Source organism: Carassius auratus, chromosome 4 (assembly GCF_003368295.1).
Source record: "Carassius auratus strain Wakin chromosome 4, ASM336829v1, whole genome shotgun sequence".
Lineage (NCBI taxonomy): Eukaryota > Metazoa > Chordata > Actinopteri > Cypriniformes > Cyprinidae > Carassius > Carassius auratus.
This window is the reverse complement of record NC_039246.1, coordinates 5,267,155-5,339,243: the sequence shown is the minus strand read 5'-3', so window position 1 is coordinate 5,339,243 and position 72,089 is coordinate 5,267,155. Positions and strand designations below refer to the sequence as shown.

The 72,089-nt window shown below is 37.0% G+C and overlaps 1 protein-coding gene and 1 long non-coding RNA gene across 2 annotated transcripts; one reads left to right on the top strand and one right to left on the bottom strand.

Moving 5' to 3' along the window:
* Positions 1–19,726: 19,726 nt before the first annotated feature.
* LOC113065800 (NACHT, LRR and PYD domains-containing protein 3-like) lies at positions 19,727–58,099 on the bottom strand. Its single transcript, XM_026237330.1, has 10 exons — positions 57,967–58,099; positions 54,943–55,224; positions 54,765–54,806; positions 52,426–54,232; positions 50,443–50,616; positions 47,400–47,573; positions 41,903–42,076; positions 25,073–25,246; positions 21,208–21,254; positions 19,727–21,125 (listed from the first exon to the last, which is right to left on the bottom strand). The coding sequence occupies exons 2-10, from the start codon at positions 55,205–55,207 to the stop codon at positions 20,530–20,532; spliced, it is 3,453 nt and encodes a 1,150-aa protein (XP_026093115.1). The 5' UTR covers positions 55,208–55,224; positions 57,967–58,099; the 3' UTR covers positions 19,727–20,529.
* Positions 58,100–65,581: 7,482 nt separating this feature from the next.
* Positions 65,582–66,516, top strand: LOC113067616 (uncharacterized). Its single transcript, XR_003279418.1, has 3 exons — positions 65,582–65,646; positions 65,806–66,167; positions 66,452–66,516. It is a non-coding gene; the product is annotated as an uncharacterized LOC113067616 (long non-coding RNA).
* Positions 66,517–72,089: the final 5,573 nt, after the last annotated feature.

Here is a 72,089-nt window from a genome sequence, read left to right as displayed (position 1 = left end):
TAATGCATTTTTGTCTCAATAATTCACCTAAGGTCGTAAGAAAATGTTTTGTTGTATTTTTATAGTAAGACTTTTGATAAATAAGGGCTAAATGCAAAGAGAGACTGAAGTGAGATCGCTGCTTTGTTGCTTTGTAAAGCCTGAAAAACCACAATCAAGGCTAATAAAGGTGGAATAAAAACAAAAGAATAATGATAAAAGAATAATGCGGATAATGTGTCATACCTGGCGGAGGTGTGAAAGAACCGTTTGGTGAGAACAATACAATCATGAAACGGGCAGTTTTCACAGCCAAACACACATATAAAACACACATCAGTGTTTACATGTGAGATCTTACAGAGATGACAAGGGCCATAAATCAATCTGATTAGCCTTCTCTAAAAACACACATGACATGGCCTTAGAAAATATTTCATAAAAATTCACAGTTTTACAGATTCGATTATGAAATTTTTTATGAAGTCTTGGAAGACTTGTGGCCTTAGCTACACTGTGTTTTCAAACTCATTTCCTACATCAACATTTTTTTAAATACATTTAAAACATATGTTTTTAATATTTTTATTTTTGTTTTTATGTTTGAGCTTATATATCTCTATTATCATAACAGTCTGAGTGATTCTGATTCCTGAACAGTAAACTTTAAAGTGTCAGCTTTGTGAACAAAGGTTGATTATGTATCTAGTCAGAAAGAATCATGAGCAGAAACCTTTTTATTTTGGGTATGTAATTTCGGTCTCCATGCCAAAAAAGGGGGGTTACTAGTAAGGGGTTAATCACTGGATAGTTTTTTTTTGTTCAACACCATCATGTCAATTATTTTTGATCGGCTGATCATGATCAACGCACCCCTACTCAAAAACACATGCAAATGATAAACTTTCACTCTATTATGTTTAAGCTGTGCAATTAATCCGCAAATCACATTCGTCAAGGGCCGAGGAGCAGCTGGCCCATACGGTTAATGAATAATGGATCAACTACGACAGCCTACATCGCACATCCTGCGATGTGACTATCGTGGATTCGTACATCGCGATATCGATGCTTAAAGGGGGGGTGAAATGCTCGTTTACACTCAATATCTTGTTAATCTTGAGTACCTATAGAGTAGTACTGCATCCTTCATAACTCCAAAAAGTCTTTATTTTTATTATATTTATAAGAGAAAGATAGTCTGTACCGATTTTTCCCGGAAAAACACGAGCTCAGCCTCTCAGTGCTCTGCTGCTATACGGGAGTGCGCGCTCTTCCGGGAGAAGTGCCCTCAGGACCCATATAAGGAAATTCTGCTCCATCTAACGTCACACAGAGCCATACTCGAAAAAAACTTTCCGAAACTTGTGACAAACCGGAAGAGGTTTTTTTGGAACAAAAATACTCCTTCAAACGTACAACTTAATTTTTGAAAGTTTGTCCATGTTTAGCATGGGAATCCAACTCTTTAACAGTGTAAAAAACTCAGTATGCATGAAATGGCATTTCATCCCCCCTTTAAACAACACATCGTGCAGCCCTATTTGGTATCTGTGAATTCATATGTTGATGATATAAATAAATATATGTTGTAATGGAGTTTTTCAATAATGTTAATTCTTAAATATTTTTGTTCTCATAATTTGCTTACTGAAAAATGTGTGTTGGTGTGTGACAAGGAGGGCCTTCGTCCAAGGATAGGAAGTGATGAACAAGTCTAAGAATGCAGTTACACAATTCTAGAACTGGTCATCACCATTGAAATTAGGGAGGCACCGATACCACTTTTTTAGTACTCACCCGAATACCGATACTTTTATTTTTGGTACTTGCTGATACAGAGTACAGATACCGATATTTTTTATTGCATTTGTAAATTTTTTGGGGGTTTTATTGAGTAGAGAAACCTGAAGAGTATGTATAATGTTAGCTGGTTAACTTCATTTATTAAGTAGATACAGTCAAACCAAAATTTATTCAGACACGTTCGACATTTCACATGATCAGAGTTTATTCTCTATTGTTTAGAAGATGTACAAATTCATCTTGATAATGTTAGATAACTTTTATAGAAAGGTATGTAATGGATTACAGTCAACCAAAAAATATTCAAGACAGCTTGTTAGTATGACAATATTTACACATCTATTAATACTTAGTCAGGGAAACCTTAGCCTTAATAACTGTCTGTTGTCTACTTGCCATGCTGTCATCCAGCTTCATGCAGACTTGGTCTGAAAATTTTTTGGTCCCAAATTTTTTTTACTGGTAGTCCACTATTTTAAGATTTTTTGGGCTATAATTTGTCACAGTTTACTTTTCTAACCTTACATAAATGGACTATAGTGTCCTATACACCCACTAGTAAAAATAAAATAAAATAAAAATTATATCTGGTCTGATTAATTTTTGGTTTAACTGTATATCCTTTGGTTATTTTCACACTTAATTATGCCCATTAAAATGTATTTTACAAGTTTTTGTTACTTTATTTTATTTTATTTTTTTTTGCTCTATGGTTTATCACCTGTAATTTAATAGCATTAGTGCTGCTCCAATGCACCGACTTAACTACATTCTGAATATTTGAAAGGTATCATCAATGTGTAGAAGAATTAAATAACTTGAATTTCAGTTCTATAATGTGTTGATCTACAATTGTGTCAGTCTTCAGCTGGTGTGCCCAGGAGGACAACCATATGACACTGGCTACGTTTACATGCACACTTTTTGGTTCAATCAGACTGAATTCATTACAATTGATGAATCTGATTGTAGTGTTTACATGAATGCTAAATAAAGTGGTTGGGTTGATGTGCGCCTTTATATGTCACAAGCTTCAAATCAGAATAGATTTTTTTAGACATACGCACACTGCTCAAATAGTGAAAGTGACATATAGATAATATTGAGTTTCTCACTGTTTGCACATAATAACCACTCTCCTACATGTTTTTTTTTTATTAGTTTTTAACAGCAGAATTATTATATACACCTTTATGGATAAATAAATATATTAACCACTGTGCTGCTCAAATTTTTCATGAAAAAAAAGGGGGAAAAAGCCCCTCCCAGCACCCAAAACGGATTGCCTGTGGATGAGTATAAAAAAAAAAGGCTGTCCTGCACCCCTTCACAGTTGCTGAGTGAAATGAGAGTTTTATAATGACAAGACACGCATTTATACAACACTTTATTCAAAAGGAAGAGCCACTCATTCTGTGTGTCTTACATCATAATTTCTGCGTCATACGTCATTACGTTATTTCTGCTTCATTGCACATGCGCGGTCCTTTCAGTTTCATGGTTCTATCCGATCGAGTGTTTACATGCACGCTCAAATGTTGGTGACGTGCTCTCTCTCCTATCTATTTTCTAACCCCGCCTATCTTGTTACCTCATTATTGTTTTAGTTGCTCCACCTGTGTTTATCCCTTTCTCCCAGACTCATTTGCCTTCACTCCTCACACCTGGGCTGCGTTTAGCCCCGACAAAACGTTGCACAACGTTTTTTAAACAGAAACGGTGATGCGTTGAACACACTGTTCTGATGACGCAAGAGTTGCAACTATGGCAGCTGAGAAGGCCATTCTTTGTGAAGAATTTTCTGAGCCATCTATTTAGCCTCACATACTGACTTTATTTGTAGTTCATACTGTTTTAATACCCTGTATTTTCTTTCTCATTTTTAGGAAAAGCACTTAATTACCATTGTTTATTTCTATACCAAATGTCATACACTTGCAGTGAAGCTAAAAATATAAACAACTACATCATTATGTTGATATCCTATATTTTTACAATAAAACTTCTGACAAACATGTCTTCTAATATCATCAGTTGTTGCGTATACCGAGCTGCAACGAACACATTTGTACATTATTTTCCCATTGTGCGAGTTCACTTTAATATTGCATGTTGCTGCTGATTAGACTGCAGTTCTGACACACCCACCAAACAAGAGAAAACGAATCTCAAACCCCGGTGCACGCCGTTTCCAGGAAACCGTAAGCAAAACGTTGTGCACCGTTTTGAACTTGAACATGCCCCTGGTCACTCAATCACACACACAGCTGTTGCCCATTATCACGGACTATATATTCTCGTCTCACGCAGCACTCTAGGATGTGTTTCCCAAATGCATAGTTAGCTAACCAGGTTGCAAGTTCTGTCGTTACCAATGTAGTTCAACGGTTTGGTGTTTCACGAAACCATAGTTCAAACAAACTTTTGCAAACTTCAGCAGACAGCTCTCCACCTGTGGTTAGAAGCATAGTTTGTTGTTAGTTTGCTGTGTCGATGTCATTGATTGCGCAGCACTTGGGCTGTGTTCTATTCAGAGTTATTGACCCTATGTCCTATTACTTTCGAAGATTTCACCATCCACTTTGAGTGATTTTAAAGTTGTGGTTTAAGTTTATTACCTAATTCGCCTTTATTATTACAAATTCAGTTTGAAACTATATAATAGCCTGGCCCTCACAATTATTCTCCCTTCCAAGTACCCTCTTAAAAGGATAAATCGTGCCGACTGGAACGCAGGCATCGTTTCGTTTGTGCGAATAAAAGGTGAGTTTGTCGAGTGAGTTATCTTTGTAAAAACATTACAAAACACATTTCTCGTACTATAATTTTGGTAAAACAGTGTGTTAGAGGTTTTCACTTACATTTACATTTAAGCATTTAGCAGACGCTTTTATCCAAAGCGAATTACAGATCAATTGTGCTAACAGTTTTTACCACTTAAATGTTAATCCTCAAATCCCTGTATTTTTATAATAAATGAATGTACCTAAATAAACTAACAAAAATATAAATTAGTTTGTTGTTTTTACAGAATAAGAATATAGAATTCTCTACATGTGTATACACTCACCTAAAGGATTAATAGGGACACCTGTTCAATTTCTCTTTAATGCAATTATCTAATCAACCAATCACATGGCAGTTGCTTCAATGCATTTAGGTGTGTGGTCCTGGTCAAGACAATCTCCTGAACTCCAAACTGAATGGGTTAGAAAGGTGATTTAAGTAATTTTGAGTGTGGCATGGTTGTTGGTGCCAGACGGGCCGGTCTGAGTATGTCACAATCGGCTCATTTACTGGGATTTTCGCACACAACCATTTCTAGGGTTTACAAAGAATGGTGTGAAAAGGGAAAAACATCCAGTATGTGGCAGTCCTGTGGGCGAAATGCTTTGTTGATGCTAGAGGTCAGAGGATAATGGGCCGACTGATTCAGGCTGATAGAAGAGCAAGTGTGACTGAAATAACCACTTGTTACAACCAAGGTATGCAGCAAAGCATTTGTGAAGCCACAACACACACAACCTTGAGGCGGATGGGCTACAACAGCAGAAGACCCCACCGGGTACCACTCATCTCCACTACAAATAGGAAAAAGAGGCTACAATTTGCATGAGCTCACCAAAATTGGACAGTTGAAGACTGGAAAAATGTTGCCAGGTCTGATAAGTCTCGATTTCTGTCGAGACATTCAGGTGGTAGAGTCAGAATCAGAAAGAAAACATGGATCCATCTTGCCTTGTTACCACTAGGCTGGCTGGTGGTGGTGGTGTAATGGTGTGGGGGATGTTTTCTTGGCACACTTTAGGCCTCTTAGTGTCCAATCGGGCATCGTTTAAATGCCACGGCCTTCCTGAGCATTGTTTCTGACCATGTCCATCCCTTTATGACCACCATGTACCCATCCTCTGATGGCTAATGCACCATGTCACAAAGCTTGAATCATTTCAAATTGGTTTCTTGAACATGACGATGAGTTCACTGTACTAAAATGGCCCCCACAGTCACCAGATCTCAACCCAACAGAGCATCTTTTGGATGTGATGGAACAGGAGCTTCGTGCCCTTGATGTGAATCCCACAAATCTCCATCAACTGTAAGATGTTATCCTATCAATATGGGCCAACATTTCTAAAGAATGCTTTCAGCACCTTGTTGAATCAATGCCACGTAGAATTAAGGCAGTTCTGAAGGCGAAAGGGAGGTCCAGGGTGGAAAGGGCCTGATGTTGGAGGCCTGAACTTTGAAGGCAGAGGCCTGGTTGATGCACATGTATCTATATGTCTAAGGATCCTTCCATTTCAACAGGTCCCAGGATGGCCAAAACTTTCCCTTCCTCTGTAGGGAGAGGAGGAACTGAATTGACACCAGATCAGTCTTGTTTGCTTCCCTCTTACATGCCGCAGCTCTCCGTTTTGTCACACTTGCGAAGTCCCTCCACGTAATTCTTGCTGCCTTCTGGGCTTTGTTCACATCTATAGCCAGCGTCATTTATTTTTTTGAGTGATTTCTGCCCAGATTTTATGTCAGAATTTGTAATGCTATTTTTTAGCTTTGAAAATAGTTGGACTTTATTATGTTCCACCACCTCAACAGAGCTGAAATGTCATGCTTTGAAAATTGGGGTTTTCGTGTAATTTTCATTAACACATGGCTGAATGGAAATGAGATTTAAATAGGGAAAATTTTGCAAAAAATAGGCAACTGGTGTCCACAACAGTACATCACCAACCTTGAGACCTCAGAAACGTAAAGAAGAATATAATTCATTTATCTGTACATAGTCTATACATACATATTATGTACAGTAACCCCATTTATGCACACCCAACCCAACCCAGTCCATTTAGTTAGGAATTTGCAGGCATATTTTTTTCTTCTTTTTTTCCATGTCTCTTCTTTCTTCCTCTTCCCCTTCTTCTTCTTCTTTTTCTGGTTCTGGTTCTGGTTTTTCTGAATTTGCCGCGCTTGACTTCGAGGTGTAACCTTTATTATTAGGGACTTAAGCAACAGCTGCGAATGGAACGGCTACAGCGACCGGAAGTTTACCGTCACACCACCTTAGCCAAGAAGGTAAAAATCACTAAGCAATGGTAAACAGGACAGCGCAACGCAGCATTAATTCACTTATTGCGATACAAAAAATGTAATTTATCAATCTTTTGTCAGAAAAGGAGTTTTTAATATTGTATGATGTAAATAAGTCTAAAAACCTAGATTTACCATGTAAGCAATACTTGCCTTTTAACCTTGATTACATGGAGGAAGACGAATGCTTAAATGAATTTCGTGTCAGAAAATGTGACCTACCAATTCTGGTAGATTTTGTATTAATTTTTTTTAATGCATTTAGCAGACGCTTTTATCCAAAGTGACTTACAGTGCATTCAAGCTATCCTTTTTTTTTTTTTTTTTTTTTACTTATCATGGTAAAATGAAATATTTTTTATTACCTATATAGATGTTCTCCGGATTCCCAATGAGAACGTTTGTGATCAGACAATCATAAACTGATGCAAATTACAGTGTCATATGCCATAACATTTATTTACCTAATCTCTCACGTTGAAGCGACTCCGGCAAATCAGCTGTTCTCCCGTAGTAGACCGTTAAAGTAGAACATCACAAAGTAGCAGTTAAATTCGCGCATGTGCAATATAACGGCAGAATGGCGTTGCCATTCCACCAGAGGACGGCGCCCAGTGACAGATGGTGTAGCAATTTTGTTGTCCGGGTGGAAATCGGGAGAAATTCGGGAGAAAGGTCAGCCCGGGAGATTTTCGGGAGGGCTTTGAAATTCGGCAGTCTCCCGGAAAAATCGGGAGGGTTGGCATGTATGTACATCACAGTTTTATTAAAACCCATCTTTTTTTTTTCAATTGTGGTTAAGTAGCCTATCAATATTAAATAAGAAATAGTATTTATATGATCTTGTGAAATTGTTGACATTGGTATCAGAAAAAGAGCACATTTTGTAACTCTGTGTATGTGTATATAGTGTATTGCAGAACAAATTAATGAATCGGTATTCCTTGAATCCTACGTAACATAGTTTCAAAAGTGTAATTCGAGTCGAGCAATACAGAAAATAAAACCCAATTACTGTAGGTGGCGGTATGTGCTCATAACTCCAGTCAGCCATTAGATCAAAGAAGATTGATGGCTCAAACCAACCATGGATCTGCGACACAGGCACTATGGTTTTGAGAAACAGTCGTGACTAGCTAGTTTGTTTCCATAATGATGCATCGTACTGTGGTGGTTAATCAGCGAGTTACATCGTTGTACGGGAAACACAACCCTGTCTGGATGTATTGTTACTTGTTGTTCATGTATGTGTGATCCTATTGACCTGGAACCTTTCCTGCATTTTTTTTTTTTTTTTGACTTGTTGGCTTTTTTTGTTTATTAAAAGGAGTTTTTTCCACTGCATTTAGACCCAACCCCTGTTTCTTCCTCTGCGCATCCTACTCATTGACAATAAGAATGACATTTTCTGAGAAATACCTGAAAATCACCTAATTCAAACATTTCCTGCCACATTAGAAGTCACTGATACTTTACATTTAAAACATAATAAAAATAAAAGACAAATATAAAGATTGCCTTTTGGTATCTTGTGCAAAGAGTTTGGCACATATTCTGAACCTTCATTTTGTTCCACTCCATACACTGCAATGTGAGCAAATCTGTGCGCCCTGTCAATCAAAAACAAACAAACTAAATACACTTAACACTCAACAACAAAGTCTCACATTACGTTTTGGAAGAGTTGTTTGCAAATTTAAATATCTGGAAAAGTTATTGAGGCCAATATTATATATAAACATACTAACTTAGTGCTTATACCAATCCTTGATAAAAAGCTATTCGCTTTGTTCCACTTCTTCTCCCATGGTATATGCAGGGCCCGCTTGAAAGTTTCCACTCCATTTGATCTATTGAGCAAGGAAAAAGTTTAATACATGCAGGCTTTTACTGAATACCAATATAAAATGGGCAATATGAACACATTGGTCTTAAACCACACCATGTACTTTCTCATGCATAACCGCGAGGAAAGGCTTCATTTTCAGAAGATGTCTCAGTTCTGGGCTGGGCTGGCAAACTATTATCAAGTATGGCCAGTATTTGCACATGATGTCGGCACAAAAGAAAGTTGTATTTTCTGTGCAGAGCTCTTTCTGCAAGGACAGAGGGTAAGCATAGATCTCTTCTCTGAACATATTGAGTGCCCTCAAAAGAAAGCCATGCCTACAGACTGCAACTTCAATTTCCTCCTCATTCAACTTACTGATGGACTTGCAGGAAAACTCTTTCGCAGCGGCAAACTCTGCAGATCCACAAACTCCTTTGCCTCCCCCCTACTTGAAATACAAGATATGAAGGAAAGTACTGCATGTGCGATAGAGAGGAAAAAAGCAGGCAGGCCTTATTCATTTGTGTAAACATGACTTTGTGAAATCACTGGATGCAATAATCATAAATCATGTAATTGCAAGCAATCTGATGGCAAGTATAGTAAACTTACATGTTGCACTTTTTTGCGAATGTACTTAAAAGAGGAAGCATCATCATCATCAAAAAAACAACGCCTCATCATCATCAAAAAAACAACGCCTCAAAGTCCTCTGAACTAATAAAACAAAATTACATGTATTTTTTTATATCAAGTTTTTAAACGACAATCAACACACTATATTATAATATGATATTATACTATATAGTCCCACTTTATATCGCATTGGCCTTAACTACTAAACTACGATGTACTTACATCAAAAAATAAGTATAATGTACTTATTTATACTTATTTATACTATATATATACACACACACACACACACACATATATATATATATATATATATATATACACAGTCCTCACAGTATGAGACATTATGCTCCAAGGTCTTTCTATTACTAACACAAAACATTAAGTCATAGTGGTATAAAAATATTGCCATTCAAATAGATAGTCAACAACAACAACAACAACTATTAAATTCTTACTTTGCAGCCTTTTTGAAATGGCAAAGTTTTCTGTTGCTGTCCAATGCAATTGGACAATAGAGGGGTACAAGCTGGGCACATGAAATGTTCGCCGCAGATCTCGTCAACCTGATAACGGCAGATGGACCACTTGAAAAAGATCTTTAAAAATCTATCGCAAAAAGTACCAGACTAGATAAAGATACATTTAAAAATTATTAAATTCTAGGCTTGTTCATTGTAAGTCTTTTCCACATCTACTGTCCTCTGTAAGTTAAATAAACTGACCACCAAAACATTAAAACATAATAATGTTATCATGGACCTCCTTGTTCACTGAAATTGTACAAAGCTATTAAAAAATACTATTGTTCACAATTTTACAAAATAGTTACCACCAATCTGGCTACTGTTATTTGGTCATTAAGGTGTTTTTCCCCCGAGAACTGCTTTGCAGTTTTATTTATTTATTTATTTTTGTCTCAATTCTATATAATAATAATAATATCCATGTTTCTCTGCATTTTTTACAATGAAGATGGGGCAATGACAATTTGTAGCGACCTACAAAATAATAGTCAGTAAATTAGATTTAAAGGGATAGTTCGCCCAAAAATGAAAATGTATTACTTACCCTCATGTTCCACAGCCATAAAACAGTATGTAAGTCGCTTTGGATAAAAGCATCTGCTAAATTTGTGAATGTAAATGTAAATGGATCAGTGTATCAAATCTGCTGCTCAGAGCGCCAAAGTCACAATCTGAATCATGATTCGATACACTGATTCATTGTGGTCCAAAACTTCCTTCAGACGGGAACGCAGTGAATGACGTGATTGACATTAGCTGGCTTTGGATAGTCTCTAAGCTAACGCCTACGTGCCTGCATTGAATTTCATTACGCATCACTCCAGAAAAGTTATAGTAAGATCATTTGACATTACACAGTTTACATAAAACTTTTCTGTTTCCTTTTAATTCAAAATAATCCCACACCTTGCTCATCTTTAGAGTGGTCACGTTTGAGCTTGCGACAACTGATGTGTAGAAAACTCATGCGAGGTCTGAGGTTAAAATGTAGTTTATGTCCAGATACACTTGTGTAATGAATGTATTATTTTTCAAATATTTTGTTTTAACTTGGTTAAAATGTTTTGGAACAATGGTAATATAATGGTAAAATAAAATGATTGTTGCTAAGTGCCAGACGGGCAGTGAATATTATGGAGAAATGTTTTGAAACAGCAAAGACATCTCAAAACCAGGGGCGATTCTAGGTTTCTTCACCCAATAAGCCCCACTGCAACCACCCACCCTCTTTTCACACAAAAACAGAAAATGTCTATTTAAAAATAACTTTATCATTTTAACACTGATTCAACTAACTCCAAAATCCAGATTTTTCTTTTTTTGAGACCTCTTCAGAACACTGGCATAATAATGAGAGTCCACACAGACAACCCCTGTAACAAATACAAAACCTTCTTCACTCAGCTGGTTTTCCTGACCGTTAACTCCATGTGCCTCCTTTTGTATCAACAGTCATCAGATTGGTTAGATTAGATTAGATTCGATTAGATTAGATTCAACTTTGTCAATGAACAAAGTAACAGGAACTTGGACAACATAATGTAATTCATCTTCTGTAAATTTACAAATGGCCATCTCTAACATATCTGGTTGCACGCCTGTCTGAACTTTCATAAACCAATATAAGTCATCAATAAATAATAATAAAACAAGCTTCACATCAAGAAAAAAGGTACAAATAGTCCAAAATATCTAGATTATTTACAGAGGTCTTGACAATACTTAGAATGTAAAGATATAAAAAAAAGAAAGAGAGGGAAATCTTTGAAGTACTTCCCCTGATTCCCCATTTGGCTCTACTTTGGGAGAGTTAATCTATGTCGCCGAACTTTGATGGTAGCAAACCTGTCAATGACCCTTTGGTGTTCAATTTTTTCAAGCAACTTCTTCTCAAAAGACATCACAGCAAGGTGAAGTCCATGATGTTGGCCATTTAAAGCGTAACTTTTATTCTACAAATACTATTAGGTAAAATAGGCATTGTACTTCACGCGTTTTAGTATCGATAAAAAAAAAAAAAATCATGAGCAAAAATATGCCAAAGTGGACCACTGCTCGCGCTGAATGTCAGTGTGAATGTCTGCACTATTTCCAGTGAATATGTGCACATGAGGCACCAGCATGATCAAACAACTGAAATGGATCATTTTCTATATTTGGTCACACAGTAAAGGCATAATTCAAAACTGCAAGGTGTTAATAAGAAATATTTCTAAATGCTGGACTGTTATCATTTCGCTCTGCATATGGAACCTGAAGATTTTTTTTTAACCAAGAATTAACCTAAATGAAAACCTTTAGCTTTATATATATATATATATATATAGGTGATGGACATATAACTAGAATATCATAAAAAAAGTTGATTTCATTAATTCCATTCAAAAAGTGAAACTTGTATATTATATTCATTCATTACACACAGACTGATTTATTTCAAATTAGGGATGCACGATATTGGATTTTGGCCGATATTCGATATGCCGATATTTTCTAAATAATTTTGGCCGATGCCGATACCGATAGCGATATATATACAAATATATACTGATAAATTTAAACTTTAATTTTACTGAAGAGAAATCCATGTATCTCTTCTGTACTGATTCTACCATAAATTTATTATTTTACAAATGTAGACAGACATTCACATCTGAAAAACAGGTCAATTAATTCACTTGGAGAATATAGGTTTGGCTCATCGGCAGAAATATTCATATCGGCCGATACCGATAATGGTCATTTTAAGCTTTTATCGGCCGATACCGATGTTGTGCCGATATTATCGTGCATCCCTATTTCAAATGTTCATTTCTTTTCATTTTGATGATTATAACTGACAACTAAGGAAAATCCCAAATATCAGTATGTCAGAAAATTAGAATATAACGTAAGAAAAAAGAAAAAAAAAGTTGGTCAGGAGCAGGAAGCATGAAGTGCTCTAAAACTTCCTGGTATATGACTGCGTTGACCTTGCACCTCAGAAAACAGATTGGACCAACACCAGCAGATGACATGGCACCCCAAACCATCACTGACTGTGGTTACTTTACACTGGACCTCAAGCAACGTGGATTGTGTGCCTCTCCTCTCTTCCTCCAGACTCTGGGACCCTGATTTCCAAAGGAAATACAAAATGTACTTTCATCAGAGAACATAACTTTGGACCACTCAGCAGCAGTCCAGTCCTTTTATCTTTACCCCAGGCGAGATGCTTCTCACGCTGTCTGTTGTTCAAGAGTGGCTTGACACAAGGAATGCCACAGCTGAAACCCATGTCTTGCATACGTCTGTGCGTAGTGGTTCTTGAAGCACTGACTCCAGCTGCAGTCCACTCTTTGTGAATCTCCCCCACATTTTTGAATGGGTTTTGTTTCACAATCCTCTCTAGCGTGCGGTTATCCCTATTGCTTGTACACTTTTTTTTCTACCATATCTTTTCCTTCCCTTCGCCTCTCTATTAATGTGCTTGGACACAGAGCTCTGTGAACAGCCAGCCTCTTTGCAATGACCTTTTGTGTCTTGCCCTCCTTGTGCAAGGTGTCAATGGTCGTTTCCATGATTGTGTAGCCTACAGAACTAGACTGAGAGACCATTTAAAGGCCTTTGCAGGTGTGCAGGTTTTGAGTTAATTAACTGATTAGAGTGTGGCTCCAGGTGTCTTCAATTTTGAACCTTTTCACAATATTCTAATTTTCTGAGATACTGAATTTGGGATGTTCCTTAGTTTTCAGTTATAAACATCAAAATTAAAAGAAATGAACATTTGAAATATATCAGTCTGTGTGTAATGAATAAATATACAAGTTTCACTTTTTGAATGGAATTTGTGAAATAAATCAACTTTTTGATGATATTCTAATTATATGACCAGCACCTGTTCTTGTTATACAGGCACTGTATTAAGCAGGACATATTACTGAATGAAAAGGCTTTCTGTTACCACATGTAAATGTCTAAAACGTGTTTATTTGAGAAATATATCCAACCAACTTTATCTAACTGCAATAAAGACAGCAAACGGTGCGCTTGAGTTGCAGGAATCAGTGACTTCAGTGCTCCAATTTTAATTCCTCCCTTGACTTCAAGCAGCAAATTTCACAGATCGATAGCTATTCGGTAAGTTAGTTTGAGATGCCAGATGCTTCTCCCTGAATGAGGATGAGAATAATCAGCAGCAGTCATCCTCTAATCATATTTGTGCCAGTTGTACAAGTGTCTGGGTGAATTCCATGCTTGTAGTGATAGTGGTTTACTATGCTGGCGAAGAACACCATGCTTAGCCTCAGAACGAAAGTTGCATGAAAGTCATGTGAAAAGGGCCTATAGCAGGAATACAAGAATGACAATAACAGCATGAAACGTTTACAAAATAAAATACATGAAAAACAAGAACATAAAAAAAAAACTCAAAACAGACCTTACAATCCATCTTATAATAACAACAAAATTCATATTTTGGTTATTATTATTAATAATACTTTTTATTTAGTAAATATTGCAGTCCTATTAATACAATAATATTTTATTGATTTGTTTAATTGTAATATAAACAATACAATTTTAATTTTTGTTATTATGATTATTATAACATTTCTTTTTTTCTCATAATATTTGATAAAATGTAAATTATAGTAATAGTCAAAATAATCATTTTATTACATTTAATAAATACAATTTGTTTATTTTAAAGTGCAATATTGTAGACTGTTTGTCACTACTGTTTGTGTATGTATATTACAAGTGATGAATTTTATTTTTAATTCTTGGGTATTTGAAGAAATAAGTGTACATTTAACATCTTATTCTAAATGCAGGTACGTTTATGTTATATTTCATATATGTTATAATCTTACTAGGTCACAGATATGTTTTATTATTGTTCCTAGTGACCATATTGTTTATCTGTATGTACACAATATGCTTTTTTGCTTCCGGCTTTGCTACAGTTCGGACATTCTAGCTTACTGCTCTGCGCTTTGCTTCTTATTTCTGTACTTTTCTCTGATTTTTCTAAGATTTCTACATCAGCAGATCAGCACAGTGATCAAACAACAGATTTTTGGCACAAACGCTAAAACTAAAAACTCTTTGGGACTGGAATAATACTACAAAAGAAAACTTTGCCTCCCACTGCCAGCAGCTTACATTCCAGAGACGGGAAAACAAGAGAACATGCCTCCTGTTGGATCTACTTGTTGCATGAACTGCTGCAAACTTCTTCAAAGGATTGTGATTTTTTAAACAAAGTTACTTGCTGGACTTCCAAAACAGACGGAACACTTAGCAGACAGTCGTCATGGACCCTCTCAGCATACAGCCGGTGAGTCCCATGAATCTTCTGAATCTCAAGAGTTTATACCAAGTGTAGAGGAACAAGCCGAAACTGATCGCCACACTAATCGATGGCACAAACAGGGAGCGAGACCCAAAGGAACACGAGATATCAGATTGTCACGAGTTTCTCGTATTGCAGCCATAGCTTCCTCTACCCCAGATACGACTATGACAAGGCTTGTGAATACTGGCATTCAACCACCCCCTATACATCTTGAGAACCGATTTATAGCATTAATGAATGTGGGTGAGGAATCCCCAAATGTATTTAAACATGGACCAGATCAGCCAGCAGCTAACACCGCTACTAACAGGCGCTCAATGACGAGCAGACAGCGGCTTTCAGCTCAGAGCGCAGACGAGCCCAGGACTCTGATAGTGGGTGACTCTGTTATCAGAAACATCCGTAGCAGGACTACAACAACATGCGGCCTTCCTCAAGAAACGGTCTCTGATGTGAACAAGGAACTTCAGAACATTCTGAAGAAGCACAAGACTACAAATCAAATCATCATCCATGTGGGAAAGAATGATAATTGGAAAGAGCAGTCAGAACTCCTTAAGAAGGACTTCAGTGAACTCTTTGAAACACTTTGAAGACTCAAAGTTCAGTTGTTCATTAGTGGATCACTCCCAGCAAGGGGAACACATATGTTTTCACAGTTGCTTGATCTTGTAATATAAAAGGAGTAAATTTCATCAACTTCAATCTTTTCTGGGGCCATAGACAATTGTTTAAACTGGATGGCCTCCACCCAAACAAACTTGTTGCTAGAGTGTTTAAGGACAATATCTACTTTTCCCTCCGTCATCCTTCAGCAGAACGTGTCAATCCATTCAGCACACACACACCAGGTCCGAGTCATCATGTGGTTGACTCATCCCACAAGGACCCTGATAACACCATGCAGCCAAAACAAGCACTGCTGATAGACACTATCCCTGCTGAGCCCTGCCCACAGAGCTCCTCACAGACAGACTGTGATGTATCAAAACAGCTACAAGATTCACCACCCAAGGATGACTTTCTGGAAAACAGCCAGGGAAGCCAGGAAAACACATCACAGCCACCGAAAACACCAGAGACACAGCCCATCTCACCAGACACATTATCTCTCTCTCCAGTATCTCCACTTCTGTGCTTTTCACAGAAAATGGAGTAATTGGTGTATGTTGGGACTAAACTCTCCCACTCATTCGCTGCTAGCCCGCAGATATCAACAAAAAAACGGCGGGCCCCCCCAACCACCAAAGCCTGAGGGCCCTGTTCCAATGAGAGCTCTCCGACTGTGGCCACAACGCCAGGGCCCAAACCCTCTATCTGCTGAAGGTGAGCCAAAAACAACTGATAGCAGCTCTCAGTGATATGTGTCGGGTCCCCGCTATAATAGCAGCAACATTCACAAATGCTTACAGAACAAGCGGGAACCCAGTGTGCCTGTAGCTTTCTCTATTTCAGTTTTATCACGTGATAGAAATTCTAAGGCCATCTCAAACCGAAGGACAAACTCATCTAATCTGCGGCCTATTATGCATCAAACTAAGATTGATATAAAGACACCAAGCACAGCCCTCAAGCTAGCACTTTTAAACATTTCGCTCACTAAAAAATAAATCATTTCTAATCAATGACTTTATAACCACAAACAATCTGGATTTTATGTTTCTAAATGAAACATGGCTAGAAGACAGCTGCAATGCAACAGTCCTCAATGAAGCACCCCCTCCTAACTTCACTTCCATGAGTGTCTGCAGGACTGTTAGGAGAGGTGGGGGTGTAGCTGCTCTATTTAAAGATGTCTATCAATGCAAGCGTCATTTGATTCACATAGACAATGCAGAAAACAAAACTACAAAAGAAATGATAACAGTTCTAAACACTTGACTTGACTCAGCATGTGCATGGACCCACACACAAAGGTGGACACACTCTGGATCTAATCATCAGTAGGGGTCTAAACCATACCTGTCAAGTTTTGGATTTGAAAATAAGGGAAATTTTCCAGCGCCCATTGCGAGCAGTCCCACCACCCCAACAAAGCTCCAGTATCCCTTACATTTTAAGACAGGTGTTATAGCCCAAATTAAAACACAAAAGGGTATATATGAAGAGCATTTATTTAAAGGCTTATTTGCATATTTTCTGTTAATTTAACATTGATGTCTTTACATTTACTTTTTATTTTAATTCCACACATTCTTTTCATTTCATATTGCTTTTCTTTAACAGTTTTTCTTTTCATTTCACATAACTTTTCTTTTACTCTTTTAGTGAGTTGTTGTACCAATTTGTTGCAGACTTTGCATTCTTTAAAAAAAGTAAATTCGCTGTCCCATTTATCACGGTATTTACACATGGGTTTTGGTTTTTTGGCAGGTGTGCCTTCACTCTCTATTGTAGCATCCATCATCCGTCTCTGTTTTTTCTTTTGTTGTTGTTGTTTTTCCCACGTTATAACTCATGTCATCTGACCTCACACACCCCTCGCGACAGGCTGCTACAGGTGGGAGTTATCGCGAGACTAGTGACAGAGCTCAGATTGGGAATGTTTTTATTATTATTTTTTTATGAATAACGCAGGTAAAAAAATAAATAAATAAAAATACGGGAGATTTACGGGAAAATACTAATACGGGAGGACGGCGGGAAAGAAGGGTAAAATACGTGACTTTCCCGGCCAAAACGGGATACTTGACAGGTATGGTCTAAACATTTCATCCATTGTTATTAAGGACATAGCACTATCTGATCACTTCTGTATTTTCTTTGATATTTTGATCTCTGCTACAACTGAATCTAGATCGGTCTTTGTCAGAAGGAGATGCATAAACGAGAACACAAGTGTACTATTTATGGAGGCTATATCTTTGACACCAAGAATTTCTGCAGATTGTTGATATTCTCCTTGATTCCTTCAACTCAAAAGTTAAGAATGTTATTGATGATATTGCTCCAATAATAGTCAGTAAGAAAACAAACAGACAGAAATCAGTTTGGAGAAGATCAACAGCAGTTCAGTCTATGAAAAGACAATGCAGAAAAGCCGAGCGGATGTGGCGGAAGACGAAACTTGAAATTCACTATAGCATCTATAAAGACATCCTTCATGCTTTTAATGTGAAACTAGCCACAGCTAGACAGAATTTCTTCTCAAACCTTATAAACAGTAACTTAAATAACACTCGTACTCTTTTTGCCACTGTTGAGAGACTGACAAACCCCCCAAGTCAGATTCCCAGTGAAATCCTCTCAGACAGCAAATGAAATGAGTTTGCATCCTTCTTTTTTGAGAAGATCATCAATATCAGGAAGGCGATTAGCACATCCTCAAGTAATGCAGAGGTCCGACAGATTCGGCCACAATATCAAAAAGATACTATGTCTATTTTTGAAGTAATTGACAGCAAAATTCTGGAAGACATAGTACAGCACCTAAAATCGTCAACCTTTCTATCTTGACACACTTTCCACATCTTTTTTGAAAAGTGTGCTTGACTGCTTAAAAGCAGATCTCTTAGAAGTGGTGAACGCCTCACTCCTTTCTGGGACATTTCCAAACTCCTTAAAAACTGCAGTTGTTAAGCCCCTCCTGAAAAAGAGCAATCTTGATAACACAATTTTGAGCAATTTTAGACCAATATGTAATCTTCCTTTTATAGGCAAAATTATAGAAAAGGTAGTTTTTAATCAGCTGAACAAATACTTAAACTCAAATGGATACCTGGACAATTTTCAATCTGGTTTTCAACCATATCACAGCACAGAGACAGCACTCTGTCATGGGGTGAAAAGAGACAGGCGGAACCATTTTTCGTCGAGGATGTTTCCCGGTCGGAATGGTTCTGGTGTAACACCTGGCCGGTTCCGGTTTCCCCGTGAGCTATGCTCAGATGCCTGGATCAAATGAAGAAACGAGTAACAGGTGTGCGATGAGCGTGGCGATCGGTGATTGGGACAGGTAGCAGGAATGCGGCTTATAAAAGGACTTCAGCTCATCCAGAACGCTGCTGCCAGGATTCTGACTAGAACCAGAAAATTACACCAATCCTAAGGTCCTTACACTGGCTTCCAGTTACATTTAGGATTGATTTAAAAGTACTTTTACTAGAATATAAGTCTCTTAATGACCTAGGACCGAAAAAACAGACCACTCAGATCATTAGGATCGGGTAAGTTAGAAATACCAAGGGTTCACACAAAACAAGGGGAGTCCGCCTTTAGTTACTATGCTGCCCGCAGTTGGAATCAGCTTCCAGAACAGATCAGATGTGCTAAAACACTAGTCACATTTAAATCTAGACTTAAAACTCATCTGTTTAGCTGTGCATTTATTGAATGAGCACTGTGCAATGACCAAACTTATTGCACTATATTTTCACTGTTTTTAACAAAAAAATAATTTTCTTACTGTTTTAAGTTCATTTTAAATAAGTACATTTTGTAATAATTTAAAAAGTTTTAAAATTGCTTGTTTTATTCTTGTTATTATTTTCTTCATTGTTATTTTACTTTCTTTTATGTAAAGCACTTTGAATTACCATTGTGTAAAGAATGTGCTATATAAATAAACTTGCCTTGCCTTGTATATGCGTAGTAAGTGAGTGCACAGGCGCCGCCTTTAGTTTCATTGTCATTCTGTTGTTGATCAGGACTGGTACACTTGAGTGTCTGTAAACTGCCATTGCTAGTCATTCAGATCGAAAATTACTATCTCATGATTGTGTAATTTCATTAGTTCATTCTGATGTTTGTTTTGTTTTCATTGCAGGTTTACAACCTAGCAATCTAACTGATTAGTTGACGGAAGAGCTAAATGTCACATATGACGAGCTGTGTATGTGTACTTCAATAAATGCTCAAAAAGTGGAGTTTCAGAGCATTTTTTATTTATTTACATGCATACATCTTATTTAAGAGTACAATATTATTATTGTTGGCTCAAATATATTCATGATACAAACATCAATTTAAATCTGATTTCAAGTTGATTTGTCATCATGTTTTATTATTATGCACAAAAACAATAGAGAAAAATTTATTACACAAACATGATTCATGAAGAACTTTTCAATTGAAAGGTAATTTTGATAGTAATAATACAAACGATCGACGTCACACTACAATAAAAACACAAATGTAGATCAACAGATCTTACTGTCTATATGAAGATTTATGACACATTTATTCTGACTGTTATTTCAGGAACAGAAGTTCAGCTGCAGTTTTAATGTCATGCAGAGCCTCTATAACATCTCTTTGTTACTGATTTATCATGCAGCTCAAAGCATTATGGGTAGAATCTCTTATCAATCTATTCCGATTCATCAACACAGTCTCACTGATCCAGAGCCAACCAAAAACGCAGGATAGAGCGGCTGAGTGAATGTGGTCTGGACTGTGTGGATGAGGCTCGTTGTGTCAGAGACGCTGTAGAAGGACAGAGTTCCTGCGCTGTGATCCACATACACTCCTGTTCTATAGATTTCATCCACTCCTGTTCTATAGTAATGGCCATACCCTCCTGTTCTACTGATGATGGGCTTTACAGGGAGAACAGTCTCTATCTTATTGTGTTTAAATGAGTATCTGAAGGAAGAGCAGAACAAACTCCAGGACTGATCATTATTTCCAAACACACACTCATCACCCCGTCTCTTCCTGCTGATGCTCTTATATGAGACTGATATAAACACATAATCTCCACTCCACTCAATCTCCCAGTAACAGCGTCCACACACACTCTCTCTACACAACACTTGATAGACATCATCAAATCTGTCTGGATGATCAGGATGCGGCTGTTTCTTTTCCACGCGTGCCATCTTTCTGTTCTCTTTCATACGTCTCACCTTTCTGTTCTCCTCAGACAGAATGAGTTTAGTGTTTGCTGTGTTTGGATCCAGTGTGAAAAAACAGGCATCTGAACACAAGAACAGACACATTTATAACATCAACAGCAATCACTACAGCTGAGTGCGTGTGTGTTTGTGAGTTAGGCATACATTTCTTTAGTCCTGCTGTAATCCTGGATTCTCCTCCATGATTCACACTAGAAAACAGACACAGAGTCACAATCAGTCAGTAAATAAATTGCTATTGCTATGTAGTTACGATACAAGGTACACAATGTGGTTGGGGTGGTTGCTAGCAGGGCTGTGTATCACCAGTAAAGTCATGATACAATACTTATCTTGATACAGGACTGCACTGAATAAAGTTAGGTGATCATTGCACATTTTCTTAACTAATGCACTAAACTTATTTTAATAATTCCTTAACTGTCTTTGTTGCAACTTATGCACACACGTTGTCACTCACGCAGATCTCACACAAACTTAAGCGCTGCCCTGCAATTTCAACAGCCCATAAGTTATTGTCAGGTCTATACTGCCACCTGTTGGTGCAGTTGTGTAACTTAGAGAACAACTTTTGTCATGTCAAGATCACAAGAAAATTCATTTGTGATCATGAGAAAACAACTTTCATTACGTCAAGAATAACAAGTAAATATTAAGTCGTAATAACAAGAAAACTTTTGTGTCATCATGAGAACATAAAGTTGTGACCACGAGAAAACAACTTATGTCAAGATCACAAGATAATTAAGTCATGATAATGAGAAAACATTCATTATGTCGAGATTATAAGATTAAGTCATGATCAAGAGAAAAAAACCTATGTCGAGATCAAATGATAATTAAGTTGTGATAAGAAAGCAAGTTTCGTTAAGTCGACATCACAAGAAAATTATGATCACGAGAAAAAAAGAACATAAAAAATTAATGGCTTCTTAGGACTTACATAATTCATTCAGCCCATCTTTTCGTTTCATTCAAATGTTTTTATGTAGCATCATTTCACAAAGATAAAATCAGAATGTTATAATTAAATAAAAAACAACTGCTTATGCAACGTGCGTAGCATCTTTGTTTGGATCATGATTAAAATTAGGGATGTCCCAATCTGATCCACAACATCAGTATCGTGCAGATACTGGCCCAGAACGCTAGATCGGAGAGGAGAAAAAAATATGATCTAATACCTATCCAACACAAACCATGGGAAAATCTATCTTAAACCATCACCTAAATGCTTGAATATTAGCATTTCTCTTGCTGCGACATCCAGTTAAGCATGCTGCCTATCACGTGATAACAGTAGTATTTAATTATAGTCGTACGAGTATGAGAGTTAAAGTGCTCTTGCGGTCCGGTCTGCCCTCGGTTGCCGATTTCTTCTGAGGGAAGGGGTGTGCAATATGAATAATTTTGATCGTGGATGATAAAAATGTTTCCATGATCTGCTTTTGAAGAAATATCGTTGTATTATGCTGCAGCGCACATTCTATCAGTTAATACACTGCGACAGCCGACATATCCAGTACCGTAGACACAGGTATTTATGTCTATGTCCAGTATCGCTGCTCCCACACAGAGTACACAGTAGGGCACCAAGTCCCAGGGGGGCTTCATCCCAGTTGCTCAAAAAAAAAACTTTTGTTTTATATGTATATAACGAATACGTAAATAAAGATGTAAACAGAATATACAAAAAATGCGTTTCACAGTGAAGACAGTAGACAGGCAAAGCGCACGTGACGCGCCACTCCTGCATCCGCGCGCATGCTCGCTCTCACCTCATGTTTGCGGCTGTCAGTTGTCTGAAAATGATCATAACTTTGCCTGGGAAAAGACAACAGTAGTTCGGCACCGAGATAAGGAAAAGAAAAAAAGCCAGAGATAAGGCCTGCGCATCACTTTTGGGTATTTTATAATCCTTTTTTGGAGTTTGATAACTAAGTTAATAACGTGTTTCAATGTTCTGTTTAATTAATTCAAATCATATATCCACTTAATCTTTCATTTTTGGCCACCTTTTTGAGATAGTAATGCTAGCCTCTATAATTTATTCAACAAAAACATGTGGACATCACAACCCTTACTAAAACTAATACTTGGTTTTATTGAAGTAAAATTTTCTTGTGTGTAATTTCTGAATACTTGAGACTACAAAATTAAACAGACAACTGTATTAGTAAAATCACAGCCATGTCTGTCTAGGTAAAATTGTAATTTGTAAATAATAATTGTTTAATTTTTACTTCATTAACTTTTTTAAATGCTACTGCTAAATACTATTGTATCGGCAAAAAACTCTTTTTATTAGTGTATTATGTGTATTTGTACTGTGTACCTTTGTTCTATTTTTTTAATAACAGATAAAATAATGAAGAAAATTTTTTATGTTTATAGGTGGCTAATTGAGCAAAGAGCTTCCATTTATTTCATTATTATTATAAGTGTTAGTTCAAGAATAAAATGAAAAATATTGGATTGATATCAGCAAATAGCCAAAGCTGCGGTATCGTAAGTGAAAAAGTGGTATCGGGACATCCCTTATTAAAATGCAGTTGTTGCCTTTAATTTCAAATGCCTATAAATAATTTTTTAAGGACAGTTTGCTTGTTATAGAATAGGGCACATAATTTGTGGAAAAAAATCAAACCTGCGATTTTTCTGATTAAAATTGCAATTTTAGAATTAACAAAAACACAAAAAACTTTAATTAGACAAAAATGTATTATTATAACAACAATGCTCATTTTATTTTACAGAAAACTGCAGGATTACTTGTTAACAGAGGCATATAACTGTACAGAGGGTTAACAATTCATTATTCCACAGTAATTAACTGAGTGTGGGCAGTACTGCATCACCATTGAGAGTCAGCTGAAGCAGGGATTTAATAGACTTTTAGCAACTTTGTAGCGACAACAATGTCTCGTAAGCAATGCAGGTGATTTGTAATTGAATGTTGAAAATAACAGTCTTCATTTTCTCCCAACAATAGAGCCAGAGGGGGGTGGGGTTAGCAGCAGCTCATTATCATTCAAAAGCCCCTTTCACACTGCACGTCGGACCCGCAATATTCCCGTAACATTGCCTGGTCGCCTTCTGTGTGAAAGCAACCACGTCCCGGAATCGATTACCGAATTGAACCCGGGTCGGGGACCTAGTAACATTGCGGTAATCGATCCGGAACGAGCGCTGTGTGAACAAAAGCCAGATCTAATTCCGTATCGAAGTGATGACGCGCTTTATCGCGCGACTCTTTTACCGGCTGTTTTGAAGCAAGATCAACATTCGCGACAAAAACATATGTGCAAACTTAATGAAGCTGAGATCAGTTAGTTCCTCACTTTCCGCGCTGACGCCGAGATCGTTTGCTTGCTTCAGTTAAAGTATAACGTGCCAAGCGTTGTCGACTCGTACATTACACGTCACGCGCTGATGTCACGTGTCGTTACGGGATCTTCAAGGGTTGTGTGTGAAAGCACGCACATATACCGGGTCATCACTGGCAGTGTGAAAGTGCCAAATCTAGCGACCAGAGAACAATTACAGGAACGCTTTACCCCTGTATTTGCCGGAATGGCAGTGTGAAAGAGACATGGCTCGCTGTGAACAGAGCTGTTTTTGACAAGGTAAAAAAGGGTGTTGTTTTACATGACCAATGAGGAACTTTAACCAATGTATGTCACAGGCATTTCATGAAGATCCTGAAGAATCATTGGGGCTTTATTGTTCATTTACAAGTTGTTAATTTTTACAACACAAGTTATCATTTTTTATGAAAGCTGTAGGGAAGAGGCTGCTGTATTTGCTATTTTCACAGTTTGCTCCTGTTTTGTGGCCAGTTAGGGAGTTTAAGTACTGTTTTGTTGTTCATTTGTTTTGTCTGACAGGTTTACTTAAAAAATTACTCTTGCTCTTTAAATCCTAAATAATGTTGCATCCTCTAGGTACTCTTAGACTTGTATAGATTAAAAGTTCAATTAAACCTACAAACTTTTCCCACTCAACATACTTGAATTTGTCCAGTGAGCAGTTTGAATCCTCCAGGCTTTCAGATAGTAGCTTGACTCCTGAATCTCCGGGGTGATTATAACTTAGATCGAGCTCTCTTAAATGTGCAGGGTTTGAAGTCAGTGCTGAAGATACATAACAACAGCCTTCCTCTGTCACCATACAGCCAGACAACCTATAAAAACATACAGCAACAGTCCACATCACATTAGTTTATTCTGTAGATCACATTAAATATGGTCTCCTTTTTTTGTATTGAACTGATTATTCAATAAAAATGATTGTCAACAAAAAGCTAAATTTAATCTCATTTAGCAGTACTAGGAAAAAACAGATCCCCCCCCCCACACACACACACACTAATTACTTTGTGTTGTAAAATTAAATAAGAAGCTGCTTGCAGATTCTTACAGTCGTACTTTTAAACAATACACTGAAATCTTCACCTTCAGATCCATGAGCTGTCAATCAAAAACTATTCAATGAGAATCTGCTGCTAGCACCACCCACACAAGATATTTGTGCCAAAATCAGTGATTTAAATTTTTAATTATTAATTTATATATTTCTTCAGATATTTTAAAGATCCAGCACAAATCTACTTTACAATGTAGAGATGCAAAACCTGAGCACAGAGCAGAGTATTTACAGAAAAGAAAACAGAACTGAGATAGAAACAAAAAGGAAAAAGACAGAAGAGAGCATATTGCCAGCGATCACTTTGACTTGCCATTTAGTGCTTTTATTTATTACACTTATTGGTATGTTAAGAATGACATAGAACATGACATATAATAAGGAAGATAAATATTTGCCTCTATGAAGGTAAAAATCCTTTAAATCAAATAAAAAAAGGTACATAGCCGCAACACGTAGATTTTTTTTACCTCTCACTAGAAGTGTTTTAACGTATAAAGCCAGTGATGCAATAAAGGCTTTTTAACTTTTCACTACAATTTGACTGCCTTAGAGTTCTTGTTCTTAAATATATACTCTCCTATACAACCAAAGAGCATCGAGATTTCATACCCGATGCAGCACTTTTTGATGCATTCAGTGCTTTGAACTATATAATTTTATGTTTGTAGTTTATTTAGAATATATTTAATTATCCCACAACATAATTTAATATCCACTTGGCAGTGCAGTTAAACAGTTTATTAGGAACAATCAAAGCTGACTTTCAAACTGAATTATTAGCATCATTACTCCAGTCACACAATCCTTCAGAAATCCTTTTAACAATCTTATTTTCTACAAAAAACATTTATTATTATTATTATTAATGTTGAAAAGAGCTGAGAATATTTTTTTCAGGTTTTTTAAGGGGGGAACAATTGAAAGAACAGCACTGTGTTACATCTGTTATAGTTACATTTATTTGTTACATTTATATTATTTACATCAAGCTTTTGAATTGTATATTGTTATTGAAGCTTCATAATATTTCACTTGATTATACATTTAGTCAGGAATTATAGTTTGGTAAAAGTCTTTGTAAAAAGTCTACCTAGTAAAACTAGTACAAGTATATAAATAAATAAAAAGGGAATTATTAATGTTTATGATCTCTGCTGCATAAAGCACTTCATCCTTTTTTTGAAGCAAACAGTAAAATAAGAAAACTTGAAGAACAGTATTGCTGTGCTGTCTTCAGTTGTGTGGGCGTATTCAAGCCGTGCGCTTCATTGAAACATTAGCATCTGAATAGGGCGTTCAGCACGGGGGCATGGTTACATTAGAAGATAATGAGAAGATAATGAAGGGAGACATTAAAAACGGACATCGTGTTGTTTTCATATGGATTACTTTATCACAGAATATTTGTTTTCGGCAGCACTTGTTCAGTTTCAAAGTAGACATGTCAGGCTTTCTATAGGTATATCTCTCATGTCTCTTCGTTGAGTATTCACTGAGTTAGTTAATTTTAATGACGTGTTTGTACATGAAGATCAGCGCAGACAAAGGCTGCAGACAGCACACCTTGTTTGTTAAGTTTATTTTATAAGTGCACAAAGTTGTGTTGTTATTATGTCTGTTAAAAAAAAGTAAACCCTTTACAGATTCAAGTGATGCATTGCTCTTATCTGTACGATCAAAACTGAAAGTGAAATTTAAGTTCTTTTCGGGGTTATCAGGAGAAAATTACTCATAACGCGTATACGCGTTAATCGACTCCAGAGGGTTGAGAACATGCTTAAGACAGAATCTTTAGTTAATATGACCTCAACTATAGCATGTTTGGTATTTATTCCTGATTTAAATGAGAGGGTATATGTTGAAACCTATGTAACACATTAGTGTTCTAAGAATCTTTAATTGTTTTTGCACCCAATCCAGTTACAAATGCAAACCACCATGCTAAGAAGACGAGTCTTAAACTTTCCCTCCAAATGTTCAAGACACCATTGCTCTATGATCCCTGACTTCAAGGTGTAAGCTTGTCTCATAGACAGTGATTGCACCAAAGTGATGGTATCCATTACTGTCTAGATGCTGGTGCCATAGGGTGCCCGATCGTTGAGGAGAGGATCCTTCTTCAGAGGAATCCACCAGAGAGGGGCTGTCACAAGGAGCTTTCTCCGTGAGTTCTGGGAACCAGGTCCGGTGCAACTAGCAAAACCTGTTCCTCGTCCTCCCTGACTTTGCAGTAAAGGGAGTTCAGGTAGTAAAACAACTGGCAGTGAGATGTTTGTGGAGAGGCAAACATCCTGAGGGTCATTTGGAAGCTTTATGAGTGTCCATTATCACCATTAAGAGTGAATTTTTTTAGAGTGCATTTCATATATACATTTATATGTAAATGACAATACTAACGATACAATTACAATCGTAATATCTTTGTTTTATGTCATTAAACAGAGATTTCAATAATTTTACAAAGTATATTAAATTATCTAAAAAAAATATAAATAAGCAATGAAAAACATTAATGCTTCTTGATGCTTCAACAGATTTATAAAGAATAACCACACGCTGAGCGCACTATTTATATTATAATAGACAACATGAAGCATGCGGCGTGTAAACGGCCATACCACAGCAAAGCAGCGAGATACTTCAAGTAAAAAAAAAAAAAACTAATGAAAAACACTAATGCTTCTTGAAGCTTCAACAGATTTATAAACAATTCTCATTACAAAATGTAAGAAAATGTTTGGTGAATTTTTTGTTTTCAAAACCATGTTACAAGTCACCGAAACCCACAGCGGAGAGGAGTCCATGTGGAGCAGCATTTATGGGATACGGAATCACTCCGAGACTTGAGTTGAGTGGCTAGGTGGCCAACCAGAATGTGCTTTTTACTACCGTGGGTTCCGTCGCTGTCGCATCTGCAAAATGTATTTGCGGCTTTTGACCACTGAGTGGCGCTTTAACCACACGTTTTCAAGCTAATACTTCAAAGTCCATCGTCACAAATAGATGTGAGGCACTATAATTTTGCTACCATTATTTAGGCCTAACTAAAACAAGAAACGGATAAATTTAACTTTTCATGATTTAACTAGCTAAATCACTGAAACTGAAAAGAAGGGACGGATTAATAAAACTCGTCAACACTAATTTAAATGTCATATAATGTTTACTGTGGCTATTATCTTATTATCTTTTATCTTATTAAAAAATTTTAAGTGTTTCACATAAATTGTCGCAATCTGCTCTTAGAGTGCAAGACTTGGTTGTTCTGCGCGCATTCTGCTGTGTGCAACGTTCAAGAGATGTGTTGAGGGGCTACATAATTTATTTTTATTTGTCTATTTTTTCTTCATTACAAATCGTATTTGTTTTAATTTTGTATCATTGCTTGTAAAAAATAAATTACTTTGTGAAGATTGCAGTTTCACAGTTTACATATGCCTAACAGTCTAAAACATCTTATAATTATTTGTACGGTTTAACTTTTCACAATTTTTTTATCATTATTATTTAATTCATAAGCAATTTGTTAAAACTACGAGATTAATGTATGTTCTTTTTGCAGTCATAAACATGTTTTAATGATCAACATATAGGAGAGGCATATCATTTTAAAATGTCTAATAGCCTTCAGTTTACAGGTTCTAACTGCATCAGTCTCTGATATAGACTTGAAGATTTACTCTAATGCAGACCCCATACTGTAGCGTTAAGCTAAAATAAATGTGCTATATATGTTATTACCCTTCATATTGAATTGTTTGTGCAGAAAAGTATTAATGCGCATGCATAACAGGGAGGTGCTGTGTGATCCCTTAATTTATTTCCTGATAATGAAATAACAAAAAACTAAAAATAATTAATGAGAAAAAATTTACTTTTAAAGGAATCAATTAAAAATTAAAGCACATACTCGATTATATAATTTAAATGAAGGTTGCAGATCTCTCTAAAGGCACATCCAATAGGCTAGTAGACATCTCTGTTAATGTTTTTAAACGCATTTATATGTGTTTGCATATATTCTGCTTTCAGAACTATTCGTAACGGAAAGATGTCATCCTTAACATTGCTTTTTTCTCCGAAACACAAAAATGAAAATTTTAATAAAATGTTTATTTTATGTTTTATGTATGGTCAACCCTTCTCAACACTGCAGACATTAATGCTTCTTGATTGTCCATTGTAAAACACAGAATGTTGTCAAAGAACACTCACCTAAAGGATTATTAGGAACACCATACTAATACTGTGTTTGACCCCCTTTTGCCTTAAGTCACTTTTATTGTCACATCACCACAGCACATGTGCCTTGGTGAGTGAAATTCTTGGGAGCTTGCTCCAGAAATTGCAGAAACAATTAACATATAACTTCATATAATAGACATATAACAGACTTCAACAGGTGGAAGTGTGCAATATGCACATACATATGGTCAGTACACACAGTGTACTATTAGACAAACTTACAGTTAACACTACACATTAAACACAATATGTTCATACATACAGTTAGCACTTCAGATTAAACAATATACACGAAATGTACACTATACACTACACTGTACAATGTACTATATTAACTATACAATGTACACTACACAAAAAATGTACACGTTCTGTTTTCTGTAAGCATATACACGCATAGAAATATGCTGAGGTGCAACAGAACGTGTACGTGAACTGGTTACAGAAATGTCATGGATGGTATCCGGTGGTAATGGGTAGGTTATTGTATTAAATGCAGTGTGTATGTATAGTCCAGTGTTGAGCTGTAAATGTTAAAGTGCAGTGTGTGGCATACCATATTGTGGGAGTATGCTGTAGGGTGTATTAGTTCTGACTGTTTATTAGTCTGATAGCCTGAGGCAAGAAGCTATCCCTCAGTCGGCTAGTGCGGGATCGGATGCTGTGGAGATGTCTTCCTGAGGGCAGCAGAGAGAGCAGTCTGTGGGACGGGTGGCTGGAGTCACTGATGATCCTCCGGGCTTTCCTTATGCAACGCCTGGTGTAGATGTCCTGGAGGGAGGGAAGCTCACCTTGAACAATGTGGATGGCAACTCGCAAGACCCTTCTCAGAGCTTTACAGTTGCCAGCGGTGCTGTTTCCGAACCAAGCAGTGATGCAACCCGTCACAGGATGCTCTCTATAGTGCATGTGTAAAATGTTCTGAGGATGCTGGGGTGATGGGTGTGTGTTCTCTGCTCTGTCTCCTGAAATCCACCACCAGCTCTTTGGTCTTTTCAATGTTGAGTGAGAGGTGGTTCTCCTTACACCATTTGGTCAGTGTGCTCACCTCCTCTCTGTAGGCCGTCTCTTCGTTGTCGGTTATCAAGCCTATCACTGTTGTGTCATCAGCGAATTTGATGATGACATTGGAGCTGTGTGTGGCTGGGGCTGTGTGAGTCGTGTGAGTCATGTGTGTACAGGGAGTACAGGAGTGGGCTGAGGACACAGCCCTGAGGAGCACCAGTGTTAAGGGTCAGCGGGGATGAAGTATTGTTGCCCATTCTGACCACCTGACTTCTGCCTGATCAAGTCCCAGAGTCTGGAGCTTCACAACAAGTGTGGCAGGCACTATGGTGTTAAATGCTGAGCTGTAGTCCACAAACAGCATTCTCACATAGCTGTTCTTATTTTCCAGGTGGGAGAGAGCATTGTGTAAGGTGAAAGCAATAGCATCTTCTGTGGAATGGTTGCTGCGATATGCAAATTGTAGCAGGTCCAATGAGGCAGGCAGCACAGAGCAGATGTAATCTCTGACGGTTCCTCAAAACACTTACTGAAGATGGGTGTGAGAGCAATGGGCCTCCAGTCATTTAAGCATGTGATTTTTAGTTTTTCTTTGGTATGGGCACAATGGTAGATTTTTTTGAAGCACGAGGAAACCACAGACAGACAGAGGGAGAGGTTAAAAATGTCTGTGAAAACACTGGCTAGTTGGAATGCGCATGCTCGGAGCACACAGCCTGGGATGCCATCGTGACCCGCAGCCTTACGGATATTTCCCCGTCGGAAGGATCGGGTTACATCCGTGACAGAGACGGAGAGTGCACTCACATCTTCTGCAGCAGCCGCGGTAGCACTGTCTGTGTGGGCTGGGCTGTGAGCCTCGAAATGAGCATAAAGGTTATTTAGCTCATCCGGTAGAGATGAGCTGGTTTATTCCCTTTAAAGTCTGTGATGTTGTTGATGCCCTGCCACATGCTTCTTGCATCATTGGTGTTGAATTGTTCTTCAACTTTGTTTTTTATTGTCTTTTTGCAGCTTTGATGGATTTTCTGAGATCGTAACTAGCTTGTTTGCGATCGTCAGCATTCCCGGATTTAAAAGCGGATGTCTGCACTGACAAAGCTGTTCGAACATCGCTGTTAATCCACGGTTTTTGGTTGGGGTAGATGCGGATTGTTTTTGTCGACACTACGTCTTCTACACACTTCCTGATGAAACACGTTACAGTTTCTGAATACTCCTCTATGTCGTCATCAGACGCTGCCCAGAACATCCAGTTGAAATGGATGATGGAAATTACTGACTTTTCTGATAGCCAATTAATTTCTGTAAAGAATCATATGCAGCTTCAGTGGGAGGACTCATCTGGTCATGCGTGAAGCTACACTACAGTACAGTATCTACACTACAGTATCTCATGCGCCCGTGCGTAAAGACAGCGTTGATCGAGTTTACGTGTGAAAGAAGGTAAAAGGTGAAAAATTGCAAAGAGAACTAGCAAAACACACTTCTTACTTGAAGAAGTTATTGAACAGTGTACTCTCCGTGATAGTGATGAGTCGGATGATGCTATTTCTGATGAAGAAAGCGATGTTTCATCCATTGACTCGGTAGAAGAGTTGATGTTTTTGTATGGTGGAGACGTCACGCTCGACAAGTTTTTTTTATAATATTATACAACTTATATTACTATATATACTGAGGTATGTGTTTGTTTTTAGGTGTACTTGTCAGCTTATGTCGTGTGTTAGGTCGAGTGTGTGTGTGTGTGTGTGTTTGGACATGTAGCTGCTAACTGCTAACTGTCGTGTGCACTTCTGCAGGAATGTTTATTTTTGTGGGCTCAAGCACAGATGTGTGTGTGTGTGTGTGTGAGTCAGTTTGTTTGTGCACCCGTGCAGTAAAGAAAGCACCTCATCAGGAGAGGAGCCCCATCCTCCACCTTCCCAGAGAGGTTCTACCACCAAAACACCAAGAGGCCGAGCACGAGGGAGGGGGAGAGGCAGAGGCAGATCAGACCCAGAAGTGGTATAAGACTTTTTTTTGTCCGTTCATGGACATTGCAGTAGTGATGCCTTCCTTCTCTACAAGGACATCACTAAAGGAATAGGACAGGTACCCATGCACCAAAAGGCCTTTAGGGAGGCACTAGTTGAGGAGCTGGTAGCAGCAGCTGGCAGACCTGCTCCATCACACACACCACACACTGCACATCACAAGCCTGTGCATATCAGTGGACACAGCACTGCAGGTCGTCTGAGGTGCAGACATTGCCAGGCAAAGACACCAGTAAAGTGTTCCTCCTGCGATGTGTCTTTGTGCTTTATTCCAAATAGTGATTGTTATAATGATTGGCATGTTGCTAATAACATTTGATAGGTGTTGGGTGTTATGTTAGGTGGGATCTGTTGTAGAGCACCGATAGTTTTTTTTTGAGTAGATGTGTCCCTGGAAGAGATTTTCTTTGATTCTGAAAAATATAATTTGTAAATAGTTTGAAATACATATAAATACGTGTGTGTGTGTGTGTGTGTGTGTGTGTGTGTATATATATATATATATATATATATATATATATATATATATATATATATATATATATATATATATATATATATATAATTACAGTGAGTTCTAATATTAAAGTGTTTTAATACATAGCAGTTGTTTCGTCTCTTTATTTGTAGAAAGTTTGGTTTCAAGAATTGAAAAAAAAAACGCTATAGTGTTTTTACTTCAGTTACTATGTATCAGCAATTACTGACAGTGAATCTGGATAAGGTATATAATAGCTCTAAGTATAATCTTTCATTAGAGCCCAAAATTATGACTATAGAGTAAAGCATTCAAGAATAGCAGCATGTTATGTGTCTGTGGTTACAAAGGGTCATTTGGAGTCTCCAAGTGGCCTTTTTTGGGGAGCGCCTAGACATAAACTTAGATAAACATGTGTAAAACACTCATTATCCAAGGTATTATCATCAAATTTTAAACTGGGTTTGGTAAGGCTTTAAGCTGTGATCCCATTGTGTTTTCCGGCTAATACCTCCTAGCTGGAGTTATGTGCAGGCATGTTTTTACAAAAAAAATAAATAAATAATAATAATAATATAGGCAGAAATTTTTCCTCCCTTTTTTAGTGTGTTCAAAGTTCTTTTACTCAATACCAGTAAGACTTACAGTGATTCTGACACTTAAGGTACAAACCTCAAAGTGTCATGCATATACTCCAAATGGTTCAAGAACAGCAAGCCATTTAATTTGGGGAAGCCTTTTTTTTAACGCGTTGTTGGCAAAATTTGCAGGAATGCTAAGATTAATCCAATTTGTTCTCAACATGTGACAAGCTTCATATTAATGCCTTTAAAAACTGGTAAGACAATTTATAGTTTAGATTCGCAGTAGTTAAGCAGCTCGCCCGCCATATGCTCTGACAGAAAGGCTTTGTGTGCCTCTGACTAAGAGACAGTTTACTCGCGCTGTTTAATTTGTTTTTAGATGTGCTGTCTTCCTGAATACATAACTTATCACAGGTAAATCCTCCATCTGTACCCACATAGCAAACAGACTTGTCCCAAATGAGGCCTCAAGCTGATACTACTGGCCTCCTGTCGGCAATGGCATGTACCCTTTCAGCCAATGACAGCAAGGCATGGATCAGGTCACACATCTGAAATCCATGCAGGCCAGATGTGGGCCTGATCTGGGCCGAAACTGCTTGCTGTCTGGGTTGGGTCTGGACTTTTACCTAATAAATAAGAGTTAAGTTTCAATTGGCAACATAACAAATATGGTAACGTTAGGATTTGTCCTGATTGAGAGAGGTAAGCCGAACCTTATCTTGTGTTTTGTTTAAATTATTATTAATGTATTTTTAGCTAAGCTATTTACCATGCACTATGGCATTTTACTGTTTCAATTTATAAACTCCTTGAGATTTTAAAGTCAGTTCAATAGTACTGAAATCATTGAAAAAGTTGAATCTAGTATAAAAAAGGTTTTAATAGCCTTTAATTTATTAATGTAGCTAATTTATGAATTAATAATGTTATAATGTTTATTCTTGTAGAAAATAAGGGAAAGAATAAGGGATGATCCAAATATTTGTAATGTACAATAATATAGGCCTATATCTGCCCGCAGTTAAAAAGTTATAATATTTGTAGGGCTGGTAATCGATTCCAAAGGAATCTATTCCTCGATTCAGAGGTGTTGGGAATCAACTCCTCATTCAGAGTCTTTTACAGTTCAACAAAGCTTGTCTATGGGAGTCTCTCAAACGGAACGCTACATCCGACAAAGTCTGCACACATTTAAATTCACAAAAATAAACAGAAAGAAAACGAGCCGGTACTGATCATCTGAATTATAGCGATTCAGATATTATTTTATGGTGGAACTGGCTTGTTCACAATTTTGAGCACTGCATGACAGAACAGTATAGAAGCAGTTTAGTCTCAAATATAATTCACACAAAAAACACGATTCACATATGCGTAGACAATTTCACATGCATGAAACCTAATTCACGTACACACAAAAAAAATTCACGTGCGTGAAAAAAATATATATTCACAAAAAGCAATTCACATGTGCAAATTAAAATTATATATTTATAAAATTCGTTTCACAAATGCAAAAAAATATTTGTAGATATACAACTGTGGACAAAAACCTTTGAATGTTTAAAATTTATGAGTGTCTGAATGTACGAATAGTCATTTACTACGAATCGACTTGGATTTGAGTGTGTGTGTTTTTGAGACTTTTCTGGCAGAGCTCTCTTTCCACGTGGGTCTGTCGTACTCTTCAGCCAATCAGATGCGAGCTTACCATTCAACCAATCATATCATAAGCCACTGAGTGCATTCAAGGAGCACGATTCTGCGGCACCTTTTGCGCAATATGGATTAATTAGAACGGAAATTAAGCCTTTACATCAGTAATCCAGCATGGCGAATGAAGAACGGGAAGCACGGGTAAGAGTTTAGTTTATTTCATAAAAGTCTGAGTTTACACATTTTATCGTTTACATGTTCAATCAAAATACAGTTGTTACAGGACAGTTACAGTAATTATAAATTAAACTGCAATCAGAATAGTAAAAAGACATGTAAAGAAAAAAGTAACATTTTGAGAGTTGTGAAATTATAATTCTAAATAATCTTGTTTTATAAATTGATGTCTGTTAGGTCAGTGTGTACTTTCTTACAGTAATACATTTTAAAACATGTAGCCTAGTCATTGTTAACCACTACGTTGAAGCACTGTAGTTCGATCAAGATAAACAACATCAGATATTTAGAAACGTTGTTTAATTTGTAACTATATATGTTATAGTGGTTATCAACCTTTTTTTCCACTGGGCCGCAGTATGGTCCAAGTCCAAGTGCAAGCGAATGGGCTTCTTCACACTGCCTCCACATGTGCAATTGAGCTTTTGAAGCCTACTGACCACACGCACCTGTCTGCGTGGTCATAAAAAAATGGGAGGTACGCGTTCGTCCTCTCAGAGCCTCCGCACGCACTCTCCCATGACGATGATTACATCACTCCTACCTAGCGGTCCATAACGGTCTCCCCATGGACGCTTTAACATATGGCTTAAGATGCGCACGGGAGCATGACTTGACACGACATTGCAGAAAATGTGCATTCACAAATGTAGCCCAAATATGGAAAGCACATTCGAACTTAATAATAGGTTCTCTCCAGAGATGTTTTGCCACATTTCTTCAATTAAGATGATTGCTATGTAATATATGGTGTTCCCATTTGCCTGAACTTCAAGTAAAATGCGGGGCAAACCGAAAATCCAGCACTCTCCTTCACTACTGATACAGCGACTATTATTTTTTTCTAGGCTGCGTGTTTATTCGCTGGCATTTTTCACATTCCTTAAAAACAAATTTGTCCATTATGATGCATTTAATAAGCCTAGCATATTGTTTCTTTTACGCGGCTGAAAATAACGTGCTTTCTGTTACTGTCTGTCACTCGTCCTCTTAAATGTGGAAGCTTTGCGCGCGTAGCTTTGTTGCATTATATTGAAACTTTGTTGATGTTCTTTGTTCATGACTCTTTATATGGCACTAAAAGACCGCTTTGTTGCATTTTTTTAAGTGGGGACTGGGGATGCGCCAACCCGGTTGAGGCATAGAAGGGGGTGCACAGGAAAAAAAGTTTGGGAACTGCTGCACTGTAACATAACGGTTATGGAAATTAGAACGACAGTACATTGAATTAAATTTCAATGAAGTTACAAACGATCCACATCATTAAAGAGAATACGCTCCGAAATATTTAAAAATAAAAACGAGGATCAATCTGAAACTTTTCAAGTGCGACAATAAATAACACATGATCCACAACATAATTAAGTTGCAAAGAGCATAGGCTCAAACATACAATAAAATGAAAGAGGATGCATCTGGAACTTTTCGAGTGCAGCGCAAAAGTCGCTCAGCCTGCAGCGAGAGATAGATTTCCTCAGGATTTTTTATTTGCTCATTTTCTTTCTCTATTCTCTTCGTCTCTGTTGCCTCCAAATCCCCACTCTCTCTTGGCCCCTACTCCTCCTGACTAACAACTTTATCATAAGATGTCAGACTTGACAGTTTCTCTGATTTCAGCCAGTTAAGCATATTTATAATATATATTATGGAATGAATGAAATGAATTTCGATTGAATGTGTAAACGATAAAATGTGTAAACTCAGACTTTTATGAAATAAACTAAACTCTTACCCGTGCTTCCCGTTCTTCATTCGCCATGCTGGATTACTGATGTAAAGGCTTAATTTCCGTTCTAATTAATCCATATTGCGCAAAAGGTGCCGCAGAATCGTGATCCTTGAATGCACTCAGTGGCTTATGATATTATTGGTTGAATGGTAAGCTCGCATCTGATTGGCTAAAGAGTACGACAGACCCACGTGGGAAGAGAGCTCTGCCAGAAAAGTCTCAAAAACACACACACACTCAAATCCGAGTGGATTCGTAGTAAATGACGATTCGTACAGTCAGACACTCGTAAATTTTAAACATTCAAAGGTTTTTGTGCACAGTTGTATATCTACAAATATTTTTTTGCATTTGTGAAACGTATTTTATAAATATATAATTTTATTTTGTGCATATGAATTGCTTTTTGTGAATATATATTTTTTTCACGCACGTGAATTTTTTTTGTGCACGTGAATTAGGTTTCATGCATGTGAAATTGTCTACGCATATGTGAATCGTGTTTTTTTGCGTGAATTTTATTTGAGACTAAACTGCTTCTATAGAATAGATCATGAAGTGACTGAGGGTCTTGATCTTATTACAATCTAAAATAAGTAAAAAAAAATAAAAAAAAACACTTCATGTCTTAATTCATGTGTTAAACACATGTCTCTGCTGTGCTGGGCTATGACTAATTTCACGGGCAAAGCTGAAAAACGTAAATGTTCGTATCGCCATTTTTTATTTTTTTGGAAAAGATTCGAAACCAACAGTGAGGAATCGATTCTTGGAATAACATCCAAAAATGTTGGAATCGAACAGCCCTACATATTTGTTTTGGCTTTACCCATTTATGTATGCTACAGTTATTCTAAAAAATGTGAAATAAATGTCATTAAAAAAAATGCCATCGGCCTGAGTACATTTTACCAGTATAGAATTGGGGTAGTACTTTAGGAGGTGAAAATACTGTCAAACAAATGGCATGGGATTTTAAAGCATAACAAATGAAGGTCTGTGAAACTTTAAGTCAATAAAGCATTTTTTTTTTAAACAAAGGCACTTGTATATTATTGCAATCATATAGCATATGAATAGCATATGAATAAATAAAATGCATATTTTTAATTAAAGAACACTTAGAGAGTGTAGGTAACTTCTGGTGTTTGGATTTGTACGAAAATATAATAAGCTTCATGTTCATGAATAGCCTACACTAGTTTTTTTATTATTATTATTTTAACTCTCTATTTAACATGAAAAAATACTTCTTCCTTCAGGTAGACTGAATGTTTTCCTGCCCTGCTAAATGTTGGGCTTATGCTCAATAAGTTGTATTTGCCTCAAACTGATTTTGTAAAATCAAACCGTGGACATAATGCACGTTGTTTTATTAAAGGAATAAAAAAAAAAAAAAAAAAAAAAAGCAAGGTAAACCACCATTTCTTTAGAATAATATAACATTATATAAATAATACTGCGTGTCAAATCTAAAATATGGTGTAATACTGTGTAGCTTAGAGAAAATATAAGCACAGGCGCTTGAAATTTTTCCTGTTTGAATTCGTTCTGAGAAACACTCATAACTTCATAAGAACTAAATTTTACGTACTAAGTCCTAAACTGCACCCCGACGCCCAGGTCCTCAACACCCCCTCGACTTGCACGTGTCAATGTTTACGAATAGATTAAATGAAACGGGACAAATTTAATATTGACAAACTATATATCATAAAGATCTAAGCCTAATGCATCGATGACAGATCGCTGTTTTTCAATGAAAAGCTTATAAAGACTGTATTTGCTACATTTGTGTAAGCAGTACACATCTAAACATGAAGAATGGAAACGCAGTACATACCCGATCCGTCGTAATAACGAGTCATAAACATCCACAGCTGTAAATCGTGGTTTAGTAAAAAAGGTAAGGATTCACTGAACAACATTTCATGGAGCACGTTTAGTCAAACGAAGCAATAACATTGTAATATAGATGATAATTCCTTTGTTTAAGTTTCAGTTTTTCAGGGACAGAACTGTTTGTGTATGGAATAAATAACGCTCAGAAACTGCGTCTTGTAAGTAAAAAAAACTGACTAGACAGTCTCTGAAAAATATTTGCAGGAATCTAATTTTTTATGATGTCTTCTTCAGATTTGATATAGAATCTCATGAGACATGTGACTTTCAACCCATTACTTTTCTAGATTGCTACGGGACTGATTTCATGAACTTTTTATCAAATAAATATATATATATATCTATCAAACAAAAAAAACTGCGTGGTAAAAACATTTTCAAGGCACTTCAGTGTCTAGAACTTTTAATATTTTTGAGCATTGTCAAATCTGGTTGATAAAAAGTAAAGCCCAAAGGGTCTTCTTACCAAAGACACCAAAATGTCTTGTCGTGGCAACAGAACGATAATTTTGGTTGGCCACCTATTGTAGCTGGTCAAATTACCAAAAAAATAGCATGCATTTTACTATGGCACAGTAATACAGTAATAATTTACTACTTTTTCCCGTTTTCCGTTTTTTTTTACCTGATCATTTGGAATGAGAATAAAAAAGACAAAACAAAACAAACAAACAAACAAACAAAGAAAAACCTTGCAAATAAGTTTATCCATTTAATATCTATGTTTCCTGAATATTATTGATGAATTGATCAAAAAGTTGGCTACTATTCACATGCGTTTTACTACTATATAGTAGAGTAATATAGTAATCATTTAGTACTTTCTCCTGTTTTGTTGGTTACCTATTTTCTGATTATTTGGAAATGAAAAAACATGCCAATAATTTTAAACATCAATTAAATATAAAGGGTTAATTCAGGGACATTCTTTTTGACATGTCATGGGCTCTGCATATGGGAATAAATGTGTTAAAAAGGCCAGATAATGAACAAGTATGTGTGACTTGATGAATTACATAAGCGAATTATTACATTTAAGTTTCAAGCCTTTCATAATTTGTGGCATTAAATGTTAGTACCAAAATATGTGTTAGAACAAGGCATAACCTATAACACTCATCAGTAAGCAACATATTCAATCATTTTATTTTTTATGGCATAGACTAATTGACAACTCCTTAAATGAAATCTAAACATTACAAGTTAATATTCTACTTTTTGTTTGTTTTCTAATGGGTTTTCATGTTCTAGTTTTAACTGTGTGAGTCAGAGTAAATTGCGATGCGAATAGCGCGTCTTAACAGTTTTTAGGAGCCTTTATGTAATTATTTTTAATTTTACATCTATGATGGGTTAGGCTGCAGCCTACGACTATCGCACATTTTGAAATAAACTTTCTAAAAATGTATTTTCAGATTTTTAAGGATGTTATAACATTATATTATATTATAATATTATCATTTTATTTTGTAATTTGATTTTACAAAACAATGTATACATTTCAGTCAGATTGCAAACTGTCCCTTTGTGCCACCTGGCAATAGTTTCATACTTCAACAAGCGACTGACTTGCAGTTAACGCTGTGGCCCTGCAGTGAGGCTCTTTGATGAGCTAACAATATCCAGAGTGCAAAGCAAGAGCGGTAATCCAGTATCCAGAGCAAAAGGGTCAAAACACGATTAACAGTGCAAGGCAACAAAAAGACTACAAAAACTATAAACTGAAATAAGACTGAAAACTAAAAACAGAGACAAGGCTAAAAGAACTAACACAGAAAGGCTTTTGTATTCAGCTATCGCTAGGAGAGGGATATGTGCAGAACAATGCTTGGCAGCATGTGAGAGGAAGTCCAATGCTTATAAAGCGTGTATGATGATTGTGCTGTGTATTTGTAATTGGTGGCAGCTATGTGTGATAGTTTTCAGGTGAATGTGATTAATGCAATACAGCATGGGAAATGTAGTCCGGGGTGTACTGTGTAGTGTGTGAGTCTGTGTTGTGAATGATGACCTCTGGTGGTGAATTTACGGAAGTTCAGTGACCAGATCATGACAATATATACATACATTTATATAATTACATCACTACCTTCTGATCTACATTCACAACCTTCACAACAATCTAATAATCAGACTAAGCCATATGACATTCTCACAACCATGCATAGTTAGAGTTGATAACAAAAAGTTACCTGCAACCTGCAATCCAGCAAACTTTTCATATTTTTCGCCAGAACCATGTCAGTTTTGGACACTAGCTAAGATGCTAAAGGTGCCACTGGATAGTGCAAGCTTTTTCAGTACTGCAGCTGTTTTGTACTTTGTTTAGTCCATTTTAATCTTAGCACAATCAAGACATCTGTACTTACAGAAAACTGTATAAATACAATATCTGTATAGAAAAAATGCTTGCAAATGTTGTTTTTGTCTCTAGTTCTGGAATGCCTCTTACTACATATGCAGCATTTGTTGACAAAATTCAAATGGTAGTTTATTGTGGTAGCAATATGTTAATTATTTGATGGAAAACATTTACCTCAGTATCTCCAGCTGACAGTTTGGACTCTTCAGTCCATCAGAAAGAAGTTTCACTCCTGGATCCTGCAGGTCATTGTTACTCAGATCCAGTTCTCTCAGGACAGAGTTTGAGGATTGTAAAACTGAAGACACATCTTCACAGGACTGAGCAGTGAGATTACAGCCACACAGCCTGTAAAGAAAACAAAACAAACAGTCGTATGGTCGTAAAGGTCCCATGATGTGGATTTTATTTTTATTTTTTAATGGTTTGTTTATGTTTCATGAGGTGTACTTATACTTACTTGTTAGTATGATTTTAACATTCAAAAATTTGAAAAAAAAGGCATTTTTATATCTTGATTTTAGCCCTCTGGCTTGAATGCTTTGTTTGAAGGGGGGTATCCGCAGTAAGACTCACAACTGTTGTGATTGGAAGACATCTTTGCATTCGAAATGAGTATTACATGTGGAACCCCTCTCAAATACTTCTACTACTTTTTTTTTTCCTATTACAGCTGTCGAGATTAACAAATCTTGGAAGTGTTGATTATAGCATAATTTTTTTGATCTTTTCCCATCACATGAAAGGCAGCCGCTGCAGTGATGAGCATTGAGTAGACAGAGGCTGTTTATCGCGTGAATGCAGTGATCTCATCATTGCAACACATTTTCTCTCACAAAAAGATCTCACCACAACTAACATAAACCACAATCTTGACATGAATACAGTAAGAGCTTCGTTGTGCAGCATAACAGCGTCATTCATTGTAATGGCAGTTTGGGCAAGTGTGCAGATATACTCGCGATGTGTGACAGCTCCAAACAAAATAAAGGGAGCGTTCTTTGATCGCTCTCTGTAGTTTAATCACAATTTAAATAACAGATTTGTTTCATGCTACTAAGAGAAACAATGTGAAGTTGATTGTTTAGTCACTGGCTTGATTCACTGATGCATAAACAGTATTAAATGATTTATAAAGAAAGTCTGTGTGAACTTGGATGATTAGCTACACATCAGAAATCACTGATCACAGATCAGGCATTAATGAACACTGTTACTCACTGTTTGTGCTGGTGCTGTCGAATCCATAACGCAAAAGTCAGTTTGTAAAGCCTGTACAGACATTGCAACTGAATTAAATGTACAAAAAATAAACTGAATCCATTTACTTCAAATTCTTGGGGCTGACAAAGCAGAGAAAGGGGGAGGTAACCTTTGATTTTTGAATAAAAGATGACCATTTTAATACTTTAATTTTTAACTATCCCTTTAAGAACTTTAACGTTTGTAAATAGTTAACACCTAATTTATATAAGACACTGTTTATCTTTAATCAGTTTCTAAGTTAATTAAAATTTTCTTCAATTAAAATGAATTAGAACTAAACATTTAAAGAGAAAGAACCTATTAAAGCAAATCTCTTAAATTATCCTTTGCCTTAATGAAATTTAGTTAATATTAGGGCTGTCACTTTTGTGAAAAAATCATTTTCGATTTTTAAGACATAAGTGTCCATTGAATTGATTGTAAAATTGTAAAATTGATTTTCCATGTCTAAAAAAAAAAAGGTTTCCTTTTTCAACGTCAAATAACGGACGAAAGAGAGCGCTGGAAACGCACAAGACAGCAATATTTCTTATTTATTGGCATGAAGTTTCGTGAAGAATAAACAGCAACAGGAGTGCAACATTCTCAAAAAAATATATATGCAGAGGGAAGAAAAACATCACTGCAGGCTTCAACCCGGCTGCATTTATGATTTAGGCAATTCAAAAATCTCCAAGATTATTTTAAATAATGATTCAATCCATTTCAAACAACTTTTCAAAAAGTGAAACATTAAATGGACTTGAGAACAGGCCATGTGTGTTTTTTGTATTGAATGTAATCGACACTTAGGCTAGGCGGCACTAGGCAGGTATGCGCAAAAAGGCTAGGGCCATTACAAATTTATTGGACAGGAAAACAAGTCGATCAACATTTTCGGGGTCCAGAGCAGGGCGTCTTTTATTCACTATATGTCCAGCTGTTGAGAAGACGCACTCCGACCGCACTGATGTTCCAGGGACACTCAGGTACAGCTGCGAAAGGTGGGGGTATTACTGCCAATTTTCCACCACAAAAGCCGGTCGCTGTAAGCTTGCATCGGTCCTTTTCATGACTCATAACTCGTCTACTGCGCCGCGAGACCTCCGGACGCGAGTGAACACATCTTTACATTGACTTATAACTGAAATTATTTGCGCCAGACGCTCTATTGGTGTTTGGTGTGAACGGAGCATAAGAGGTCGCTTTCGACGTCACTGGGTTTTACAGGAGTGTAAAATTGCTGTTTTTTTCTGTCTAGCTCTCGGTAGGCATATTGCAGTTTCGGATTTCTTTATTTTTTTTCTGCTTGTTTGTGAGTTTTGTTACATCTATATTTTAATTGTTTAATTATTTTAAAATTAATGTTGTACATATTTTTTTTAAATCGATTCCCCATTTTCATTTTCGAAATCTTTTTTGGTTGGTCCGATCGATTCTGCAATCGATTTTCGAACTAAAAGTGACAGCCCTAGTTAATATAAAGGTAAACCTTACATTTCAGCCTTTAAATAAAGAAAAGATATGTCAAAATTATAATTGCTTAATAAATGATTATATGTATTTTATCTGCTCCATGAACAATTTCAATAAGTTATCTGAATTGTTTAAATGCGTAGAATCCACACAAACTTGTTTTTCCATTAACCAGTCAAAATTTACAGCAGTTCATGCAAATTCGGTCCATTTTTTGGCCAGATAGAAGCTGCACACAGACTGAATGTAAACATAAGTCTCTGTAAATCCACTCTCTGACAGCAGGTGGCACTTATGGAAAAGATTAAGAACACTTCCTTTAGGTCATCGGTTCTCAATTCCAGCCCTCGCTGCCGCTGCTCTGCACATTTTGTATGTCCCTCTTTGTTAACACACCTGATTCAGATAATCAGCTTGTTATTAACTGTGATCCCATTGACATGATCTCTAACTGTGTTCATTGCTCCCAGGTGAGTACCTACAGACCAGGGAGAGGAGGCATGGTCTGCACTGCTGAGTAGACGCAGTATTAGGACACAACTGCATCGTAACTAACCGCTTCACCGGGGGAACCCCGTATACCCCCTGGCTATCTAGGGTGGTGAGAGAGGAGGAACCATCAGGCTGGTTTCTGGCAGTAAAAGGTGCCATCCAAAACCTGGTAAACTCCTCATGCACTTTTAGGGAGAGCCACCCAGAGAAACCAATCATTTCACCTTGAAAGCTCCGGACACAGTGGATTTTTCCACTCAAGCCCTACCTTCTCAGCAGCCTGGGAAAGCATAGCTGACATCTCTGGATCTGATTTAGGCATTGTCACCATTCCAGAGGACAGCAGCAGAGCCAAATCTTCCTCAGAGAGCTCTCACTCTGATGCAGAGAGCAACATCTGGTTGGGGACAAGCTTATAATTATTAACAAAAACAAATGAAAAAATGAAAACTAGGTGGGAAAAAACATTGTCGTTAACTGAAATAAAAATAAAAACGAGGCATTACAAAAAATGATAACTAACCAAAGCTGTTATGTGTGTTTGGAAATACTAACTAAAATTAAATTAAATTATCATTTTATATATAAAGTCTCCCTGAGAAGGAGTGTTCGACTTGAAAGACAGTTCTTGAAAGGTTGGTATCTCGTGAACACCTTAAAACAATCACACATTAAAAAGTGGTTTAAAAATGTTTTTAATTCTGAATATAATTTTGTCTGTGTGTTAATGTCGACCTGAGAAGTCATTGCTAATTTAGAAAGTTAACTAGTCGCAAGTTTGAGGTAAAATGCACTTGGGTTGTAGATGTCAAGACACTATATAAGCTGTGATTTAAATATTAAATAATGTTACGCCATTTGTTTACTTTTACACTGAATGTTGGCTGCTTCAATCCAGATTGAGAAGACTATTGTATAGGGTACATTTAGTATAGGGTGTGTAAATTGCACAGCTGTGGTATTTGTAAAGGGTGTGAATTCTGTATAGAAAATTATTGCTTGACTGAAGCCATCTCTCTCTTTCTTATCCATGCACACACCCACGGCACACACACACACACACACACAAAAAAAATGTAATAGCTGTATTTAAAGTTTTTTTTATTTGTCATGTTCTTTTCTCAGATTGAGCTCCCTGACAATCTGACAGAAATATCTTGTTGTGGCTAAAAAATGGGTTGAATGCATGCGGTTCATGTATGTCTTCTTCAGTCTGTTTGCTCTTTAGGTTTTTACTGGCACACGTCACTTACACATTTTGCACTTACTGTGGAGTGTTGAGACTGTTTACATATTTTTGTCCATGTGTACATTTTATGTTCTGGTTTTATTTATGAATGAATATATTCTAGAATTGTATGATGTTTTTGTGTGAGTAATTATTACATAATACTTTCTCTGACCTTTTTGAATCTTGCCCCTGACAATTAACCCAAATTATATAACAAAAAAAGTCAAACTAACACTAAAACTAATAAAAACTAAACAAAAATTTAGCATATAAAAAAATAAAAAATAAACTAGCATACCCACTTTAAAAACTAATTAAATCTAAACTGAATTTTAAAACAAAAAGACGAAACGAAATAAAAATAAATGTAGTGCTGCCTGAAGTGCGCAGCCCACTGATGTGACGTCGAGAGTGACTGACTGAAAGGGAACTACCATAATTCCTCAAATAAAAGCCGGGCCCTTTATTTACCTGAACTGCAGAAGGTAACAGGCTTTTATTTGAAGCAGGCTTTTATTAGAGGCAGGCCTTTATTTCTAATTCCATTTGTTTGATAGTAATTGTTTTAAATAACCCATTTTAAATTAAAAAGCGATAGCGTTCCAGTGGACAGAGATCATAACACTAGCACAGAATCAGTTCAGAATCAATCACTAAAAGAACAAGCTTGGTTCTCAAGCGCTGCGCGTCAGTCTGCTTCATGCTGAATCACGCATGTGCAGTATCATCAGCTCCTCTGTTCTCAAATCAGGCGCGTCCAACAGAAACAGTTATCGGATCAGTGTACTGGTGATATGAAAACCAATGCAACCGGTTCTTGACTCGAGAATGAGAAACGCTCCGGCAGTGGGCATGTACATTTGTTATCCGGCTCTGCTGCACAAATTTTCCCTCGGCCTTTATTTAAGACCGGAATTATGGTATTTATAAACCTCCGCATCTCCAGCTGACAGTTTTGACTCTTCAGTCAGCTCTTCAAATTCAATCCTGAATCCTGCAGGTCATTGTTACTCAGATCCAGCTCTCTCAAGACACAAAGTTTGATGATTGTAAAACTAATGACAAACTCCTATAAGACTAAGCAATCAGAATACATATGGAAAATCTGAACAAGATTAACAAAGTAACTTTTTACGGAATAAGTCTTAGAGTTTGTTTTCCTTTCTTTTATCTTTTTTTTTGGCAATTAACTTGCAAAAGAAATAATCAAGTATTTGAAACTCAAACCTCAGTATCTCCATCTTTGAGTTTTGACTCTTCAGTCCATCAGAAAGCAGATTCACTCCTGAATCCTGCAAGTCATTGTTACTCAGGTCCAGCTGTCTCAGGACAGAGTATGAGGATTGTAGAGCTGATGATAAACTTTCACAGGTCTGAGCAGTGAGATTACATCCACCCAGCCTGTGAAGAAAACAAAACAGTGTAATTAGACATTTATTGGCAAAAGTTTATAAGTGCAGAACAACAAATCACTTATGAATAATTTTTTAAGTATTTTTAATGATCAGTCAGAAGCATGTGAATCCATTTGCAGCACATCATTACAAAGCAAGGTCAACAACAGGCAATGGTCAAGCAACAACAGCAGGAAAGAGGCAAGACGGAGGCAGAAACTATACCAGTTAGGAGTCAGGGCAACAGGCAAACAATCAAAGATCCAGAGAGCAAGATCACAAGGGTCAGTGGCAGAGAATCAGAGATGTCAAACAGTCCAGGCAAGGTCCTGTTCTCTCATGCAAATGTGTTATTTTGCATTTGTTTGCATGCACAGATGATAGACTTTACTTTCACTTTGCATTTGTTCACATTTGCAAAGATGCATTTTTGTCAAACAGAAACATATTGTCACACCCATGAACTGTTTTGTGTTTTTAAGCTGTCTAATGATCTTCTTTTCCAATTGCAATGACTTCAGTTTTTCCTGGTTTAATTGAATAAAGTTCTGGCACACTATTAATTTCATCAATGCATTGGAAGAAGGAGTTTATGGGGTCATGTGAAGATAAGACTAGGTAAATCTGGGTGTCATCTACATAGCTGTTATAGGCAATTTGGTTCTTTCTCATATGACTTGGGAGCATATACAGGCTCCAACAGGAGCAGTGCAAGAATTGACCCTTGTGGGACTCCGCATGTCATGGACGTCCACTTAGACTTAGGCGCTTCTAGACTCACATAATAACCTCTCCCTTCTAAGTATGACCTGAACCATTTGATTACCACCCCAGAAAGCCTGGCCCAGTTTTCTAGTCTCTCTAGAAGAATGTTATGATCTACAGTGTCAAACGCAGCACTAAGTTCTGGTAGGACCAGCAATGATAATTTGCCAGAATCAGAATTTAAGTGAATATAATTTATTATCCTAATAATGAGTGCAGAGTGCTGTCTCTGTGCTGAGATGCAGTCAGAAATCATATAAAAAATTGTCCAAGTATCCATTTGAGTTTAAGTATTTGTTCAGCTGATTAAAAACTACCTTTTCTATAATTTTGCATGTAAAAGGTAGATTAGATATTGATCTATAATTGCTCAAAATGGTGTTGTCTATATTGCTCTTTTTCAGAATGGGCTTAATAATTGCAGTTTTCAGGGAGTTTGGAAATATCCCAGAAAGAAGTGAGGCATTCACCACTTCTAAGAGATCTGCTTCTAAACAGTTAAGCACACTTTTGAAAAAATATGTGGGAAGGTAACAGGTTGATGATTTAAAGTGCTGTACTATTTCCTCCAAAACTTTGCCATCAATTGCTTTAAAAAACAATCACGGTAAATTATTAGTAAAAATTATGATCAAAACTGAAAGATCTATGCAAAACTTGAGGATGCGCTAATCGACTTTCTTATAGTATTGATCTTCTAAGAAAAGAATGGAGCGAACTCATTGCATCTGCTGTAGGAAAGCATTTAACTGGGAATCAATTTTGGGGTTTGTTAGTCTCTCAACAGTAGCAAAAAGAGTGCGTGTAGTTTAAGTTACTGTTTATAAGATTTGAGAAGAAATTCTAGCTGTGTCTAGTTCCACATTGAAAGCATGAAGGCTGTCTTTATAGATGCTAATAGTGAATTTCAAGTTTCAACTTCCTCCACATCCGCTATGGCTTTTCTGCATTGTCTTTTCATACTCTGTACTGCTGTTGATTTTCTCCAGGGTGCTGTTTTGTCTGCCAGATAGTGCTACATCCTTAATAACAATGGATGAAATGTTTAGACCTCTACTGATGATTAAATCTATATTGTGTCCACCTTTGTGTGTGGGTCCATGCACATGCTGAATCAGGTCAAAAGTGTTTAAAATAGTTATAATTTATGATTTCTGCATGATCTGTGTGAATATTAAAATCCTCTGCAATAGTAAAACAGTCAAACTCTGAGGAAATCATTGATAGCAGTTCTGTGAGATCTTCAACAAAGGCTAGAGTATTTTTGAGACCAGCAAATAATGATGATGAACAGAATGTGTGGAGCACCTTTCAGCATAATGAAACACAGGGGCTGGGTCAGCAGAACTCATTTTGTATATTAAGTATGTAATGTACATTTTTTAACCCACAGTAACACATTTTTAAATAATTAATTGCCTATTTTCGTTTGCCGCATGTTTTTTTTAAAGCACGCTATAAAATAAAGTTTGTGAGAGAAAAAAAGTCATGTATAAGTTGCATATATATTTAATAATGTTATGCATTACATTTTTAGTTCCCTTCACTTTACAACAAATCCTTTAAATTTAACAAATTTATCAGAACAGAAAAAGAATTAAGAATATATAATTCCAATGGATAAATATAATTGCAGTATATAATATAGGCTTCGATATAAACAAAAAAATAAATGAATAACAATTTAAAGCTAAACATAAGGTAAGGCTGGGCTCTCATTCAGGACAAATCCCAACCTTTCCATATTTGCAATGTTGCCGATTTGAAGCGTAAGCCTCTGTAGTCGATTAACGCGTATACGCGTTATTAGTGATTTTCTCCTGATAACCCTGAAAAGAACTTAAATTAAACTTTCAGTTTTAATCGTACAGATAAGAGCAATACATCAATTGAATCTGTAAAGGATCTACTTTTTTATTTTTTAATACAGACATAATAACAACAAAACTTTGTGCATTTATAACATAAAGATAACAAACACGGTGTGCTGTCTGCAGCCTTTCATTAAAAAACGTCATTAAAATGAACTGTAACTCTGTGAATACTCAACGAAGAGACATGAGAGACAACTATTGTTTAACCTAGTGATTCAGTGAATGTAAATGTCAAACCTCAGTATGTTCAGTCGACAGTGTGAACTCTTCAGTCCATCAGAAAGCAGCTTCACTCCTGAATCCTGCAGTTGGTTGCTACTAAGGTCCAGCTCTGTCAGATGGGAGTTTGATGATTGTACAGCAGAAGACAAAGTTTCACAGCATGTTTCATCAAGACCACAGCTGTCAAATCTGCCAAAAAAGAATGTTCAACCAGATTAATTTCAATGATTCTGCAATAATTTATTGTTATTACCTAAGCAGTGTATGTTCTTCTGTGTCAGCCGTATACCAGATATGCTGTTTTCGTTCAGATCAACTGGTAAACTGTGTAAGGTTGTGGCTTTGTGTCTTGTGCCAGCAGGGATTGTAAGTGTGGGGAGTGTATGTACAGTGCTCCCCTCCATCTTCAATACCATGACTGAGGTGCCCTTGAGCAAGGTCGAGAACCCCCAACTGTTCCCCTGGCGTACTTTGGATGGGGTAAATGCAGAGCAATAATTCTGAGTTTTTGTTTTTTAGTCTGGAAAATGGCTCTCGTCACTTCATTAAATTCAGATTGAACCACTGATGACAAATGGACTATTCTGATGATGCTTTTCATACTTCTCTGGGCATTGACAGGGTTATTTACTTGCCATTCTATGGGACACTCACAAGCCTTTTCATTCAAAATATCTTTAATTGTTTTCCAATGAAACAAAGGTTCTACAGGTTTGTAACAACATGTTAAAGAGTTAGTGACGTGACATTCAGCCAAGTATGGTGACCCATACTCAGAATTTGTGCTCTGCATTTTACCTACCAAAGTGCACACACACACACACTGTGAACACACACCCGGAGCTGTGGGCAGCCATTTATGCTGCGGCGCCCGGGAAGTAGTTGGGGGTTCGATGCCTTGCTCAAGGGCACTTAAGTCATGGTATTGAAGGTGGAGTGAGAACTGTACCTGCAGTGTCCCCACCCACAATTCCTGCCGGCCCGAGACTCAAACTCACAACCCTTCGATTGTGAGTCCAATTATCTAACCATTAGGCCACGACTTCCCCAAAAATGTCATTAATGACTTTCATGTTGTTCAAAACCTGTAAGACCTCCGTTCATCTTCAGAACACAGTTTAAGATATTTTAGATTTAGTTTGAGAGCTTTCTGTCCCTCCATTGAAAATGTATGTATGGTATACTGTCCATGTACAGTAAGGTAAGAAAAACATCATAAAAGTAGTCCATGTGACATCAGAGGGTCAGTTAGAATTTGTTGAAGCATCGAAAATAAAATTTTCTTTTCTTCTCTTCCGGGTCTGTTGTGATTGAGAACGAGTCAATCTTGCGTTCGTTATCTGGCTCGGCTTGGTGCGCATCTTCAGTTTTCTCTTCACAGCAGTTCAGTCAGTGTACTGTTTGAGTACATGAATTACTCTGGGATATTGGTTTATTCAGACTCAGAGGGAATGTCAGCCACTTTAAAAAAGTTAACAGTCATTTGTGGATTAATACTTATTGGAGACGGGAACAGTTTCAAACGATTAAGTTCGATTTGGTGAACTGGTTTAAGAAGAACAGGTTAAATCGAATGATTCATTTGCGAACCAGACATCACTACACTGCAGTGTTGTGAACGTGCTCACAACAGACCCGGAAGAGAAGACAATGCTGAATAAAGTCATAGTTTTTGTTATTTATGGACTAAAATGTGTTTTCGATGCTTCAACAAATTCTAACTGACCCTCTGATGTCACATGGACTACTTTATGTTTTTGTTACCTTTCTGGACATGGACAGTATACTGTTCATAGGTTTTCAGTGGAGGGACAGAAAGCTCTCTGAATAAATCTAAAATAACTTAAACTGTGTTCCGAAGATGAACGGAGGTCTCACGGGTTTGGAACGAACATTTTCATTTTTGGATGAACTAACCCTTTAAGTGATTAATGGCAAAATTATAATTTTGTTGTGGAATACCCCTTTATTTGAATAGCAATGAATGAAATTACTCACAGGGCTTTTCTACAGCATCTCACAGCTGGCATTAGTCTCTTGTAGACTGCTTGATTTGACGTGAACATCTTTGGGTTGAACTCATCCAGCACCTTCTCTGAGATCAGCAGTATGTAGGTCAGAACTGTGCACATTGAAGATGAGAGTTCTCTTCTTGGATGTTCATCTGAAGTGAGATAACTCTGGATTTCCTCATATATTGAATGATCCTTGAGCTCAAGTAAGCAGTAGAATAGGTTGACTGAAGATTCATCTGAGATGTCCTGCTTTTGTAATTGTTTAATGTGAGCACTTATTTTCCTGATGCTCATTCTGGTGTCTTGAGTGTATGTAAACAGGCCTTTGAGAAGGTTTTGACTTGATTTCAGTGAAATTCCCATAAGAAAACGCAGAAACAGGTCCAGATGTCCTCTCTCACTCTGCATTGCTTTATCAGTTGCCCTCTTTGTTAAGTCATGGAATTTGACATGTCTAAAGAAGAAGTGAAGCTTTTGTCTGGCTGTAGTTTGTGAATCTTCAAAGAAAAACTGAAGCTCCTGCAAGTTCTTGTTCAGGTAGCAGATGAACACATGCACTGCAGCAAGAAACTCTTGAACACTCAGATGCACAAAGCAGAAGACCTTTGTCTTATAAAGTCCATATTCCTTCCTAAAGATCTCAGCAATCATTCCTGTCAATTCACTGTCTTTACTCACATTAATACCACATTCTTTCAGATCTTTCTCATAAAACACAATGTTTTCCTTTTTCAGCTGTTCAAATGCCAGCTTGGCTAACTTCAAAATGATTTCTCTATTTAACTTTAAGTGCTCTGTGCGTTCTTTTTCTTCTTGTTCATCATACTTCTGATTCTTCATGTTCATCTGCATCAGTAGGAAGTGAATGTACATTTCAGTGAGAGTTGTGCTGATGTTCTCTTCCTTGTTCTCAATGAGAACATCCTGAAGTACTGTGGCTGTGATCCAGCAGAACACAGGAATGTGGCACATGATGTAGAGACTACGAGAAGTCTTAATGTGTGAGATGATTCTGGAGGCTTGAGTCCCATCTGTGATTTTTTTTCTGAAGTACTCTTCCTTTTGTTGGTCATTGAATCCTCGCACTTCTGTGAACAAACCCACATACTGACGAGGGATCTGATTGGCTGCTGCTGGGCGTGATGTTACCCAGACGAGAGCTGTTGGAAGTAGCTTACCTTTGACCAAACTTGTAAACAGCACATCTACTGATGACCTTTCCTCACAGGTGTCCAGTGTTTCGCTTTTGAAGTTCAGTGGCAGTTGACTCTCATCAAGTCCATCAAATATTAATGCTAGCTTACATCCCTTGTACAACTTCGATTTCTCTAGGTCCTTCAGTTCAGGATAAAATTTCAGCAGAAACTCATGGAGATTGGCCTCTTTGTTTTTAATCACATTGATCTCTCTGAATGGAAGCAGGACCACACAGTCTATATCCTGATTGGCTTCTCCTTCTGCCCAGTCCAGGATGAACTTGTGCACAGAGACAGTTTTTCCAATGCCAGCGACTCCCTTGGTCAGCACAATCTTTTTCTCATTGTTTTTCTTCAGTTCAGTAAATATATCATTGCATTTGATCATTTTATCCTGTATTTTTCTGTTCTTGAAAACATCATCGATCTTCAGAATCTCATGTTCGTGATTGACATCTTTCATATCTCCCTCTGTGATGAACAGTTCGGTGTAAACAGTCTTGAGATCTGTGTCAATCTCTTCGTTGCCCTCAAAAATACATTTTGCTTTCTTCTTCATGTTGTTTTTGTGAGTTTTCAAAAAGGTTTGCAGCGCTATAATTAAGATCACATATATAAAATTAACCACCAAAAAAAGATTTAAGAAATTTGACAAAAAAAATTAATAAAATAAAAAATAAGATCAGAACGGTCATCATTATTAATAACTGGTGCAGACAGATTAATGTATGCTGCTGAAATCAGCACATACCATCCCTAAGTGTTTGGTTTAACATTTCTGAATGTGTTTTTATCTTCTTTTCTCTTATTTTATTGATTTAGATCATCTTTATGCAATGCTGACTAGTGTAAATAAAAGCAGATAAATGATTTCCACATCTTTTAGCACAACAAACTGGATGTGAGGCTGTATTTACAACCTGTTTTGACTTGCTCAAATGGACCTTTCCATGAGTGAATGTAATCATGGATTGATGAAACTGAATCACTTTGTTCTATTCGATATGTTTGTATAAGATCTGCCCCTGATTTCACTAGCCCTGTAATTGGTGCTTGCAGTTATATATTCTTTTGTTGTTATTTACAGACAGTCATTGATATTTTCTCTAGATATGTTGTGAATTACCTCCAACAGGGACAGCTGTGTTCGTAGTGCCCTCAGCCTTAGCTGTGAGAGAAAGAGAGAATTACTAACTAAGAAACATTCATCACATCAGTAAAGTAACCCGGAAAAGAAGTTTAAGTCAAACCATCACACCTGTAAATATTTAATCACGTTAAAGTCACAGTGAATTAGATGTTACCTTGCTTGTGTTCACTCTCCACCGTTTCAGCCAGGTCATTCTGGTTCATCTTCTTCAGGATGTCCACCATGATCTTCACAGCTTCTTCTGGTCCAAAACATGCCACCATCTTTTCCACTGTGTCAAATATATCTGCTTTTTTAATTTCTGACTTTGATATACACTTATGATATGAATTCTTTAAGCGCCAATGAAACTCCTTCAGTTCAGCTTCTACCAGCTCCTTCAGCGAGTCCACAAGCAACTCTTTAACAGACCCCATCATCCTTCACCAACTCACAGCTGCAGGACAAGAACAAAAAGATCTGAAATACTTTCACTTTTAACATGTGGACCTAAGTGCTCAAATGTTATTTGTATTATAAGGCTAGGAATGCAGACATATGAATCATCAGAAAGCTGTTTAAGCAAATCTGCTACATTTACAAAAATAAAATTAAATTAAAATGCTGACACAATGTTTACATCATGTCAGTTTTCAATTTATATATCTCAGTATCTCATGAAGTAGTACATTTTTATTTACCTTCCATGAAGTGAATGATGTAGACCACATTGCACACCCCTATACTTTTTAGATTTTGATAATGCATTGTCTTACTGATCCACCAGTTTACATTTAAAGCTCTGTGTGTTTGCAGGGTAAAACATGGGTTGATTCTTCCATTGGTCTGAACTCTGAACAGTTTTATTGAAAATGCTCATTCATTCTGCCAGCAGGTAGAGCTTCCCTGGTAACAGCAGAACACAAAGCTGCACAGCACTGGACTTCGAACGTGCAGCGCTCATGTTTATTTAATTAAATCACAAGGTTAGCCTTTTGAAGTTTAATTGTCACATTCAGCCATATTGCAATTATTGTCTTTCTGACTCCAAATTTAAGACTGTCCTGTACAATTTAAATCAAATACAGTTAAAAATTATTTAAGACCCACAGAAATCCTGTCAATGAATTCAGCATGTTATTAGGAAGCTCTGATACTGGCGGTACGGCAGTGAATCACAATTGCTGCCTCACGTGTTTGGGTACCAAGCATGCCAAGGTGGAGTTTTTGGACGAGTCATGCTCTCATTGCGGGAGAATGACAGTCACAGAGATTGCGGAACAGGCCTCGTTTCTTTCAAAAGAGCGGGATGCCAATGCCTCTGCCTAGATATAGAGCGCTCCTTGGTGGCCCCTGGAGGGATGCTACTTCTGGCAGTAGCTGGACTGGTCTTAAGGTGACGGTGAGGAATTTCCGTCCAAGGAACATTCCTCTGAGGGCCCCTCCTTCCACTAGCACTTCATAGCCAGTGGAGCCACCAAAGGACCAGGCTCCACCTAGTCACTGGTGGCAGCACCTCAGACTAGTTGTCGCTGAATAAACGCAACAGCCTCCAACAAAGCAGTGCTGTGAAACTGGTAGCAGGGCAGCAGCCCCACCCGTCCCGGCCCCTGCTAAACCTGGTGGCAAGCGGAATAGCAAGAGGTCTTGGGACGGGGAACCCAAAGGTGAAGGAAGCTGCTCTTCTGGAAATGGTGAACGCACCACTCCCTCCTCCGGAGGAGGGCCGGGCGGAGAATCTTTTGTTTATCTTTTTCCCCAAAACCTCTACAAAAGATCTCTTTTCATGGTATGCAGATGGACTTGGTTGAACAGACAGCATGCCTCATGCAGGAATGTGCTCAAATATATTGAAGAGCAGGATGGCGGTCCCACTGTAACAGTTTCAGTGGCTCCTGGGGGATATGGCAGCGGCATTCACAGCACTGGCGCTGCTTCTTATGAGACCACTTCAGCACTGGCTCCATGGCCGAGTCCTAAGGTGGGCAACTGCCTGCCTCTACTACTATACTGGCTATGGGACAACGTTAGACGGACTTATCAAATCAGTGGGAGCTCAATGCAATAATCACATGCCAATGTGCATTGGCTTGTTTAGTTACACTCAAAGTACGAAGTTTACATATGTAACCAAGACGTTTAATGTCAATATTATCTAATTTAAATATTTTATTTGTATCAAATAAGTCTTGTTGCTATCTGTCTACAGAGAGCAAGATTTTACGTGCTGTGGGGTTCATTCTTATATTTGTCTAAATATTTTTCTTTATTTAACATCTTGTTTGGTTTTATTTTGTATCATTGCATGTTTAATTAAAAAAAATTGAAATGTCAAAATAACCTTCAATTTATAGCTTATAATTGCAGCTGTCAAGGATGTAGACTGCATGTTGAAGATTTATTTTAATGCAGATCCCACACTCTTGCGTTTAATAGTGAAGATCTTGTGTGACTGTGTGAAATCGTGATGGATAACTATACTTCACTGACCTGCAGCTCTACACTTTTTCATTGTGAACAACAGCAACTAAATATAATTAAACCGTTGTGAAATGCAAAGAATGTTCCTTCTGCTTCTGGAATTTCTATTTACTTTATTTGTGGGGTAAAATAAATGATTTTATGTTATAGTTAACTAGGAATTATCAGCACATGCATAAAAGCACAGATTATGTGTAATTCATAAAAAATCTTTATGATATGAAGCTATTCAGTTTACTTTTCCAACTTCACACTTTGTGCATCTACATCTTAAACCAAACAAACTTCATACATTTATGGACACTATATCTTTGAACATTGAGAGTTCCTTATTTCTATAATTCTGATGTTCACCACCTACAGTGTATAAACTATAGTAAAACAGTTTTATCGAAGTAGAAACACTGCTCATTGCATTAAATGAGTGTGCAGATGCATGAAGACGTTGAGTGATAGTTTCTGCCTAAGAGTATATAGTGCATGATGAGAAATACTGAAATCACACTCACTAATAAACAGTGATTAGATTTCACAAGGTGTTATTAACTGACAAAGATACACTTGATCATCTGTTTGATCACAACATGAAGAGCTTTAAATAAAATCATCAAAATCACTTAAGCACAGCATTAAAGTCTCAGAAGATCAAAGTGACAAATGACACAACATTAAAGGACAATCATACATGAAAATAACTAAAGAAAGATCAAAAACTCACCTCAAACAATATTTCTATTTCCTCCTCTGAACCACTGTTTTGAACAGCAGATCTGAAATGTGTTTCACTTCTGTAAAATACGTTAAAGCTGCTTCCTGCTTCCTTTCAGCCAGAGACATGAGAATCAGAACTATGACAGCCAGAAATGGAGAAACACACTCTGATCTGCTTCCTTATGCAATCGAAGAAAAGGGGCGGGTCCCAACATTTTGGTGTGGGCAGAGGAAAAAAGACACAGAAGAAGTGATTATGGATTGAAGTTGTGCAAGACTGAACAGCGGTTAACCGTAACAGTTATACTAGCAAGCAGTGTTGGGAACGTTACTTTAAAAAAGTAATTAGTTATAGTTACTCACTACTTGTTCCAAAAAGTAACTGAATTACTCTATAATAAAAGTAACTCGTTCCCAGGGAAAGTAACTATTTGCGTTACTGTAAAAAAAAAAAAAACTTCAAGTATTATCTTTGTAAGAAACGTGTTTTTGGCCACTAGCTTTGTAGATGCGTGTCACACATTGCATGTACACATTACATGCACGTTCTTGCCTTTGACAACAATGAATTTGAAGTGCTTATATCTTCACCTTGAAAATGCCAACTTTTCATTGGATTGCTCCTGACTCGCCATCTCGCCATCTCTGCTGCGAATCTCTGTGTAGCTGTTGCGCATGCGTGTTTGACGCCGCTGAAGCAGCCGCGTGTGCCGGCATATGTGTAAAAAAACTGGCTCTGATTGACTACCATGAAACAAATGACTCTGCCCTAGCCAATCACAACCGCTTATCTCGTCATTAACCCACCTGCTCACTCGCTGTGTGAGCCAGGGGTCCGTTTGGATTGCATAGTTTATTAACTCAATGCATAGTAACGCACCACATTTAACGTTCAGTAACGTTAACGGCGTTGTAACGACGGGAAAAGTCATTAGTTAGATTACCGGGTTACTGAAAAAATAACGTTGTTACCTAACGCCGTTCTTTTAAACGCTGTTATTCCAAACACTGCTAGCAAGCAACTGAATGTTACAGTTAAGCTATTTTGAAGACTGGACAAAGAATCTTGAACAAAAAAAAAAAAAAATCACAGGTACTAATAAAAAAATATATAATAAATGTTAAACAGCACGACTGTTTCCAAATGTTATTATAAATAAGCATACATGATTTCTGAAAAATCATGTGACAATGAAGACTGGAGTACTAATATTCAAAAGAAAGAAAAACATTTTAATGTATATTAAAACAGAATACCATTATATATACTGCACAATATTACTGTTTTGTTCTGTATTTTTGATCAAATAAATAAAGACTTGATGAGCAACAGATATGCAATGATTAAAATATTAAAATATGAATGTTTCCAAACTTTTTTACCAGTACTGTACTTCTGTATTATAACACAAAACTGGCTAGCAGAAAGAGCATCACAGCTTCAGCCAGTTTATACCCAGGGTTGCCAATTCTCATGCTTTTGACGTGAGAAACATGCTTCCAGGCTCAGTCTCACACTCTCACTCTGCTCATGTAAATCTCACGCCAAATTGGCAACCCTCCTGGCAATGTGAAACAAAATATCAGCTTTAGTTGTGCAAGTTTTAATACTAAATTCAAACAAAAAATTAGATTTTGGTGCACCTAATGTTGCATAAATCGTAAATGTAGTGCTTCAGTTAAAGCCAGGGACATTGAAAAACAGAGGTGCGACAAGTTTTTATCTAACCAGCTCTCTAAACAAACCTGCACACAAAACAGATGAATTGGTTTAAAGAGTAACTAAACCCTAAACCAACTTTTTTTAGTTAATGATCTGTAAGAATGGGGCTTTATTAGTGCTGTTCATTGAGTCGAGTAACTTTTTTTGACATTTGAGTATAAAGTGTTTTAATTCTACAATATATGTTGTAAAAACATCTGAGTGCTGCCCTCTTCAGGTTCAACGGTGGCTACTGCAGTTGATTTTTCCTATTGGATGTTTGCGGTGGCAAGTGACGTAAGCGGTGGCAGGTGGCCCCTTGGTACGAGCTACCACGCCCTTGGCAGTATAAAACCATCTTTTTCCATCAAAATTACTGTAGTGAGTCAGGAGTTGGAATTGCGAGTATTGAAAACGACCAGGATAGACTATTATAGACCCTTTGCAAACACATGACGACGCCCTGACAGAACGGCAGAATCACTGGAAGCACAAGCTAAATAGTAGTAGATGAGCGGGAAGTTTCAATCAGTTTAAACTTATTAACACTAAACTTTATGGCTTCTTCTATTGAACAAGCTGTCATGCCGTTATCAGTCGAGGTAGGGCATCTTGTAGGTGATCACATAGAATGGTATTTGGAGAAGTTGGAGATCGCAGGATTGGATACCGATCCTTAACTTCTTCCTCCGTTTTCACGGACTTAATTAAATTGCCGAGTCTACCCAACTTCATTCCACACGATCTGTACCACTATGTGGTAAAAGGGGTATCCCCATACACTGGTGCTGATCTCAAAGCTTTTAACCTGTAAGCCAGCACCAGAACGCCCTCATCCTGAAAGCCTCTAAACTCGCACGTGTCAGTGTTTACGAATAGATTAAATTAAATGGCACAAATTTAATCTTGACAAACGATGTATCATTATAAAGATCTAAGCCTCAAGCATCGACGACAGATCACTGTTTTTTAATGGAGAGCTTATAAAAACTGTATTTGCTACATTTGTGTAAGCAGTACACATAAAAACATGAGCAATGGAAACGCTGTACATACCAGATCCGTTGTAATAACGAGTCTTAAACACATCCACAGCTGTAAATCCAGGTTTAGTTTGAAAGGTAACGGTCCACTGAACGACATCTCATGGAGCACGTTTGGTCCAACGAAGCAATAACGTTGTAATATGGATCATAATTCCTTTGTTTACATTTCAGTTCTTCAGCAACAGAATTGTTTGTGTCCATTATGGAATAACTCACGGTCAGAAACTGCGTCTTGGTATTAAAAACACGGCATGGTTTTGCAGCGTACAGTGTCACAAACAGAATGAGACGATCCACCGGAAACAAAGAATGAATGAAAGATAGGTGAAAGATAGTTTATCTCCCTCGTGACGCGCTCTGACGCACCTGTCAGCTGATGGAGGCGGAACTTATAACGATCACCTTCAACAGTTTTTATATATGTGAGAGTGTGTTTTATGTTGAATGTGAATGTATCTGCATGATTACAATCTGTTTGAGTGCAAATCAGCCCAAATCAGCTCTCTACTACTGAATGATCATGGCTATCAAAGTGAACGCATCTATATGAATAGAGAGAGTGGATTATTTACTTTATGGCACATTTGTGTTATTACCATCTGTATAAGTGGCCATCAGCACTTATTTGCATCGTAATTCATAGTAAATGCTGCATTTCTAGCAATCTCAGGATTTTTTGTAACTGGCAAACAAAGTTAAATCTTTTTTCTTTAATTCTTACTCAAATTATTCTTATTGTATTTTTCTAGTGCTCAAATCACTTATATGATGTCTAAGTTTCTGTCTAGTGTTTTATAATGGAAAAAAACTATGAAGTGGTATGTTTACTGACTAAATTGCTTATAGAAGCCTTATATTTTTTTATATTTGGGGGGTGTAGACAGTCTCATAAAAATATTAGCAGGAGTCTCATTTTTCATGTCTTATTCAGATTTGAAATAGAAACTTATGAGACATGTGGCTTTCAACCCATTAATTTTCTAGATTGCTCCAGGTATCATTTCATGTATTTTCATATCAAATAAAAAATATAAGTGTGGTAAAAATTTCAAGGCACTTCAGTGTCTATAACTTTTAATATTTTTGAGCATTATCAAATCTAGTTGATAAAAAGAAAAGCCCAAAGGGTCTTCTTTCCAAAGACACCGATGCTACGCTCATGGCAGGGGGAGGTACCTCATAATGGTAAAGGTAAGACATCAATCTAGGGTTTATTTTGTATTAATATCTATTCTTTACTTAAGTAAAGATTTATATAACATGTAACCTATTTTTATAGGACATAGTCATTCATGGCTACCCACTTAAGTTACCGTTGTTCACTGGATGTGCCAATGCAACTTTCTAATTCACTTGATCTATAACTTTTTTTTACCAAGTACCAAGTACCACCTCAGAAAATATTTATACATATATATTATTGATTATGAAAAATAGCTCAATTGCCTATACCAATAACTCATTACAGGGCACTGTAATTTACTCATTAATATGTCAATATTCCATTCTTCATATCAATTATTGTGATATCTCTTACTGTAAATTACTGCAAATCAAACAGTGGTTTGTCCAGCAAACGGCCGTAAGATTAACTTATCAATTTTCAATAAAGTTATCACTTCTTATAATTCAAGGAAAAATATTCTCTGGCCATGAAAACATTATCCTATCATTATGATAAATTTAGTTACTCAATTTAAACAGCATGTAGCTAAGATCACACTTCATTGACTCGTAATGTGAGCGGTTCGGAGGCAATCATGAATATATTGGTTTTTTAATAATTGAACTAATAATACATCAAACTACAAATCACACAGAGTAAATACGCATACGACAATACAGACAGTAAACTTTGCACAAGACATAACGGAATCCAAATGAGGGAGAGAGAGAGAGAGAGAGAGAATGAATGAGAGAGGTGAGAGAGAGATAGCGTGGTCACAGTATGATATGAGTTATGCAAACTCACAGACAGTACACTTGAAAGACACCAACAATTCAAATCATAGGCAAACTTTAAGCAGCATTTAAATCTCCATAGAAATCGATACTTGCATGGCCCAGTGTGCGTGAGCTGGAAACCGTGTGACGCGCGTGTGAGCTGCGCTGGAGCTTGGCTTGAGCGTGGTCTCTTTGTCTTCCGGCTCGGGGCTGCTGCGGAATCGCGCGGTATTTGAAAGGTTCAACAAACAATGTTCCAGAATTCCTCTTCCTTGTGTGGAGAGGCAAATAGTTGAATAAACTTATATAATATATATAAATAATATATATATATATATATATATATATATAATATATATAAATGATCAAAACATGAAGTTACATTCAAATGCAGAATTACACACATTTAAAGATTTGATTAACACATGATAAAACTGCAGATAGTCCCAGTTTATATGAGAAACATCTAATGCACCGAAAAACAATACTATATACATATAGACTACATTTGAGTACATTTTACCATTCTTTTGTAAGAGTTAGATTTCCTGTCCTGTTTCCCAGTGGGGTCATAAAGTTTTACGACCTGGTCAGGAGTGGGGTTACAGAAACATGACTATTTGAGAACCTTAAAATGAGGAGAAACATTTCCAATTTATAAGCTAGTAAAATTATAATCCTCGCATAACAAGGATTAACCATTGTACGCACAAACCTATTCCAGATACATATTATTAAGGACTTACATAAAGAGCATAAAGAAAAGGTTGTTTGTGTGCGTGTGCTTATGTGTGTGTGTGTGTTTGTGTGTGAAATGGGTTTCGTTTCTCCTTTGAGGCTCGCACGGGTATCCCTGGACAGTCTCAATAGGTGTAATAACTGTCACTCAAAGCAGGATGTGGCCGACTTCAGGGCGCCCAAAATGGTGAATTAAGTAAACAATGAAGGTTTTTGTTTACTCACGTTCTGGTCTTTGAGTGCAGAATGTGTTAGAGTCAGGATTCATTAATATGGAACAGATGGCTGAAATACCATCAGCTCATTAGTGTTACATATATATAATATTTATAAAAATATATATATTTTTTTACCATTTATAATAATTACTACTCTGCACAATTAAAAAACGAGCAATTTTATTCCTAATAAGAATATTTATTGTTGTCAGCCACTTAAACAGGCATATAAGTTTTGTTTTTAAAGCGGTCAGCACAGAGAGAGAGTTATCCTACATAGCCTGTTTAATCAGTTTAGCCTTCTCAAATCATCACGAATTGTCTAAAATAAAATCTAAAGATATAAAACAGTTCAAGCATAACGATGTTTTAACGTTAAACCCAGATACATGTGCGCTATATTGAATATTTTGTGTGGAGAATGCAAGATAAAGCACGCTTTTTTGGGACATAGGTGCCAGCGCGATCATGATATAACAAAGAAATATAAAATAAAGAAATATAAAATAAATAAAAAAAACATGCTTTCTGCCGTCTCATCTTGAACAGGAGAGCTTACAAAAATAAACCTAAACTCAGCGAATACATGCCTCACAGACATGATAAAGATATATATAGAAAGCTTTTAATTACTACTTAACGAAATAATAAAAACAAACAACAAAAAATTTTAATAGCTACAATCATAATCCGTTTAGGAGGCACATCTAATGAGGAGATGACGAGTCAGGCAACTTCATCCTTGGGACACAGATTCAGAAAACACTAGTTTATTAGTAAATAATTCAAATACATTTTTACTATTTCCCTCTGTCACATTCATGGTAATTTTTCCAGTGCTTTGGGACATCTTTTGAACTCAATTTGAACGCAGAACTGTTTATCTGCGCTGATAGACTAATTGATATGAATTTGGATCAGCATAGGCTTTGTGAACACCTTTTCTGCAAAGTGCATCTTACAGACTGCAACTTACAATCGCAACTTCATTGTGCTATTAATCCTTTCAAGCCGATTTTCACTAAATTGTTCAACTCCCGACAGCATCGGGTGTTTTATTAATAGTGAGTATAATTATTCAAACCAGTCGTCTATTATGATGTCTCTGTAACAAAAGCAGTTGCATGAATACTAAAGTTTGAAACTAAAAATGAAACCATCAACAGAAATACTGAACAGGTATAACCCTCCATGTTTAAAAAATACAAGTGCAGCTGATTAGAGATTAATGACGTCACAGAATTTACCGGTATTTTGGAATGGATGTGTGAATTGTGCTTTTCCGGAAAAAAGACGGAATGTCATTTTTGAGTTTACCAGTAAGGTCATTCCGGTAATTTTACGGCAATTTACTGGTATGAAAGAGGCCTATGAGTGACGTCACTCGCTGTCACAAACACAGCCTCTGTGGCTCTCTCCGATCACCACCAGAGGGAACCGTCACCTGAGTATTAACCTCCTTCAAACTACATTTCCCATACACCCCGTACCTGGGGCTGATTACCTGCACAGGTGTCGCTCATCTTCATCCCCTATTTAAGGAACTCACCCTGTTCACTCAAACGCGAAGTCTTGTTTTGCCCATGCAGACATTACCGAGCGTTTTCCCACTGTTGGATCTTCCGTGTATGACCTGGACTGATTATTGGACTCTGATTCTCTGCCGCCTGCCTTCTCGACCTCTGCCTTGTTCTCTCGCCTCTGCCTGCCAGCCGCCAGCCCTGATTCTACGCTCTGTCAAGGTTTATGATTCTGATTTGTCTACGTGGTATCTAACGCCCCTGATTGACCTGTTTCTGTTTACTCTGTGGATTATTGAAATAAAGCTGCTTATGGATCACAACGTCTCTGACTCAGCGTTACACTCGCAGTCTAAAATGGGCTGACATTATTTCAAACATGTTTAGATTTTTCATTGTAAACGAATATTGATTAAAATTGTACTGTGATTTCAGGAGTGTCTTAAAAACCCTCTAAAACAAAGGGGAAGTTCCAAGAAAATTTCTAATGGGAGCTGCTGACAGAGATAAAAAACACAGGTGATCCGAGGAAGCTTATTAAATAACTTAATATTTATTTTACACAACATATCATCATGCATCTGTAACATCAAAAAATGTGAATACTGGTATCTTAAGATTTTTATGTATGTTTTCCATTTTGCTATTTTTCTTTTCTGCATTTCCCCTATTCTCTAGTTTGTTTATTTCTAATAAATAGCTGGAGGCTGTGGAGAAGCAGATCTGTGACCTTGTGGAGAAACAGGCCCAGCTGAGAGAGGGGAGAGCTGTGCTGGAAACATTTAGGGGTTGTCGCTCATAAGTCCAGGGTAAGTATACAGCTAACCGTACTACCACCTCTACTCTGTGTGGTTCTCTGCACAGGCTTGGTGCACCCAGGACGCGATCTTCCCAGATGCCCACAGCGTTAGACATGAGCCAGGACCTGGGCGACGACCTCTGTCCTTCCAACGATCTTCAGGAGCTCCACTTCGCGAAACAGAACACTGTGATCAGCGGAGACTCCATCGTCCGACACGTCCGTGCTATGTTAGCCGAAGGTAAACATATTATTTTTTATTATTATTGTTAACAAATTCTGTATTTTAGCATGTTTAACTATTTGAATGCATAACACAACTTAATTTATTAATTTTATTTTTTCTTAAAGGTAGCCCTACTGATATTGATATCATACATCAAAGTGTTGTTACTGACCACTTGCTTGTATCGTGCATGCTGCATTTTACTGATATTAACTATATTTCCAAAATGAGCATTATGAATATAAGAGCGTTACATTACATTTATAACAATCATTGTTAATGTTCGAATTGAATTTCAGGGCAGTTTGTGAAGACAGATAATCAAGAGAAGTCAGTTCCAGATCCACCCTCCACACCAGGGGCCTGTTCTTCGTACGTCGCTAACTCAGTTAGCTGGATTTGATTGTTGACGATTTGGCATGATCTTGGATCGTTTGGTTCTTCGAAGCTCATCCCGGAGCTGCTCTCATAGCAACAGGTCCGTTAGCTTAAACCTGCTCGGGAGCAGCTTATTTCATGTAAACAGGATTAGATCGCTTCTTTTCAACCAGAACTGATACTCAAAATATGTCTGCTACCACCGCTACTTTATTACAAGAGTATCGTACTGATCCAGGGACAATAATTTAAAATAATAATCATTTAAAAATGTATTTAAAAAAATATAATAATGTTGTGTAGTCCTTAAAAAATATTTGTCATAAAATTCTTTCTTCATAATTGTATTCGAGTCTTACACACATGCTATACAGATAATAGAGTCATGCATTATTTTGAGTGATGACTGCTATTATAAGAGTGGCTTGATGGAGCGCAGGAGATGCAGATAACATGATACTGACCCTTAAGAAACTTTCAGTAATGTTGTCATGTAACAAATCTGTCCAAATATAAAATGAAATGAATAGATAATTTCTACATTGAAAAAAAATGTAAAGACTGCACAACTATTATAAATTGCGAATCTAAATAATTGGGAATCATGAAAAAAATTCTAATAAATAAAAACATGTATCTATTATTTCATTTATGTAGTTTTGTTTGCTTGGCTGTTTCCTTATAAAAGTCCCGAAATTTGTCAACTTTTTAGTCAGGTGTCGTTTTAAATGATATGACATCATTACATTGCCGTCTTGCCACCAGCCAATCGCTGCACTTCTGATCATTGTTTCGAGTATCGATACATATCCCATTTTAAGACAACACATTAACGCGCAATTATCTCAGATAACTCAATCCAGCGATACTAATCATACACAACAGGTGTGTTCGAAGAACCCAATTAGCCGGATCAGGATTAGCACGATGATATCATCTTGGATGTGTCATTTGATCTCGGATGTAATAAGCGACGTATGAAGAACAGGCCCCAGACCTCTCTCTCACGAGGATTGCTGTCTACTAGCATATTGTGTTCACTTCAGACTTCGGGGGATGCAGATATTACTCAGGGCCATGAACACTTGAATATTGCAAGAATAGAGAAAGTAAGAATTACTTAAAGGGGGGGGGGGGGTGAAATGCTATTTCATGCATACTGAGTTTTTTACACTGTTAAAGAGTTGGATTCCCATGCTAAACATGGGCAAAGTTTCAAAAATTGCAAAATTTGCTTTCATACGAAAAAAGTACTTTGGACCACTGAGCAATAGTCCAGTGCTGCTTCTCTGTAGCCCATTTCCTGCACACGCCTGTGCACGGTGGCTCTGGATGTTTCTACTCCAGACTCAGTCCACTGCTTCCGCAGGTCCCCCAAGGTCTGGAATCGGTCCTTCTCCACAATCTTCCTCAGGGTCCGGTCACCTCTTCTCGTTGTGCAGCGTTTTTTGCCACACTTTTTCCTTCCCACAGACTTCCCACTGAGGTGCCTTGATACAGCACTCTAGGAACAGCCTATTTGTTCAGAAATTTCTTTCTGTGTCTCTCGCTTGAGGGTGTCAATGATGGCCTTCTGGACAGCAGTCAGGTCGGCAGTCTTACCCATGATTGCGGTTTTGAGTAATGAACCAGGCTGGGAGTTTTTAAAAGCCTCAGGAATCTTTTGCAGGTGTTTAGAGTTAATTAGTTGATTCAGATGACTAGGTTAATAGCTCGTTTGGAGAACCTTTTCATGATATGCAAATTTTTTGAGATAGGAATTTTGGATTTTCATGAGCTGTATGCCAAAATCATCAGAATTAAAACAATAAAACACCTGAAATATTTCAGTTGGTGTGCAATGAATCTAAAATATATGAAAGTTTAATTATTATAATTACATTATGGAAAATAATGAACTTTTTCACAATATGCTATTTTTTGAGAAGGACTTGTATTTATTATTAATATCACAATCTAAGGGCTGAATGCTTTCATTCATATTTCGCTGTATATCCTATGTTTTTTTATTAATAATCTGTATTACTGTTCATATTTCCTTGTTAATAAATTAACTGAATTCATTTCAAGTATATATTCATCATTCACAGCTGCTGAAACAGCCTTTAAATTAGTTTGGGCATATGAGGATATAAATTAGGTTCAAGTGCTGCATGTCCGACCATAGAATTAATTATAAAAAAATGACCAGCTGATTACCAGCACACGACCACCGATCCACGACGTTGCCACGATGTCGCAGTTACTTACTGGCAACGTCACAAAGTTACCTTGTGGCGACGAATACGCACCTTTCACTTTTCTGTTCGCCACGGCGAAACTTTGGTCACCAGATTACGTTGCAGTTACGTAATAGTTACGTAATGTTGTTAGCAGGGTGTACACAGCATCCGGGCCACTGATCGCAGCGACAACAAACACTTTGATCAATTGATAAAAAAAATAATAAAAAATAAAACATTTCAACTCTAGATCGCCTCTTATTAAATTAAACTTATTGTACTAACGTACAATTGATGCTCAGCTAAATAACTGGAGATGTTATATTTATTCGTATTGGTACATTCGTGCCGCAAGATGTTTCTATTATGAAGTACCGGTATGTGGGCTATGCCACCCCGATGCATTTTCAATCATATTTCCCGGTCAACTATATTTCGATGACTTTTCAACAACCGCATCGTTTCTCTGTCCACTATAAATCAATGATTTTTCAACACATTCAGGGATCACCCGGTAACCAAATATCAATGCTTAATCAATCATAAACATAACTATAGATCAATGTTGTTCCAATATTGTTGCCATCAACATTAATAACATCAGGTTTTCATCAATATGATAATGGTGATTCAACATTTATTTTGCATTGAAATTTCAATATCAACCATAATGATGATTCAGATGGAAAAACAATGTTTATTCAATGTTGGCTTGCTACCGTATACCGCAAATCAACCAAAAAAGTTTTAGTTTTTCTCTTTTTTAATAATTAAATAAAAAGTAAATAGCAAAAAATAACTAAACAGTTATGATAAACAGTAAAAAACGGAAAACTGTAAACTATAAGCTCCAAATCACCCCCCCCCCCCATGTGCCATGCTGATGGTTCTCAATTTTTTTTCCAATGTTGGCAGGTCTGAACATGCACTATAGACCCCCTGAGGAACAATTCCATTCTCTACTATAGGAGAGAAAGATTTGTATAAACTTGTTCAATCTTCTAAACCAACAATATGTTAGACCCTATTCCATCGAAGCTCCTAAAAGAGGTCCAGAAGTCATCAATCTTTTTCTATTATTAATTCCTCTTTGTCATTAGGATATGTCCCCAAAACCTTAAAACTGGCTGTTATTAAGCCTCATCAAAAAACCACAACTAGACCACGTCAAGTAACTTTTATTTATAGTACTTTAACCTGTTAGCCAGCACCCCCAATTATGTGTTTCTCAGCTGAAAGTGCCCTACCTAACTTAAAATTTTAACAGTTCCTTACTTCAGTGTGTTACACACATAATTATGGTGTCTTTAGAAAGAAGACCCTTTGGGCTTTACTTTTTATAAACCAGATTTGATAATGCAAAAAAAAAATATTAATAGTTACAGACACTGAAGTGCCTTGAAATTTTTTTTACCACACTGAATTTCTTTTTTTGTTTGATAAAAATATATGAAATCAGTCCTGGAGCAACCTAGAAAAGTAATGGGTTGAAAGTCACATTTCTCATGGGTTTCTATTTCAAATCTGAAGATATCATGAAAAATGAGATTCCTGCAAATATTTTTATGAGACTATTAGACCCCCCACCCCCCAAATATAAAAAATATTTACCAACTGTATTGAAGGCTTCTACAAACTATTGTAGTCATTAAACATACCACTACATAGTTTGTTTTCCAATTATAAAACACTAGACAGAAACTTAGACATCATGCACTGCATGAAAAGGTGCATTTCCGGATTGTTCACGTCAGCGTATAAACCCGTAAATGGAATGTTTCTGTCAGTTTCCCTCTATGTTCTCTGGCGTTTCTGATTTCTGGACACTGTCGGAAACTGACTAATTTGCGTGCAGCATTTTTCCCGTCCGCTCACTAATGCGAAAAACTCCCAGACACAGACGGAAATGTTTACTCACTCACCGGTAAATCCACGTACATCCCTGTGCATGACAATAGTCTCCGCAAAATCCAGGCAGTTAAATCTCCATAAATGGACACTTGTGTCTCAGTAAACATCTATAAATTGCTGTACACTTGTACATTGTGTTTTAATACTACGGACTTCTATACAAAAATGCGTCATATGCGCTTATAATAACTGTCAACAAAGTCACAAACAAAGTAAGGCATCAACAAAACTCAATTTTTATTTTTCAGCAAATGCAAGACTGCAAACATTTAACAGGACTGCAAATATTATTAAACTCAGCAGGACTACAACATAATTTAGATATTTAGAACACAGACACTTCAAGTTAATCATTAAATGGATTAAAAAAATACAATATATTTTTTAAAACAAACAAAAAAATGATACTCACCAAAAGACAAACACAAGAATTAATACACTTGCAATGGACACTGGAAAGTCAGGACAGTGATTATTGATCTCTCAATCAGACACACACACACATATTTACAACTAATGGCACCATCAGGACCATGCCGTGTTTTTTCATTTAATTCTGCTTTTCAGAAGCTACTGTTATCATAAGTTTACATACCCCTAGCACAGAGATCAGCAAACTCAGTCCAGGAGGGTGGCTGTCCTGCAGAGTTCTGCTCCAACCCTGATCAAACTCACCTGTAGACTTCTGGTAATCCTGAAGACCTTGATTAGCTTCAGGTCTGTTAAATTAGGGCTGGAGCCCTCCAGGACTGAGTTTGCCCCTCTGTGCCCTAGCAGAATATACAATAATTTTAACAAAACAAGAGGGATCATAATGTATATGCCATTTTCATTTAGTACTGTCATAATTAATTTTACATAATATTTACATTTAATGATTTTCTAAAAATGAAAATGTATAATTTATAAAAAATTTCAACAGTTTACATACACTGGATGACCCACAGCTGTTTTTGTTTTGGGATGTTTTTTTTATGAGCCCAGAGCAGTTCTGCCGAACTGCCTGCTGTTCTTCAAAAAAATCCTCCAAAAAAAGTCCTGCAAATTCTTTGGTTTTCCAGCATCTTCTGCATATTTGGCTCCATCCGACAAAGACTAATAATTTTGAGATCTATCTTTTCACTGTGAAAAATAAAGAACTCATACACAACTATTATAAAAGGTGAGAACATTGTTCACTGATGCTCCAGAAGGAAACAATGCATTAAGAGTTGGGGGTGTACATTTTGAACAGGATAATAACATTTTTCTTATTTTGTTTAAAGATAATATCTGTTCATTTAGAACTGCCCTTCAGAAGCTTCATACTTTAATACTGATTTAATAATGAAAAAATAAGTTTTCCCTGATCTTCCAATGCAAGTAGTTCTTCAGAAATTGAAACTTGCCCAGAAGGACGTGCTACCTGCAAACTGTTTAGCCCATA

What these genes read in the sequence shown, in the direction of transcription:
- LOC113065800 (XM_026237330.1), bottom strand. Translation starts at nt 55,207, where the DNA reads ATGATGGGGTCTGTTAAAGAGTTGCTTGTGGACTCGCTGAAGGAGCTG. An exon ending in AGATGCTGTAGAAAAGCCCT is followed by an intron (nt 50,617 to 52,425) that starts GTGAGTAATTTC and finishes CTTTTTTGGCAG; the next exon opens with ATTTGACAGCTGTGGTCTTG. An exon ending in TGTCAGCTGGAGATACTGAG is followed by an intron (nt 25,247 to 41,902) that starts GTAAATGTTTTC and finishes ATGTTTTTATAG; the next exon opens with GTTGTCTGGCTGTATGGTGA.